This window comes from Haliotis rufescens, unplaced genomic scaffold, assembly GCF_023055435.1.
Source record: "Haliotis rufescens isolate VD_foot unplaced genomic scaffold, xgHalRufe1.0.p SCAF_27, whole genome shotgun sequence".
NCBI classification, from domain to species: Eukaryota; Metazoa; Mollusca; class Gastropoda; order Lepetellida; family Haliotidae; genus Haliotis; species Haliotis rufescens.
Genome location: NW_025963968.1, coordinates 4064844 through 4125791, shown reverse-complemented (window position 1 = coordinate 4125791; position 60948 = coordinate 4064844). Strand labels below are relative to the sequence as shown.

The following is a 60948-nucleotide window of genomic DNA, read 5'->3' as shown; positions in this document are numbered from 1 at the left end:
GCATTTTATGCATGATCAATACGATCAAAATGATCAAAACAAGACAGTATCTGAAAGTATGTGAACGTCTGAACTGATAACAGTTTATGCAAGATCTACATGATGAAAACAAAACAATGTGTCATCGTGTATAATAATGGTCACATTAACAGTCGACTGTACGAATATGACAATATCAGGAGCATGTGTTTATGAATCACTATCAAATAGTGATGACACCAGGTGTTCGTAAAAAGATAAATGTATCCCGCCCTACCGGTGTCTGAAACATACAAAAAGGGAAGTCAAATGTCCTCTAGGCAATTGTTCTCAACATGCTCTCATGCTACCTCCTGATATATTCGATGTTTTTATTTAATTTCGTTCGGTAAGTGCTCTCCCCTTAATCACTGATTGCAAACGAAAGTTGACCAAGGAGTAGGCAATTTCAACTCATAAGGGTAAAAACAGATACGAATTTGTACAACTTAAAAATTGTAGTGTCAGAAAATTATAATGAAATCCCCTTTCCTGCCCAAACTCATCTGATTTCTTTGAAAACCGAAAGGATGCAGATTGAGCTAGATGCATTAGGATGTGAGATGAGAGGTCTCTGCAATAAGAGATTTTTCTCATGATTGCTAATTTCTTTTGTAAACTATCATGAACTCAGGTTGACTTGTCTCTACCACCTGGAGGTCCCCTAAGTTGAAAAGTCCCTTGTACAGTTTCGGTTGTAATTGTCATTACAGCAATCGAATCACCACAGTTTGTCCATCTACCCTTTTTCTTACACGGCCTTGTCAAAGTCCTGACGAAGGTGAAAGGTCACAGGGAGATTACCTGAAGGTTTGGTTACTGGAAAGTAGGAAATCTTAGGGTTTTTTGTTCTTCAGTTCCCATGTGCATGTCTTGATCAGTTCCACAATGAAGATTTTTACAAACATCCTGGCAAACGTTTCACCAGGACATGCTCGGGCACCTGCTCCAAAAGGAATGTAGTGGAACTTTTGGCCACTCAAACGTCTCCTTGTCCATTTCATTCCAGCGTTCAGGTTGGAATTCCTCAGGTTCAGGTTGGAATTCTGACCTGGTGGAATTCATTGGACTAAAATTTCGACCAGGTGTATGCACACAATAAACTTCAATTTGCCCACAGCTCTCTTCGGATTAGTTTTTGTGTGTAGGAAAACTGTATTTTATCGAAAACAAATACAAGTATTTTGTTTTTACGCAACTAAGGAACAAGTCATCTCGCTTACAGCTCTTTTTGAACAAGCGTATAGTCGACGAAGTCATCTATATCCCCCGCTATTTTAACACGTTATGGTCCCAAACCAGGTAACTGACCCAACATTTCTTTTAGGCCATGTCAAAATAGCTGCAATGGAAATTCTAAAATAAACATTTATAAAACTCCTTAAAAGTCCAAGTTGTTGCCATGGAAACGTAAAAAATAAAAATTTATAAAATTCCTAAATAGCAAAAGGCACCAGTTCAGTATGTGCCTAGTAGACATGCAAAGTTTTGTAAGAAAGTATTTAATGTTTTTTGAGTTACGCTCCGGAAACGAACAGCACCCTTATAGAACCTAAGTCCAACTTGTTGCCTTGGAAACGTAAAAAATAAAAATTTATTAAATTCCTTAATAGCAAAAGGCACCATTTCAGTATGTGTCTGGTAAACATGCAAAGTTTTGTAAGAAATTATGTAACGGTTTTTGAGTTACGCTCCTGAAACGAACAGCACCTTTATAGAACCTAAGTCCAACTTGTTGCCTTGGAAACGTAAAAAATAAAAATTTATTAAATTTCTAAATAGTAAAAGGCACCATTTCAGTATGTGTCTGGTAAACATGCAAAGTTTTGTAAGAAATTATGTAACGGTTTTTGAGTTACGCTCCGGAAACGATCAGCACCCTTACAGAACCTAAGTCCAACTTGTTGGTTGCTCACGATATTTTGGTCCATATTTGAATAACTGACGAAGGTTGTTATTGTCAACAATAGAGAAGTCACCTGTGATTTTATGACCTGCAGGTTGATAGCATTGTGATGAGTCTTGGCAGCCACAAGTAGTGGAATTTACATCATGAGCTGCCAAGTCCAATTTCCTATAATTTAACAACCTGGATGAAATTGTGTTCGTTTTGGAAAATGAAATTGTTGGTGGTTCCTGAAATTTTAAATTTTGTGGGACATGTGGATTAGCTCAATGGGATGTAAGACCCTGAATGGGTCTTGGGAGATCTACATGGATGAAAAAGGGCTAGACTCGAAGGCCAGACTGATATACAGCATTTATTGTTTTGTTAGCAGATAACGAACGAGGTGTTCGAGTGTCATGTAGCTAATTTGCTGGTATTGCCAATCTGCCGACCATGGTCCCCTTCAACCTGAATGTGGGGCTGACTGTCTGTAGGCGGGGATGAGGTGTGATGGAGATGGTGTACGTGGCTTTAGACATTTCTGGCTGTTGTGTGGCACGATCGTTTACCCTTTACCACAAGCCATTCTGGACATATCGGGTGCATATATAAAAAGTTACTTAAATGTGCATTTCTAAGATGGCCCCACGCGTAAATAGTAGAACTAGAATAATATTCTTTATTATCTGAAATTATATATTCATTCACAACATACATGAATTTCAAAAGGGCACGTGTAGCAGACCGGAATCATTTAGCCCTCCCCATCTCTCTCCCCATGTTCATCGCTACAGCATTTGTCTTCAGCATCAGCAATTCTAACTACACTGATGCCGACGCCCCGACCCGTTTCCTGTAACTCCACTGGCGCCGAATCCCGACCTCTGTGTCGCACATCTGGTGTTTGTTATTCTGTATTGCTGTGATTCATGTGGTATGCAAGGTTAAACTTGCAAATACGCGATACTCTTTAACTGAACTCAATAGTTGAATAAAAGTTCAGCTTCATAATTCATAAACGGTCGAAATTTAGGTTACAATAACAGAAGGCTCACAGGGTCCTATTTTTGTCCATTGTTTCGTCATCATATTGACACAACGCACTTACGTGCATGCACGTATGTGTGTGTGGTTGCTTGTACTTGTCCGGGCTGATGCCGATTTTACACCATGAGATTTTATACCCACTGAGACACCATGTCGCAGTTTAACATGAATACCCTACTAAGACACAGTAAACTGACTCCTAGGCGACCAGGCCATGTTTATGCCACTTAATTTCGAACGCCAGGCAGGGTAACAACAAGTAACATCTTTAAACGTCTTTTGGTTAGAGGCGGCCGGAGATCGAACGCCCGACCTTCCGCACTCCGGGCGGACACTCTACCAATAGACCACGGATGCGGTCCACAAGGTAATGGATATAGTATATATCTAAACGATTCATGAGACTGTTAGTAGCTATATTTCCTTGCTTTAAATTCAGTATCTGTGTCATTTATGTGAATTCCGAAACAATAAAAGCTACAAAACCGTTTCCATATTCTCGCCAAAAGCAGAGTCGATTATAGGATTCCGACTTTATAATGAGCATGTGTTTATTGTGTTGACTCACGTGGTCCTGTTTTGGTACATTATTCTTTCATTATATCGACACAGCGTAATGGATATAAATATACGAAAGGTTCGTATGAAAGGTTCATGATACTGTTATCAATATTTGAGACCATGAAAATTCAGTACTGGAGTTATTTATCCCGATTATGAAGGCTCTTAAGAATTATGTTCACATTTGAGGGGAAAAATAATTATAAAAATAAAATTAATAATAACAACAATGTTTCCAACTCAAAGCCACATAAGCTTATGTTGTACCAGTCCTTTTTCGTATGATTTTCATTTTGTTGTTAAGACAAAACAAAGAAATTCACACATAGAATCATGTCAGACAAAAGTCCCTCCACCCTCGCTCCTCCCTCATTCGCTTAAATTTACCAATCATAATGGGATGACGTGGTTTGAATAACGTGAAGGCTCTTCGTGATTATTGTGTGCACTTTCGCACATATTTATTTGTCTTATGATCCTCTTGACAGGCAAGGCATTCTACAGTTTTTTTTAACGAGCCAAGAATGTAGGACACAATCTCAATGTCAATGTATTTTATGGTTCTGTACAAATGGACGGTACAGACATAAGGGTCAACAAAATGCAGTGCCATATCAAATCGGCGCAGGCTCGGTTAATCAACGTAACGACCACATCAGTTTTATGTGCAGTGTGTTGAGAAGACTAGAAACCCTGCAGGGTCCTTGGATGTCGCAGGCTGGCCGGACGAGTGAAACAGTCACTTCCTACTCGAAAACGTCAAATTGTCAATTTGCATCACAATGTAAATATTACACATATAGATTGTCCAATGAATTAAATGAGACTGTCCAACACATTGTCAGTAGATGCCCAGCTTTGGCACAAACATAGTATCTTATGAAGAGGGCATCGTGGAAAATGATAATTATATGATTATTTGGAATAGGCCCAAATACAACCTCAGACGTATCCAGGCCAACAAAACTGATCTTGTCCTTTTCGATAAATCAAATGAAATCATTTATATAATTGAATTCTCTGTCCCTCTTAACACTAATGTGGTTCACAGGATTCAGGAACAACATGGCAAATAATCGGATCAAGCCTATGAAATGTCACGCTTGCACCCGAAGTACCAAGTTGTCCGACATCCCATCGTTCTCGGTGTCTTAGGTTTGGTACCTACCAAACTCTTGACTGACATTGGGAGAGTATCAGGTTTGCTTTCAAGAACAAAGCTATTCTGTCAATCTGTCGATTATGTGTGTTTGTTTTTACGATGTCACTTCACTTGGAACTACTATGGGGATTGGTATAGGTCACTTGTATAGTGGTTTGTTAGTTTTTTTATTTAAACATATTTTATTCAGATTGAAATGGATTGGGAACAAATTATCCAACTTAGGACTCCCTCTCCGTGGTATTTACAAAAGCTTGTACAGTAAATCATATACCAGGAAAACAGAAAAGAAGATAAGTGTATAGATAACAAAAGAAATGTACAAAAGAGAGACTAGTATATGTGTATTAAAGTGTTACCCAAATCTCTTTGTATGACTTGTAAACATTTGCACTGCTTTAAAGATATGTTGATTTTCGATAATGGACAAACATTAATTTCCGTTTAACATCAAACTTAAATCTAGTTTACTATTTTTGTTCACTGCGTTCTGTAAAATGTCCCGAATTAATATTAACATAGTTTTTCTTTGGTGGACGTACAATGGACACTTTAGTAAATAATGATATGCGTTTTCACATGGATTATCACATTGACATATTGGATGACATTTTATCTCTATTCTGTATAAATCATAATTTAACTGTCTTTTCATGTATCTTAATCGAGTATGATAAATATTGAACTTTCTAACACCATAGGAAAAATATGGAGGTGCAATGACTTGCTCTTTTTGTATGTAAGTCTTGAATTGGGATGTAGATGTACAATTTCTACCTGCTGCAGGAATAGTGTTCCATAACCTAACAGTTGATGGAATAAAAGACAAGGTTGAGTGTTTTCATCTAGTATATGGAATCTCAATATTGTCTGAATTTCTTAAATTATATGATACATTTTAACCTACAGTGGTTGGTTACAATGTCTTTAAGATAAGTTGGGGCAATATTACTTTGTATTTTGTAGAACAAACATAGCTTACGTTTCCTCCTTCGTTCTATTAACCTTTCCAATCCTGTTTCATAATACAGATGTGTGTGCGAAGTATACTTTGGGAGCCCAGTAACTACTCTGGCAGCTTCTATTTGGAGATTTTCTAACTGAGTTGATAATTCTATATTACACCTATCCCACACTTCACACGCATATTCGAAATGGGGTCTTATGAAAAGTGTATATACTTTATTTAATGTATTTCTGTTCAAAATGAAATTTAATTTTCCCATTGATTTATCATTTTTGATGTCGATTGAATTATGTTATCTACGTGACAGGACCATTTTCCGTTTGATGTAAACGTTATACCCAAATGTTTATGACTTTGAACATTCTTAACTTTACATTCATCAAAGTACAAGGTAATAAGGTCTGATTCATCTTTTAAGGAAAATATAACCGCTTCTGTTTTATCTTGGTTGTATTTAATTAACCAGCGTTTTGCCCAGTTACAGAGCTTGCTCAAATTTAAATTTAGAGTTGATTCAACAAGTTGATTGTCTGGTGAAGAAAAGGCGAGTGCTGTATCGTCAGCAAAGAGTCTTGTTATGCAATCTAATTCACCAGCAATGTCGTTAACAAATACAATGAATAAAAAGGGACCTAACACCGACCCCTGTGGAACGCCAGCCTTCAAAAAGTTTGTTAGTTGTTTAACGCCGCACTCAGCAATATTCCAGCTATATGACAGCGGTCTGTAAATAATCGAATCTGGACAGACAATCCAGTGACCGACATCATGAGCATCGATCAACGCAATTGGGATACGATGACATGCATCAACCAAGTCAGCGAGCCTGACCACCCGATCACATTAGTCGCCCCTTCGACAGACATTATCGTCTCTTACAGCAAGCATGGGTTGCTGAGGGCCGGGTACATTGATAGGGTATAGATGGAGGACAGGGGACATATTTAGATTCTGCATCAATTCAACATTCCAGGATGACTGCAATCTAGGGAGCAGTTCAAAAGTGTGTTGATAGATAAGAAGAACTTAATTCCAAATGTTTTGAGACACTCCCCGAACAACTATACAGATTAGTTGAATTGGGATTTAAAGTTCACAAACCGAATCACCAATAAAATAGCTAAATGTCAATAGTTTCAAGAGTTTATTTCAATCAGGATATTCTGAGTAGATGTAACGTTTACATTTATACACACATTCTGTCAGACATAGTCTGTTACTAATGTAACATGTTAAACATGTTAAGCATTTTATGCATGATCAATACGATCAAAATGATCAAAACAAGACAGTATCTGAAAGTATGTGAACGTCTGAACTGATAACAGTTTATGCAAGATCTACATGATGAAAACAAAACAATGTGTCATCGTGTATAATAATGGTCACATTAACAGTCGACTGTACGAATATGACAATATCAGGAGCATGTGTTTATGAATCACTATCAAATAGTGATGACACCAGGTGTTCGTAAAAAGATAAATGTATCCCGCCCTACCGGTGTCTGAAACATACAAAAAGGGAAGTCAAATGTCCTCTAGGCAATTGTTCTCAACATGCTCTCATGCTACCTCCTGATATATTCGATGTTTTTATTTAATTTCGTTCGGTAAGTGCTCTCCCCTTAATCACTGATTGCAAACGAAAGTTGACCAAGGAGTAGGCAATTTCAACTCATAAGGGTAAAAACAGATACGAATTTGTACAACTTAAAAATTGTAGTGTGAGAAAATTATAATGAAATCCCCTTTCCTGCCCAAACTCATCTGATTTCTTTGAAAACCGAAAGGATGCAGATTGAGCTAGATGCATTAGGATGTGAGATGAGAGGTCTCTGCAATAAGAGATTTTTCTCATGATTGCTAATTTCTTTTGTAAACTATCATGAACTCAGGTTGACTTGTCTCTACCACCTGGAGGTCCCCTAAGTTGAAAAGTCCCTTGTACAGTTTCGGTTGTAATTGTCATTACAGCAATCGAATCACCACAGTTTGTCCATCTACCCTTTTTCTTACACGGCCTTGTCAAAGTCCTGACGAAGGTGAAAGGTCACAGGGAGATTACCTGAAGGTTTGGTTACTGGAAAGTAGGAAATCTTAGGGTTTTTTGTTCTTCAGTTCCCATGTGCATGTCTTGATCAGTTCCACAATGAAGATTTTTACAAACATCCTGGCAAACGTTTCACCAGGACATGCTCGGGCACCTGCTCCAAAAGGAATGTAGTGGAACTTTTGGCCACTCAAACGTCTCCTTGTCCATTTCATTCCAGCGTTCAGGTTGGAATTCCTCAGGTTCAGGTTGGAATTCTGACCTGGTGGAATTCATTGGACTAAAATTTCGACCAGGTGTATGCACACAATAAACTTCAATTTGCCCACAGCTCTCTTCGGATTAGTTTTTGTGTGTAGGAAAACTGTATTTTATCGAAAACAAATACAAGTATTTTGTTTTTACGCAACTAAGGAACAAGTCATCTCGCTTACAGCTCTTTTTGAACAAGCGTATAGTCGACGAAGTCATCTATATCCCCCGCCATTTTAACACGTTATGGTCCCAAACCAGGTAACTGACCCAACATTTCTTTTAGGCCATGTCAAAATAGCTGCAATGGAAATTCTAAAATAAACATTTATAAAACTCCTTAAAAGTCCAAGTTGTTGCCATGGAAACGTAAAAAATAAAAATTTATAAAATTCCTAAATAGCAAAAGGCACCAGTTCAGTATGTGCCTAGTAGACATGCAAAGTTTTGTAAGAAAGTATTTAATGTTTTTTGAGTTACGCTCCGGAAACGAACAGCACCCTTATAGAACCTAAGTCCAACTTGTTGCCTTGGAAACGTAAAAAATAAAAATTTATTAAATTCCTTAATAGCAAAAGGCACCATTTCAGTATGTGTCTGGTAAACATGCAAAGTTTTGTAAGAAATTATGTAACGGTTTTTGAGTTACGCTCCGGAAACGAACAGCACCTTTATAGAACCTAAGTCCAACTTTTGCCTTGGAAACGTAAAAAATAAAAATTTATTAAATTCCTAAATAGTAAAAGGCACCATTTCAGTATGTGTCTGGTAAACATGCAAAGTTTTGTAAGAAATTATGTAACGGTTTTTGAGTTACGCTCCGGAAACGATCAGCACCCTTATAGAACCTAAGTCCAACTTGTTGCCTTGGAAACGTAAAAAATAAAAATTTATTAAATTCCTAAATAGCAAAAGGCACCTGTTCAGCATGAGTCTGATAGACATGCAAAGTTTCGTAGAGAAATATTTAACGGTTTCTGAGTTATTCTCCGGAAACGATTTCGGGACGCACACACGCACACACGCACACACACACGGACGGAACCCATTTCTATATCCCCCGCCAACTTCGTTGGGGCGGGGGATAATTAGTTTTTGTGTGTAGTGGAACTAGACTTTATCAAAAACAAGTACAAGTATTTTGTTCCCGAAACTTTTGCTGGAAAGGGACATGTGAACGTTTCTTAATATTTTCAATTTACCTCAATCTCCATTGTTTTCTTGACCCTCCTGTTAACTATTTAGGCATAAACAGCAGCTTTGTCTGAGATGTATCTTTACGTATTTAAGCTTTTCGACTTGCAACCTGGGAAATCTGACCTCGTGGGTACCAAAATATGAATGTTTTGTTATTGGCTAGTGGCATAGAATTTTAAAATATTTTGTCCTGACGTCGATGTGGAATTCAACAGTTTGAAACCCTGACAAAGGCTATGCACAAGGTCAAGGGACCATTTCTTAATATTTTCAATTTACCTCAATCTCCATTGTTTTCTTGACCCTCCTGAAGCCACCACCAACAGGTGGATACACTCTGAGCACCTCCTTCACCACGTGATCTACGTAGGTCAGCTTCTTTAAACTGTCAAACGTCAGCTCATCTTCAGAATTCAACAGTCCGTTCTCGGCCAGTTCTTCTTCGATTCGTTTTCGGACACCATCATCTTTACCTTAAGCCAGTAGTGCCTGAATTTGACGTGCTGGAACTGGTGTCGTTTCCTGCCAACCATAATTCCAAAATGTCATCTGCCACTTCGTCTGCAGTGAGTGCGCCAGTCGTTTCATCAAGATTCTTCAGTTCATCAACTAGGGACCAGTGTTGTGTCTCACTCTGCAGTCTTTTCTTAATCTCTAATCTCCTTTATGAGCTGTTCTCGTGCTCTTAGACCCTACATCGAAAGAACGAGCTTTCGTGAAAAAATAATAGAATTTTGAATATTGCATCATCCCTATCTCAGCACATAATCGGGTTAGAATTCTGGACCAGAATGTGTAACCAGTGTTACATGCTTAGCGTAAGAGTCGACTTATCACATTGGACCAGATTAGTCTGGGCAAAACTCGATTACTTACACGCCGCCATGACAAATTGATTTTATGTAAAAATATCTGTCATACGCCTGTTTTGCTCAGTAAGAAATAAACACACACCTTGGACAGTCCTGATCCGGGTAGTTCCCATGGCAATGAGAACAAGTTGCCGGTGAAAGTTTGGAAAGAGCTGATTATTGACTGTAGTTTCTGGTCAGCGACATCAAATCCAATAAGGACGTTGGCAGCAACTGACATCGCCAACCTTTTGGAAATATCTGTTCCGAATTGTTCCCCCTTGTTGCACCAGTCCACAATATGGCTTCTGACAAGTTTTAGTATTCTTGGAACATGCCCTTGTATTGCTGCAGGAGCTAAAGCCTTGAGGAGTAGCATCTTCCTGATCCTGTGACTGTCAGGACTTGCATTCAGTAGTCCACCAGGCCCCATTAAACGCTTGGGTGATTTAGGCCAGCTGCTTTCAACAGTGATGTGTTCCCCCATCAAAATATGGCGCACATTATCAGCTCCAATGATTCTGATGGTAGCCTGTCCCAGTATGTGAGTCTTGTATACGCGGCCGTATTGTTTCCTCCGAGACAGGTAGTAGTCAGAACCCTGAAGGAAAAACAGTTGTCTTTGTTAGTACAGTTAAACCTCCTTAGTCCTTGGACTATGTGCTGGGTCCAGTGAAATGTGAGTTAACAGACCACCACTCGACACACTGATACATTGAAAAACATCGTACAAGCCACAAAAGCCTTTGACCTGGATTACATCTTTGAACCTAGCAACACTGAATTAGATACAAGTATTACATTCTTTACTACGCATTCTTACGAAGACTTACTTTAGTTATCAAGGACAGTGTTTCCCCCCCCCCCCAAAGGAAAGCCCATGGACCCTGGGGGGAGGGGCAGTTTGCTGCGGGGGTCCCCGGCATGCTGGTAATACTGACGCCACAGGTTGCCACGATGATGGCGAGAAAGGACCACAGTACGAACCATGACACGTCATCGAGGATGCCGTCGTCATCGTCCAAGGAGAAGTCCTGGGCCCTCTGCTGAAGCTCACTGAGGATAGAATAATGCAATTCGTGAACAACTAAAATCATGAAGTGAAAAGTATGTCCAAATAGATTACATTGTCTTGACATTGACTTGTCCTAGGGAGCTGTTAATCCAAGCAGCTTAATGTCAAAGCGTTTGTTAATGTGCATGCCACGCTAGCAACTATTGATATATGATATCCGAGAAACAGGACGGCACGCTACTTAGTTATAATATAGTAATTATATGTCATTAGCCACCCTACACTTACCATGTGTTTGGTGTTTTGGGGGAGTACACTAAAGACATTCAAGCTTTTCTTGGAAATTAGTAACTGGTTAAAAGCCTTATGGTGTGCAAACTAGCGTGGTGTTACCATCGTGAAAAGAAAGTGGCTTACTAATGAGTGAGTGTGTGAGTTTGGTGTAACGCCGCTTTTAACATTATTCCAGTTATATCACGGCGTGTCAGCTTAATGTGGGAGGAAAGCTCGAAGTGATGCAGGTCTCAGACGTTTACCACTTCGGTGAAACCCACGAGCACGGGTATGGTGCTGACAAACATGGAAACATAATTGGAGCAAACCGGTATTCGAACCCACAATCATTGGTTTCTGGCGTGCCCAAGGGACGCAACTCTTCACAGCGAATCGCGGCGCCTTAGACGACTGGGCCACCCGTGCCCCCGGCTTACTAATGACTAGTTATAGATTTGTAATATATATATATATATATATATAACATATAAAAGCCAATGACAGCATCGCGAACTAGTACGTCATTGTGCGTAAATGAAGTCAGTAGTTGAACAAAAGTTCAGCTTCATAATTCGTAAACGGTTGAAATTTAGGTTACAATAACAGAAAGCTCACGGGGTCTTTTTGCGACCGCGATTTCCGTATTATATTGACACAACTGAATGAGTTCAAAAAGGTTCATGATAATGTTGTTGACAGCTATATTTGATGACATAATATTTCAGTATTTGTGTCATTTACCTCGATTCTGATTGCTCTTGCAAAGTATCTTGATTTTGTAATGAACGTTTCTAACCTTATTTACACTCATAGTGAACGTATATGTTGCATTGACAAAAAATAATAATTCATCTGATGTAACATTATTACAAACGTTATTTCAACTGTTGGGGTTTAGGTCAAATTACAGACGGCTCACGGGGTTCTGTTTGTGACCGCGATTTCTGTATCATATTGACATAACGTAATAAATACAAATCAAAAAGATTCACGATAATGATATTAATAACTCTACTTGATGATATGATATTTCAGTATTGGTGTCATTTATCTCGATTCTGAGGGCTCTTGATTTTTAAATGAACGTTTCTTACCTTTACACTTATAGCTAACGTGTATGTAGCATTGACGAGAATAATTCATTATTTGATGTTTAAAGTATTTCAAACGTGACCTTTTTTTGAACAAATAACACGATGACATGTATAGCACATTGAAATATTTCTTGGTAACAACGGAAATTGACAAAGATTAAATCGATCTGACTTAGCAACTATTTATTTCTTTTAAGAAAAAGCTCAAGATTTTTAAATACCAAAATATGTCGTGGTAATGGTTTGTACACGCAGAGATCTACCCAGAAAATTACAAATTTACAAAGTATTCTTTCCTGTAACTACACTGGCGCCGAGTCGCGACCTTTGTGTCGCACATCTGGTGTTTGTTATTGTGTATTGCTGTGATTCATGCGCTATGCAAGGTTCAACTTGCTAATACGTCATAGTCTGTAACTGAACTCAATAGTTGAACAAAAGTTCAGCTTCATCATTCGTAAACGGTTGAAATTTAGGTTACAATAACATAAGGCTCACGGGGTCCTGTTTATGTCCATTGTTTCGTCATCATATTGACGATTTTACACCATGCGATCTTATACCCACTGAGACACCATGTCGCAGTTTAACATGAATACCCCACTCGGACACAGTTTACTGACTCCTAGGCGACCAGGCCTTGTTTTAGCCCCTTAATGTCGAACGCCAGGCAGGGTAACAACAAGTAACATCTTTTATCGTCTTTTGGTTAGACGCGGCCGGGATCGAACGCCAACCTCCCGCTCTCCGGGCGGACACTCTACCAGTAGACCACGGATGCGGTCCACAACGTAATGGATATATTATATATCTAAACGATTCATGAGAATGTTAATAGCTATATTTCCTTGCTTTAAATTCAGTATTTGTGTCATTTATGTCGATTCCGAAACAATGAAAGCGACAAAACCGTTTCAATATTCTCGCCAAAAGTAGAGTCGATTATAGGATTCCGACTACATAATGAGCATGTGTTTATTACCACCGGAAACAATAAACCCAAGTATGACGTCCGAGGTTTGGTACCTCCTGTACTCTTGGTTACAGATAATATGGGTGCCAAGGTTCTCCACCGAGAGCACATCTCTTCTGACAATCTCGGTAATGCACAAGGCTGCTGTGTTGAGTCTCTGATTGTCTCTGCCAATCTCGGTAATGCACAAGGCTGCTGTGTTGTGTCTCTGATTGTCTCTGATTGTCTCTGACAATCTCGGTAATGCACAAGGCTGCTGTGTTGAGTCTCTGATTGTCTCTGACAATCTCGGTAATGCACAAGGCTGCTGTGTTGAGTCTCTGATTGTCTCTGCCAATCTCGGTAATGCACAAGGCTGCTGTGTTGTGTCTCTGATTGTCTCTGATTGTCTCTGACAATCTCGGTAATGCACAATGCTGCTGTGTTGAGTCTCTGATTGTCTCTGACAATCTCGGTAATGCACAAGGCTGCTGTGTTGAGTCTCTGATTGTCTCTGACAATCTCGGTAATGCACAAGGCTGCTGTGTTGAGTCTCTGATTGTCTCTGACAATCTCGGTAATGCATAAGGCTGCTGTGTTGAGTCTCTGATTGTCTCTGACAATCTCGGTAATGCACAAGGCTGCTGTGTTGAGTCTCTGATTGTCTCTGACAATCTCGGTAATGCATAAGGCTGCTGTGTTGAGTCTCTGATTGTCTCTGACAATCTCGGTGATGCATAAGGCTGCTGTGTTGATGAGTCTCCATCTCTTCCGGAAATGTCTTGGTAGATTCGACTTGCGAGTGCTTCCTAGACGCCAGTTCCATTGTGACTAAGCATGGTTCCAGCCAGCTCTCTGCGGGGGACGCCAGAAATAGGCTTCACATATTGTATCTGAACTGAACTGAATTCACTTTCAGGCCGTGGTCCGCGACATTAGAAGGCCACATACACATACAATACAAGTACAGTACACGCTTATAACGAACTGGAGGATATAACGAACTGACTTATTTGGTCCCAGCATTTTGCTGTATATATGTTGTATATATGTTTATAACGAACTACGGTTATAACGAACTAAAATTAGTGGGTTATAACCGTAGTTTACTGAACAACATGCGGTGTCATTCAGAGGAGAGACAACGTGCAACATAACAAATAATAGTTCATACAAGATATAAATTAGCATATTATCTAAATTGTTGCGTGATAATTTTGCAGAAATTAATATATTTAACATTCATATTTCTTAGTGGAAAAAAGGAATGCAAAATTGGGAATGTTGGGATATTTACGATAATATAATGGGATACAAATATATCTCTGTTCTTTAAGAAATGGTCAGATTAACAGATAATGAAACTCATCACCGATGTCCCTGGGATCACATTATGGACGCAATCTATTTGTTTATAGTATTTTGTTCCATCTGCCTTTTTTTCAATTGGAAGTCGATGATTTGAAGTTCAAAACTGACATATTGGTATTCAATATTTATTATCCACAATTTTAAGATATAATTAAAACATAAATCACATTTAATTAACTTTTCATTTTTGGCCTCGAAAATACAATTATGTTAGGAGAACAGTATGCCAAGACTTACCAAGTATATTCAATTTTCTGAAACAACATATGACAATATATTTCACATGAGAGTCCTTGCAGTCATTTAGAGGGAGGTGGGGTAGCATTGTGCCCTAGGTTCGATTCCCTACATGGGTGCATTGTGTTTAAGCCCATTTGTGGTGTCCTCCACCGTGATATTGCTGGAATATTGCTTAAAGCGGCGTAAAACCACATTCACTCACTTAATGTCACTAAGAAGTTGGATATATAGAGGACAATACGTGTTATTATGGATAACCTGCTTCGCTCGAGGAAAGGGAAAGAAGCATGTACAATAAAGAAGTTGTTATCCATTAACATAGTCTTTGGCAAGTATATAATTCACATGCCATGCAATATATTTGACGGAATATTTTTTTTATTGTCTGCCAATCACCACTAAAATCCAGGAAATGAACTATCAGCTAATAGCATTAAGAACAAGATTTCATGTAGTCGATTGATTTTTTAAATTAATTATCTTACTTTTCAAGGCAAATATATGCAAACTATATAGCCACATGGCTGTATGTATTGATAAACAATTAAACCATCAAAACAGAGACCTCAGAGCATTATATAGCCATAATCTTGGATGGACTTTGGAAGTTCTTCTACCTGTGAACGTGTACCACAATCTAACCTACTTTTAACTCCCTGAATATAAACAAAACGACCCGCGTACAGGCATCAATAGTATGGCTCAATAATTCGGTTAAGGAAATAGGTCAAGTTATATATATAGATAGGCTTATGCACGTAGTAATGCCTGACAGCATTGAGATTCCAATAGCGGTCTATTACACACCGCGTTATTCATTCTCGGTCACATGCAACTGTTTCAAATTTTACTCTACCTTTTAACTACAAATTGTTATTATTTTTGTCAACCTCCACTACACAGATTCCAATGATAGATGGATATATATATAGTGCCCTAAGTCACCTCGACCGAGAGTTATCGATTGTTCACTCTCAATTCAAGCTTACAAGTATTCGTAACGTTTAGCATAACTTATTCTCCACTGTATAACAAGCCGTCAAATGAAAGTATGTCTGATGTATCTTTTATGCTGGGAGCGATATGCGCTTCTGTTGTTTTCTTTGTACGGCCTATTCAGGTCACACCTGACATGAGAGGTTGAACCAGTCTTACCTCGTGACCTAGTGAGCTAAAGATATTCAGTGACCCAGTCAGGTCATGTGGCTATTCCAATTGGTGGCGTTCCACCCTCGTTAGCTGTCTACAAATTTAAGAACGGGGTGGTGGTGGTGTCTTTTATCCACGAAACACTGATACATAAGGATCGGGATTTATTATATCACGAGATATGGCAGAGTCGGGGTTACTTCGGTTTGCTTCGGTTTCCTTCATATACAGGTAAGAATGCTTGCCTGCATGCATCCAATAGAATAAAATGCACTGTCATGGATATATATGTAATCTAAGAAATGACACATGGGTAGGCCTTTGGGAAGGATTTATATGATATTATGATCGATGTGCACCTGAAAATAGAATGTGTAAAACCGGTCGGACTTTGCGACACTCCACACCCCGTATCTAATTAAACAAACATTGCGAGGGTTGTCGGGATACGACCCAATTCGGGGGCTGATGAATGCATTTCCGCGATTTTCTCCACGAAGAATGTTCCGAAATTACAGTCGTGGGTGATACTTATGACTATTGCACTAACTACAGATGGGAATTGTTGAGCACAAAATATAATTGTAGAGAAGCTAATTACCGATGAAAATTACATTGCCCGGTGATCATCAGGCCACAGGCTTCAATTACATGCGTGTGCGTGCGTGCGTGCGTGCGTGCGTGTGTGCGTGCGTGCGTGCGTGCGTGCGTGCGTGCGTGTGTGTGTGTGTGTGTGTATTTGTGTGTGTGTGTGTGTGTGTGTGTTTGTGTGTGTGTGTGCGTGCGTGTGTGCCAGTCCTAGTTGTATGTCAAGGTGATCTTCAGGCCGCAGGAGTGCGTGCCCCTCAATTATATGCGTGTGTGCGTGTGTGTGTGTGTGTGTGTGTGTGTGTGTGTGTGTGTACTAGTTGTATGTCCCGGTGATCTTCGGGCCGCAGGGATACTCATCCCCGACGTGCACATGTGTGTGGTGTGTGGTGTGTGGTGTGTGGTGTGTGGTGTGTGCGTGTGGGGTGTGTGCGTGCGTGTTCACCACACGGCTATAGCAAACCACGCCCACCGTTTTTGATAATTTGAATGTAAATGTACTTTGACATTTTGAAGTGAACCTAATGTTGTACTGTCTGAATATAAAGTGTGTTAATGCCTGTACAGTATAATCAAATATAAGTGTACAAAGGAAATCTAGCAGCGAGACAATTTGTTGATGATGTGAGTTATCTGGGTTATGACGTCATGTGCAGACAGGCCAATGATGAAGGAAGCAATTACCAGCCCCACGTATATCGTCTCCTTCACGCCTCATTCTCGTCTGCACCAAACCAGCCCCACCTTCATTCACGAGAACAGCCAACAATCCCTACCCGCGTATGCGACCACGCCCATCCGGGTACGCCGCCCAGAACCCCCCCCAACCACCCACGTATGCCACCACGCCTACCATCTATCCCCCTACAACCAGCCAACCCCACCCATGCATGCCACCACGCCCATCCACCCGTCATCCCCGCCTACAACCTCCCCACCCAAGTATGCCACCACGTCCACCATTTATACCCGCCTACAGCCAACCAAACCCCACCCACATATTCCACCACGCCCCTCATTCATCTCCACCTTCAGCTAAACACACCAACCCACGCATGCCACCTCGCCCACCATTCATCCCCGCCTACAGCCAACCAACCCCTACCCACATATTCCACCACGCCCATTATTCATCTCCATCTACAACCAACCACGCCCACCCACGTATGTCACCACGCCCACCCATTGCCATAAGACAAATGCCATAACTCTATTTAATTCTCGATGCTTGGTTTCGAACTGTGTTTACATTCTCCAAGTAAAAATTGAGTAAGTATGCGTGAGGTAATGTTGTACATTCAAGGCATTTGTAGATATGATAACAGATCTTCGAAATTGTTTATGGATAACTGTTGGGAAAAATTATTAAGAATTGTTCCTTTTAACTGAGTGTACCAAATTGTTTATCATGATTGAAGAATATTTTTGATTCCCTTTCTTGGTTTTATTTTATACAAGACAGTGCATAATGTTGCTCATCTTCTTAGACATCACCTGTTTCATCTCTAAGATATCACATGTTTCACAGAGACGTTGTTCCAATGGGGTTGGTCTTTTAGTATATCTATCAGTTTAAAAAATTAGTTTGTGATTACTTAAACGACGTTTTTAGAAATATGACCTATGAGCTTTGTTTTTACTATAATTATGTAAGATAATTCTCAATATTTCTAGATGACTTGACCAAGTTCTTAACTTGCTGTTGGATAAATTGGAATCCCTTAATGAATGCTTGAACATAAGTTATTTTTACATTTGGACTGAAGTTTATTTACAGTGGATTCATTACATTTATTTGTGTTTACTATTTCAAAAGTTTGTTTTATTTTACCCAGCCAACATTTTGACCAGAAATATTGATATTTGCTGCCAAAGTATGTTTAAGAATGCCATTTGCTATATTGGACTTGTAATCAATTTTAATTCATATTATTGGTACTAATAGTGGGGATATACCAAGTTCTGCCTGGCATCTAGGGAATGTCGATGTAGAATTGTAGCTAATGATATTATTAAGCTTGTCTTCTTCTATTGTACATTGAATATGAATGACAGAAATGAACTATTTGAAATTATTTGTGATGTGATAGATGTCTCTACATTTGCAAGACTATGTAGTGAGGACGATGATATAATCCTGTCTGTACTACTTGGCGGTATGCCTGAGTGTGTTAGCTCTTTATCTCAAAGTCTATGGGGTGACCTTATGGTTATTGTGTCAAGATACTGTAGGAAATGGCTGTATCTGTTACAAAACAGTTATAAGAATGCTTGATTGTCATGCGTTTTGTAGTTATCATTTTTCATAATATTGTTAATTTGTACTACTGTACAGCTCTGTTATTATACATAATATCATATATGATATGTATCTTCAATATCTGGAGGAAATAAAGAATATCTATCTATCTATCTATACAATACGAGTACAGTAAACTACGTTTATAAAGAACACGCTTATAACGAACTGGTGGATATAACGAACTGGCTTTTTTGGTCCCAGCCATTTGCTGTATATATGTTGTATATATGTTTATAACGAACTACGGTTATAACGAACTAAAATTAGTGGTCCCTTTGAGTTTGTTATAACCGTAGTTTACTGAACAACATGCGATGTCATTCTGGGGACAGGCAGTGTTGCAGCATAAGAAATAAGAGTTCATACAAGATATAAATTAGCATATTATGTAAATTGTTGCGTGATAACTTTGCAGAAGTTAATATATTAAACATTCCTATTTCTTAGTGGAAATGCAAAATTGGGAATGTTGGGATATTTACGATAATATAATGGGATACAAATATATCTCTTTTCTTTAAGAAATGGGCAGATTAACAGATAATGAAACTCATCACCGATGTCTCTGGGATCACATTATGGACGTAATCTATTTGTTTATACTATTTTGTTCCATCTGCCCTTTTTAATTTTAAGTCGATGATTTGAAGTTCAATAATGACATGTTGGTATTCAATATTTATTATCCACAATTTTAAGATAGGATTAAAACATAAATCAGTTTTAATTAACTTTTCATTTTTGGCTTTGAAAAAACCAATTATTTTAGGAGAACTGTATGCCAAGATATTTGTATGTATTTGCGCTTTGTAAAACAACACAACATAGCTTAAAAACGTGCTTGTAATCTTTCTTTGTGCCGTTGAATATAAGAGCTTTAGTTTTTCTCGAATCTATAGCTAATATGTTTTGCTTACAGAACTCTGCAAATATATTCATGGTATACGGGGATCATTAGCATTGTCTGAAATCAGGAGAGTATCGCCTACATCGTCCCAAGTATAACAAAAAAACATTGATGTCGAGCATCAAAGTTCCCCGCCATATGTGATGCCTCACAAACGCATGATTATTATGTTACTGAAAGGCATGAAGGAGCATAATTATATTAACCACAAATAACACAACGCTGTTGTGGAAAAAAATATTATTTATTTTGAGTATTGGGCAATACAGTTGATACATTTGCATAGGGTAGGTCTATTTAAAAATGGTTTCTTGTTTAACGCCGCACTCAGCAGTATTCCAGCCATATGACGGCGGTCTGTAAATAATCGAGTCTGGACCAGATAATCGAGTGATTGACACCAAGAGCATCGAACTACGCAATTGGAATATGATGTTATGCATCGATCAAATCGGCGAGCCTGACTACCAAATCCTGTTCGTCGCCTCTTACGGCAAGCATGGGTTGCTGAAGGCCTATTCTAACCTGGGTCTTTATTTTAAAAGTAGATCGAAGGAAACGGAAGCAATCTCTGGCACAAATGTAAACATGTGGAAATAGTATCATTCTTTTTACACTTGGCATTTGGTTATAATACTATACATGAAAATACTTAGGGCTCCATATGGCAAACAAGTCATACTAGATAAGGTCTTTTTGTCACAATCACAGATGCACATACTCAAAATATTATCACGTACTTGGAGAACATTTCAATACCGGGACTAATCAATAACGGAGATTCCTCGTCTCTTGTTTTACGTTTTTTGGTCAGTTTCTTTTCTGTATTTCTTTCTTTCAAAGAATAGTAATTTTGATCACGATGAGGTGAGTAACTGGTTTTTTTTCCAGTGTCAGTAACTGTTGTGGAATGTGGTTAACTTGTAACAATGACTGGTTTGAGTTCATATGATGATGATTGATTGGTTTGTCGTTTAACGCCACACTCAGGAATATTCCAGCTATATGACGGCGTTCTGTAAATACTCGAGTCTGGACCAGACAATCCAGTGATTAATATCATGAGCATCGATCCACGCAATCGGGATCGATGCCATGCATCAACCAAAGCTTGACCACCCGATCCCGTTAGTCGCCTCTTTCGACGAGCATAGTCGCCTGATATACTGTTAAGATGTAACATAACAATTCATCCATACTACTAAACAGAAGAAAAAATGCTTGTCCATTCGGATCAGTCTGACCCACACCATTCCACTGATGAGAGTCAAATAATGTATATGAATCAAAATCCGTAAAAATTGCAATGGAGACATCATTAAAAGTTACCAAAAGTGACTGGGATATCAATATTGCTTGTTGAAATGATTCTATGAAATTTGTTTTCCCTGCTTCAATATTTGGAGCACCTGTGACGGGGCCATAAAACTGATCTGTTATGTAGACAGTATCGCTTGAGGCAGTTGCTGCTGGCCATGGCAATCTCATTAAAATCAGATCTTAGTTCTCAGACCGACCTTTCGCGAACTCTGACCGACCAATGGAATTACTGACAAGAAGTTGATATTAGCCAATCAGAAGGCAGCTTTCTCGTGCTTTACGGCACTAATTTCAAATTGGCGACTACGCTTCGAAAGACAAATTCTCGCTTTAAAAATTGAAACCTGAACAAAAGAACATTCTCGAATGGCTAATATATGGTCTAGATTGTATAGATTCAGTCGTTAAGCCCGTAACTATCGTTCGGAATACCCCGTTTTAAAGTTTTCGAGGCTGCATGATTAGAAATCACATTCCGACTGTCACTTTCATGATCTGGTAAGCGTTGCTCTGATTTGTCGAATGAAAGGTCGTTCTGAGGTGACCCCTAACTGGATGTCCTCAGATCTTTGTTTAGCGGTAGCGAGAACTAAGATCTGATTTTAATGAGATTGTAGCTGCTGGGAGCTGATTATGACCTAAATACCCCTCATAGCCTTCGGTGTTAACTGTGACTGTAGAGAGCTGTGCCTTTATCCAACAGATCATCGAGGTCAGTGGAACACGGTACAGACGCAAAAAGATTTGAGCCATGGGACACAAAATATATGACAGCCACCAGAGCTACGGCTGTACATTGAATTCCATTAAACGGTTGGAAAATACTACAGCCTTGATGAAAGTTCGCCGACACACTACTCCGATTTTGTTTTGACTTTGCTACCAAACGTTTCACATGTGGCTATGTGCGGTGCACTTATTAAAAAAATCACGGGGGACTGGATTAATTCAAAATACGGAATATAACTATTCCAAATATTTCCAGTGAACATGAGCATCCAAAAATCAAAAGTGTGGTATGTAGAATGTGGAATTCAGCCATATTACATTTAAATTGAGATGTCGTCGTTGTTCATGAATAAGCATAATCAGAACATATTTTATATTATGCTGTTATTTACGATCTCCGGAGTATAGTTCTTCTTTTGTATACACCTTGAAAATCAGAAAATTAGTCCTTGAAGTCATCGGATTGCACATGAATGGATTAATAATGTCAGCTAATGACCAGAAACGGTCAGATGCATCAATTAACTACATAAAGACGATTTTGAAGTATCTCTTATTGCTGGAAAAGAATAGCATCAACATTCCACGCACATGCTTTGTATGTTTTGCTTCCGTAAATGTGTGGCTTGAAATTTCAAATATACCAACATGTCGACATACATGCTACAAAATTAACGTTTCCCGTATAAAACATACAGCCACATTTAAAACGCAATCAAAGTTAGGAATTATAACGCCATCTTGCAGTGTAGAAATACTTCTACATCATTAAGGAACAAAGACAATAGCAAGGGAGATAGGGTTTCGCCTTGCCTTACGCCGATACAAGGGGAGAACTCATTATTATGACTATACAATGTTTTTTTTACCTTTATACGTATTCATACTTACCATGAGGCATATCCATGTTTTCAATATGTATCTAACATAGCGCACACAGATAGGTTGGGCAGAGACAGACATGGCACAAATAATTGACTTTCCGGTAAGACGCTCTATCCACGGAGGAATTCTATATGTATTAATGTTTCCGTACATCCTTATCTTGTTATGCAGACTTACCAAGTACATTCAATTTTCTAAAACAACATATGACAGTATATTTCACATGAGAGTCCTTGCAGTCATTTAGGGGGAGGTGGGGTAGCCTTATGCCCTAGGTTCGATTCCCCACGTGGGTGTATTGTGTTTCAGCCCATTTGTGGTGTCCCCCATCGTGATATTGCTGGAATAGTGCTAAAAGCGGCGTAAAACCATACTCACTCACTTACTCACTAAGGAGTTGGATATAAACATGACAATAAGTGTTATTATGGATAACCTGCTTCGCACGAGGAAAGGGAAAGAAGCATGGACAGTAAAGATATTGTTATCCATTATCATAGTCTTTGGCAAGTATATAATTCACATGCCATGCAATATATTTGTCGGAATATTTTTTTTATTGTCTGCCAATCACCATTAAAATCAGGAAATGAAATAATCAGCTGAAAGCATTAAGAACAAGATGACATAGTCGATTGTTTTTTTTTATCATCTTATTTTTCCAGGCAAATATATACAAAATATATAACAACTTGGCTGTATGTATTGATAAACAATGAAACAACCACAACAGAGACCTAGCTTCATATAGCCATAATCTTAGATGGACTTTGGGATTTCTTCTACATGTGAACGTGTACCACCAACAAACCTACTTTTAACCCCCTGAATATACACTACTGGCATCAATAGTATGGCTCAATAATTCGGTTAAGGAAATAGGTCAAGTTTTAATATATAGATAGGCCTATGCACGTAGTAATTCCTGACAGCATTGAGATTCCAATAGCGGTCTATTGTAAACCTATAGAAAGTGTGTTCTGTGTTGTGATTGGCTAATTTGGGTCACATGACCAAATGTCAAAGGGTGAAAATATGATTTGCATTCCCTGAAGCAAGCGACCGAATCACTGTGTAGGAATACATAATTACTCAGCATTTTTTGCATACTAATTAACAATGGACGCAAATTGAAATACAAAATTAACATTCATAACAAATATTTTGATTTTCTCTATTCATGGGAATTATTGGGATTTTAAGTTTTTAATTAAAATTAATATCAAAAGGGAAATTAATTGTGTGAAAAAAATGTACAAAAGATATGCAAGATCTACATCATGAAACAGTAAAAAGCAGTTAACAATGATCGTGTGTACTTTCATTCAAGGACCTTCACCTCAGAGAAATAACCAAATATGTACAACAAATATGTTGAAGTTTGACATCACTACCGGTGACCGAGTTTTACAAAATGGCGTGTTGACTGTCAACAGTGCGCGGGATTTTACGAGGGGACTTTCGTTGATTCAGGGTTCTTATGGGACATGTAAGTAATCAGAAACATTCTGACAATCTGTGTACTGTTTTTTGTTGTTGTATTTTTCATTGAAACCAACGAAAATAGTCAGAAATTCTGATAATTACAGTTGTCGTTGTGCGTGATTTTGCGTCAGTCATGGCGTCACACAGGACGGGAACTTCGACAAGTTCTGTTGAAAATATCAAATTATTGCAATGTATATATGTTTAATTCCCTAATTCTTCCTACGATTCTCTTCCCGTGTATATTCTGAAAATGCAGATCTCGAGCCAATGTACTCAACGAATAGACGAATGGCTTTGTTTACATTTCCAACAAGTGCAGTTTTTTCAGCGTCCGTTTTCACACCTCATTTATTTTGCTTCATTACATCTAGACAATTTGTATTGGTGACAAAGACCATTTGGCATTTGATTCTAAAATGTATGAGGAATTCAAGGATGTAGCTGAACTATTCGTGATGGTATTTGCGTCTCATTACCGGTGTACGTTAATTACCAAAATCACAATCACCATAGCAGCAACAGAACGTTCGATGTTGACGCATCACAACCGAGAAAGTACGAGGTGTTAAAGAGTGCGCGTGTTTTTTTCAAAATTAAACAATAGGTTTACAATATCGATAAATACTATGTGTGGGTCTTTTTCCGGGATTTTATCGAGTATTTGCATCTTGGAAATTTTCATTCGAGCCCCTCAAGCTAACGCTTTCGGGTCTCGAGATGAATTTCCAAGATGCAAATACTCGACGCTTTCGGGTCTCGAGATGAATTTCCAAGATGCAAATACTCGATAAAATCCCGGAAATAGACACACACATAGTATTTATCTTCTAATTACACACCGCGTTATTCATTCTCGGTCACATGCAACTGTTTAAAATTTTACTCTACCTTTAAACTACAAATTGTTATTATATTTTGTCAACCTCAACTACACAGATTCCAATGCCAGATGGATATATATATAGTGCCCTAAGTCAGCTCGACCGAAAATTATCGATCGTTCACTCTCACTTCAAGCTCACAAGTATTCGTAACGTTTAGCATAACTTATTCTCCACTGTATAACAAGCCGTCAAATGAAAGTATGTCTGATGTGTATCTTATGCTGGGAGCGATATGCGCTTGTTTTGTTTTTGTACGGCCTATTCAGGTCACACCTGAGAGGAGCGGTTGAATCAAGTCTTACCTCGTGACCTAGTGAGCTAATGATATTCAATGACCCAGTCAGGTCATTTGGCTGTTCCAATTGGTGTCGTTCCACCCTCGTTAGCTGTCAAATTTAAGAACGGGGTGGCGGTGGTGTCTTTTATCCACGAAACACTGATACATAAGGATCGGGATTTATTATATCACGAGATATGGCAGAGCCGGGGTTTGCTTCGGTTTCCTTCATATACCGGTAAGAATGCTTGTCTGCATGCATCCAATACAAACAAAATGCACTGTCATGGATATAGGACTATATGTAATCTAAGAAATGACACATGGGTAGGCCTTTGGGGAGGATTTATATGACATTATGATCGATGTGCACCTCAAAATATAATGTGTAAAACCGGTCGAACTTTGCGACACTCCACACCCCGTATCTAATTAAACAAACATTGCGAGGGTTGTCGGGATACGACCCAGTTCGGTGGCTGATGAATGCATTTTCGCGATTTTCTCCACGATAATGTTCCGAAATTACAGTCGTGGGTGATACTTATTGTACATGACTATTACACTAACCACAGATGGGAATTGTTGAGCACAAAATATGATTGTAGAGAAGCTAATTACCGATGAAAATTACATTGCCCGGTGATCATCAGGCCACAGGCTTCAATTATATGCGTGTGTGTGTGTGTGTGTGTGTGCGCGTGTGCGTGTGTTTGTGTGTGTGTGCGTGTTTGTGTGTGTGTGTGTTTGTGTGTGTGTGTGTGTGCGTGTGCGTGTATGCGTGTGTGTGTGTGCCAGTCCTAGTTGTATGTCCAGGTGATCTTCAGGCCGCAGGGATACTAATCCCGACGTGCATGTGGTGTGTGTTTGTGTGTGTGTGTGTGCGTGCGTGTGTTGTGTGTGTTTGTGTGTGTGCGTGTGTACGTGATGTGTGCGTGTGTTGTGTGTGAAGGCGTGACAAGCGAGCGTGTTCACCACAAGGCTATGGTAAACCACGCCCACCGTTTTTGACAGTTTGAATGTAAATATACTTTGACATTTTGAAGTGAACCTAATGTTGTTGTTGTTGTTTTCTAATTCATATACACTAGCTGCACGTGCATGTAGGGACTTTAACATGAGGAAACTAAATGCAATAAGAGTACTGTTTTGACAGATGTAACAACACCGGCAATTTGTACTGTCTAAATATAAAGTGTGTTAATGCCTGTACAGTATAATCAAATATAAGTGTACAAAGGAAATCTAGCAGCGAGACAATTTGTTGATGATGTGAGTTATCTGGGTTATGACGTCATGTGCAGACAGGCCAATGATGAAGGAAGCAATTACCAACCCCACGTATATCGTCTCCTTCACGCCTCATTCTCGTCTGCACCAAACCAGCCCCACCTTCATTCACGAGAACAGCCAACACTCCCTACCCGCGTATGCGACCACGCCCATCCGGGTACGCCGCCAAAGAACCCCCCCAACCACCCACGTATGCCACCACGCCGACCATCTATCCCCCTACAACCAGCCAACCCCACCCATGCATGCCACCACGCCCATCCACCCGTCATCCCCGCCTACAGCCTCCCCACCCACGCATGCCACCTCGCCCACCATTTATACCCGCCTACAGCCAACCAACCCCACCCACATATTCCACCATGCCCATCATTCATCTCCACCTTCAGCTAAACACACCAACCCACGCATGCCACCTCGCCCACCATTCATTCCCGCCTACAGCCAACCAACCCCACCCACATATTCCACTACGCCCATCATTTATCTCCATCTACAACCAAACACGCCCACCCACGTATGTCACCACGCCCACCCATGGTCATAAGACAAATGCCATAACTATTAAATTCTCGATGCTTGGTTTCGAACTGTGTTTACATTCTCCAAGTAGAAATTGAGTGTGTATGCGTGAGGTTTATCCCTGCCAAGGTTCAGATAACTTCAGTTTAAACTCTTTTTCTTCCGTGTTGGAGGTCTGATATACAGGTACCCCAATCATCGAAAATGGTATGAATGATGAGGTGATGCAGGTCTTAAACGTCCACCGCTTCAGCGAAACCCACGAGCACGGGTATTGTGCTGACAACTGGTACAACATACCCATTTTATTTTAAAACCAGTGCATTATAATGATATGATAATTTTAGCAAAACTGTGGTAATGTTGTATATTCAAGGAATTTGTAGATATGATAACAGATCTTGGAAAATATTTCTGGATAACTGTTGGTAAAGATTATTAAGAATTGTTCCTTGTACCAAATTCTTTATCATGATTGAAGAATATTTTTGATTCCCTTTCTTGGTTGTATTTTTGTATGTTGAGAGACGTTGTGGGGTTGGTCTTTTGGTATATCTATCTGTTTAAACAATTAGTTTGTGATTACTTAAACGACGTTTTTTAGAAATATGACCTATGAGCTTTGTTTTTACAATATGTAAGATAATTCTCAATATTTAAAGATGACTTGATCAACCGTTATGTTCTTAACTTGATGTTGGATAAATTGGAATCCCTTAATGCATGCCTGAACATATTTTTACATTTGGACTGAAGTTTATTTACAGTGTATTCATTACATTTATTTGTGTTTACTATTTCAAAAGTTTGTTTTATTTAACCCAGCCAACATTTTGACCAGAAAGATTGATATTTGCTGCCAAAGCATGTATAAGAATGTCATTTGTTATGCTATCTATATAGGACTTGTAAGCAATTATTCTTTATATTATTGGTACAAATAGTGGGTATATACCAAGTTCTGCCTGCCAGGCCCAGTTATGTGTTTTCTTGCCATGGGTTTCCTTGTGCTGACCATTTAAGACACAGTTTCTTTTATTGTGCTTTCCAAAGATAACTGCATTAATAACTACCTATTTGTACTTTAGACTAATCCTCTCCAAATGCTTACACTTCCTTCCTCTGCATATGACATAATATGGCGGAGAACAACTGATCGACTGCAACAATCTCGACGTGAGCAGAGTATGGAAAGTGGACAATCAGGTTACTAGACAAGTATTTTACAAAAACAACCTTTTGCCTTTTTTCCTTTTCACTCGTCAAGGTTATCTTTTTAAAACTTACCAGGTGTGTCATATTCGTAGAGTGAAACCGGCAAATATAAATAAATCATATTTCAACGAGCTCTACGTGCCATTCAATTATTAGTGCTTCCAGATCATCCTGGAGACTGAGTGTAGCTATATCGCCACGACAATTGCTAGATTTCAACACTTTTTTACAGCACCATGTGACCGACAGCATGTGTGTTTATCAAACGGCTAAGACGTTAATATTTAACAAAGATAAGTGACGCAGTGCATAATTAACCACTGACTTTTGATAGAAATATATGCAATGGTGTCTTGTTTCTGAATCAACGGATGGTTTTACTTCCAAACATGACTTTGGCCATTCAAGGCCTCAGTAGAGCTTTCAGCAAGTTTTATGGTAGACATGTGGAGGACATTTCCAAATTTGACGCTTCAGTGACAAAAATGATGTCAGGTGCAATTCCTTATTTTGACTTGCACCACATGTTCCAGCGCTTTTTCAGGTGATCAATTGACTTGCCGTTGCATGTGTTTGTGGGGGGCAGGATACGCTCAGCTTTTCGCGAACACCTGGTATCATCACGTTTTGATAGTAATGTATAAACACGTGCTCATGGTATAGTCGGAATGGTACCATCGACTCTGCTATATGCTGAGATTTCTATTGGATACGGAAAGGGTTTTGTCGATTTATTTATTTGATGAGTGAGATACCATGATTACTTCTAAAATATAAAAGTAATTTGAGTATTGTGTCATTAGTATTGTGCCTCGAACTAACATATGTCATTATGCTTGCATTCCAGGCACATGACTTAAATTATTAATCATCCCGTTTCTTCTCAATCGCGGAATATCGCGGACTTCACAGTAACGAAGGCAAGGCTTGAAACAACTTTGTGTCAGATACATTATCATTTTTCATATTAATACACAAACGTTCACTCTGAGTGTACATAAGGTTAGAAATTAAAAGATATTTCGTAGGTGCCAGGGCAATGATACCATTGCTACATTCTCATGAAATCAAATTTACTTATCAAGAACATTATCATAAAGGTTTTAGATTGATATTCATTAAGTCAACACTTCGAGCCTAGTGGTTAAAGCCTTCGCTCGTCACCAGTCAAATGTTCATTCACAATATCCAAATCAGTTCGCCTGTCATGTGTGATACCCACACCATGACACTACCGCCCCATTCAGAACATGGTCACCAATTGTTGCCCTGGCATACCGCTCGCCTCTACGTCGCCAACAATGTTTTCTGCCATCTGTGAATCAGAGACGAAACACTGATTCGTCTGTAAACATGGTGTATCGCCATTTGCGCACAGCCCGTCCCTGCCAAGCCCACCATATCTTTGCCGCGTATGGGTAAAACCCTTGACAGTACGCCTTGCTTTCAGGCGGGTTGCATGAAGCTGGGTTTTAACAGTAGTTGTTGAATTTCGCCTTCTTGTCATCATCTTCCCGAGGCAAGGAAGTTAACTGGCTTTTAAAGTCCAGCCTGGAATTTTCAGGCTTGATCGTATCGCCACCAGTGTTATGTCCCTTGTACGTCTCCCCTATGGACCAAACAGATTCCATCTCTCGTATCGCTTGCATTTGCTCCAAACAAGATGGCGGCGCCCAGTAAAGACGATCTGATCGATAATCAAGATCTATATTGTCATAAAACGCCCACTTGACGGTACACATGCTTTGCAAATCCTGCAGTCGACCGCAATCTGCTCATTGAAATCCATGTTGTTTACGAACCGGATGTCTAGTTCGTTAAGCGATTTTGATTGGACTGTGCATAGACTCGTTAGTCCAGCCAAAATGTAATTCCGGAATTCCAGCCTAGTTAGGCAAGGGTGGAAACTGGACTGTTATATGGACTGTCATTGTACGCCAATCTCTTTTGATAATGGGAGCAGATTTGAATCTATTGCGTAGTGCAGTATTTGTCGTATTTTAGGTCTGCCTTTGGCCACGTCCTGGTGTCATTGCACGTTTTCCACAGGTCTCACGGTACTTGTCCAACAGTCGACAAATTACACTTTTTGATTTGCCAAACTATCGGGCAACTTGGGATGTTGACGTCTCCCCTCTCCACTTACGCACCAACAATCGCCATTTTGTCTGTTCATTGAGAAACTGTCTCTGTGGCTTTTCTAAGCGTGTGCTTACCTCATGCATAAGTAATTGTGAATTCCCCTATGGGCGCACACACTTTGGCTTCTGTATGCATGTGCACCACATGCTTCTCAATTATGGCTTGATATTTCATTGTGATCAGATGTTGCGTTCAGATGCAACATCACATATACTTTAATACGAAACACCGACATTGGGCGGATATGGGAACCAAAACTTCGATCAGTGTGTCCTGGATATGCCAAGGGATGCAAGAGTGCACAGCAATTTTAGCATCTAAAGGTGTGAGTGAGTATGGTTTTACGCACCTTTTTAGCACTATTCCAGCAATACCACACCAGAAATCGGCTTCACAAATGAACCAATGTCAGGAAACGAACCCGGGTCTTCGGCCTGACGATCGAACCCTTCTCGGCCGCCCTGGAGCCTGTAAGACAAGCCATGTCATACCTACACTTTACATACTTGTACACTAGATTCATCTTGTAATACTATTTGACATTTATTTCACTCCCTGGTTTTAGTGGTTGAAGAATTGTAGTATTCCTTCCACAGTGAGCTGCAGCAGAGGGCCCAGGACTTCTTCGACGATCACGACGGTATCCTTGATGACGTCTTCCGGTTAGGGCTGTTTTCCTTTCTCGCCGTCCCTGTTACGACCTGGCTGTGGCGTCAGTACTACCAGCATGCCAAGGACCCCCGCAGCAAACTGCCCCTCCCCCCAGGGTCTATGGGCTTTCCTTTGGTGGGCGAAACATTGTCCATCATAGCTAAAGTAAGTCATCCTTTGTGAGGATAAAAAATTATGTAGTTCCATGTTAATGCGTTAAAAGATTTACTCAAGGTCAAATAGGATTTTATGACGTACGATATTTCGTTCAATGTCGTAGGTATGTAGCAGACAAAATGTTGATGCGACATAATTCTGAGTTGACGCGATAAAAGATTTAATCTTTAATTTCAAGTACTACACAAGCAGGTCATGTTGACATGTACGATATCTTACTCAAGGTCGCACATATGCTAGGTAACGTATTAACTCATTCACTCTTACTCCATGAAAATATCCCATCCCATCACGCTGCTCCGATTATCGTTTCCACTTGCGAGAGTAAGAACCAATCCCCACTTATTTTTATCAGACACCTTACATATCAACCTATGTCAGTCCCTCTGTAATGGGTTCATTCTGCGACCAGGATATCTCTCTGATCCCTGCCGTTGCGTAAGCGAGAATTCAAAAGTACACATTTGCTCCAAGTCCTACACATAATGTTTACTTGTTGGATTAGTTTTATGATGGAGATAAACCTTGCTATTAATCGTGCAAGTAACTAATGATGTCCATGTATCAATCAAAGAACTTTACCAGACCAAAAGGACACGCCAAGAATGCAGTCCTTGACTCCTTCTTGGAAATGAGCTTATCCTCATCCGTGTCATTCTGCTTGAAAGAAGAACTGGGCTCGAGCCATTCGGCTGTCATTATTTTTTTTTATTCGATTTATTCAAAACTCACTTTGATTGTCTGCTGACTCATATTTCCCCAGTCACAGCATGTAGAACTAGACTGGCAATTGTTGCCAGAATGTGGTGTCTTTTTAGTGGGAGCATGGGTGTATGTCGCCACAAATCCCCTTCGCCCAGGCTACTGGTTTTAAAGATTGCGTTGTGTCCTGACTAAGGAGGTTTAACTGTACTAACAAAGACAACTGTCTCCCCTTCAGGGTTCTGACTTCTTCCTGTCTCGGAGGGAACAGTACGGCCACGTATACAAGACTCACCTACTGGGACAGGCTACCATCAGAATCATCGGGGCTGATAATGTACGCCATATTTTGATGGGGGAACACATCACTGTTGAGAGCAGCTGGCCTAAATCACTCAAGCGTCTGATGGGGCCTGGTGGACTACTGAACGCAACTCCTGACAGTCACAGGATCAGGAAGAAGCTACTCCTCCAGGCTTTAGCTCCTGCAGCAATACAAGGGCATGTTCCAAGAATTCAAAAACTTGTCAGAAGCCATATTTTAGACTGGTGCAACAAGGGGGAACAACTCGGAACTGATATTTGCAAAAGTTTGGCGATGTCAGTTGCTGCCAACATCCTTATTGGATTTGATGTCGATGATCAGAACCTCCAGTCAATAATTAGTTCTTTCCAGACTTTCAGTGGCAACTTGTTCTCATTGCCATGGGAACTACCCCGATCAGGACTGTCCAAGGTGTGTATTTATTTCTTACTGAGCAAACCAGGTGTATGACAGATATTTTTACATAAAATCAATTTAACAAATGCATGCCATCGCTTCATTGATGGTCTTTCATGATATTATGTGAATGCGTGAGGTTATGTTTATATGTTGCAATAAGCAATATTCCAGATTTATCATGGCGGCGTGAAAGTAATTGAGTTTTTCCACGACAAATCTGGTCCAATGTGATCTGTACCATATCTAATACACACACATTGCTGCTTTTGCATCATTCAAAACCTTCTTTTTTCAATGAAGTGGATTGTTACCTGTTTCTATTGATGTATGCAACATTCAAACCCTTTTGTTTTTTTAAAGAAAGCTGTTTCTTTCGATGTAGGGTCTAAAAGCACGAGAACAGCTCATAAAGGAAATTAAGAAAAGACTGCAGTGTGAGACACAACACTGGTCCCTTGTTGATGAACTGAAGAATCTTGATGAAACGGCTGCCACACTCACAGCAGACGAATTGGCAGACGCCATCTTGGAATTATGGTTTGCAGGGAACGACACCAGTTCCAGCACGTCAAATTCAACACTACTGGCTTTAGGTAAAGATGATGGTTTCCGAAAACGAATCGAAGAAGAACTGGCCGAGAACGGACTGTTGAATTCTGAAGATGAGCTGACGTTTGACAGTTTAAAGAAGCTGACCTACGTAGATCACGTGGTGAAGGAGGTGCTCAGAGTGTATCCGCCTGTTGGTGGTGCCTTCAGGAGAGTCAAGAAAACAATGGAGATTGAGGTAAATGGAAAATATTAAGACACCATCACTTGTTCTTTGTCACGTAAAAGTCGATGGAAACTACTCATTATCGTTTTCGATAAGTTAAACGTAGGAAGGATTAACAAAGGTTTTGGACGATTTCAACAACAGACAAGGAAGGTGTGGTTCCTTCAAGACCGAGGTTCATCCTGGTCAAATCTGGTTTTCATAGCAACAATTGCACCCTGGCATGGCTAAGATCAACATTTAAGTAGTTATTCTGGTCAACCATTAACCCTAGCTGCGATGTTTGATCAGAAGTGTCTACATTTTGTTTGCAGAGGCATCTAAAACGGAGACCACAATCCTAATAGAATGGGCACATCTACAACCTTAAACAACATAAAAAGAGGGACTATGTTATAATTATTATGTTTAAAACGGTAAGATTGATGCATGGCAAGTACTGCCAATTGAGTCCCATCTTTAAATCGTGTTTTCACAAAGGATATGCTCCTCAGCAAAGTTGCATCCCTTAAACTTTGGGTAATAATTCTGGTTCTCCCTGTTTGGTTCCTCTAGGCTTTCCAGCACCCTACCTGTAAGCTGGTTGGCTTTCGTTCCACATATAGCTGACACGTGTAGTATAAGAGAAATAATTTTCAAACTCACGCCTACATTTTTGTTGATTTCCATCCTCAGGGCTTCCAGATTCCAGAGGGATGGTCTGTGATCTACAGTATCCGGGACACGCATCAAACCACCAAACTCTTTGAAGACAGGGAGGAATTCCAACCGGATCGCTGGAATGACATGGACAAGGAGACCCGTGAGCAACGGTTCCACTACATTCCTTTTGGAGCAGGTGCCCGAGCATGTCCTGGTGAAAAGTTTGCCAGAATGTTTGTAAAAATCTTCATTGTGGAACTGATAAAGACATGCACATGGGAACTAAAGAACAAAAACCCTAAGATTTCCTATTTTCCAGTAACAAAGCCTTCAGATAATCTCCCTGTGACCTTTCACCTTCGTCAGGATTTTGACAAGGCCGTGTAGGAAAAAGGGTAGATAGACAAACTGTGGTGATTTTATTGCTGTAATGACAATTACAATCAAAACTGTACAAGGGGCTTTTCAATCTAGGGGACCTCCAGGTGGTAGAGACAAGTCAACCTGAGTTCCAGGTGATGTTTTAAGATACGTTTAAGCCATCGGTTGGCTACCTTTAACACAGTATACAAAAGAAAAGATGGGCAACGAAGATGAGTAGTCAAATTGAGGTCACGGAATTTTGACAAGTCTATTTTCCCAATTTAAAAAATAATCATATATTACCTCATATTACAGCACATGCACATGAGACACTTCATCCATTTCATCAAACCACATTTGTTTGACCCCTTGATGATATTCAGAAGTTCATTCATGTATTGACAGTCTATTTAGTTATGACTGATGTTTATGTTTAGTGCTATCTGTTTGTGCCATACTTGCCAACTTGTTGATATTGTTTGATAAGAGCTCTCTTTTATGATTATGATGCCACATTGTAAGTGCTATTTACCTGTGCCATAGGACTTTAGTCCCACATACCACTATGCATTAACATTCAGTGCACTGAGTCCCATCAACCATCCTAATTCAGACACATTAACTCAATCCCAAGTCAAATGCAAAGTAGAAATTTAAAAATACATCTCATCGATTTGTCCTGTGTCATTGAGAGAGGGAGTGAGGGCAAACTCGATTGCGGAAGTAGAGATATACCACTTCCCATCACATATGTGTATACAGCAGTTTAGTGGATGTCTTTAAGGAGTTAACACACACATACTACGGGGTTGAGGTCTTTATTGCAGATGCCAAAGATCAAGGATCTTAAGAGTGAGTGAGTGAGTGAGTATAGTTTTACGCCGCTTTTAGCAATATTCCAGCAATATCACGGCGGGGGACACCAGAAATGGGCTTCACACATTGTACCCATGTCGGGAATCGAACACGGGTCTTCGGCGTCAAGGATCTAAGATATTAAGCACCCTGAAACACATAATTACATAATAAATTATAGGTAAAACATTATCATCATTTCTAGATACATAGCATAGGCTTATTACAAGTAAGTAATACATGTATCAGTCATCCATTAGACCACTGGATAGACTGGACGCTAATCAATTACAATAGAACATATGCAGAAATATACATGCAACACGATACCGACAACCAAGGGAGATAACTCCTTGACTTTCATTTGACTATAATATATACACACTATAAATACATATCGCTTACACATTCTGTATAAACATATACAATTCTTTAAAACAGAAATTAATGATATTATGATATTACATTAAATGTGGTCATCACTTTCATATACTTAACAAACTGTTTTCTTTTGACCATGTTGATTTTTCAGGAAAGGTTTTCAATCCTATCACTAACACACTATATATAAATGTAAAACTTCATCTATTCAGGATGGCATGTGATAGCCTGATTGAAATAAAGTTTTGAAATTATAATTATTTAGTTGTCGGTTTAATATTAGTGATTTAGTTAATGTATGGTGCTTGCTTACAGTCCTAATTTCAGATCTTGTACGTCTACAACTTGATCTTAAAGTTGTGTGATTGTAGGGCCAGAGCAGTCTCCCCTTTATGATAGGTTTTTAGTTGTTCCCATTGGCAAGGCCTACAGCCTGCCGCCAGCCCCATCCATGTAAGCCACCACACCCACTTCTCATCCCCGCATACAGCCTACAACCAGCCCCACCCGTGTAAGCCACCAAACCCACTTCTCATCCCCGCATACAGCCTACACCGCGTCACCGCGCTTATAGCTACAGCCAGCCCCACTCCCAAGCACACCACACGCCAAAACGTCGTCCCGCCTATAGCCACAGCCAGCCAGTCCCACAACCAAGTATAGCACCCGCCCACCCGTCACCCCGTCACCCCGTCACCCCGCTTATAGTCACAGTCAGCCCCACTTTGAAGTACACCACACGCCAATACGTCAACTCGCTTATAGCCACAGACAGTCCCACACCCAAGTCTACCACACGCCAAAGAATCACCCCGCCCAGAGCCACAGCCATCCCTTCAACAAAGTATCCCTCATGCCCACCCGTCACCCTGCCTACGTCCACACCGCACCCTGTTCCTTTCAATACAAGACAGGAAGTCAGCTGCAGCCCGGCCCTGTTGTACCAGTATCCATATTTAGTTCACAACATATATGCATTTTAATATGAATATTCCGGTGCGATGTTGTTGATGTAAACAACGTTCAGTTGGCTACAAACACATATTTTGTGTCTTTATCGCTGGTGGGTGAATGTAACCGAAAGTAGAACGTGACAAACTAGATAACCCCAGACTGACACATACAGACAACCATGTACTTGATGTCCCCTAATCACATACCTATCTGTATTTAAAGGCGGACTTCGTTTTGCAAATTTGCAGTACAAGCAGCTTTGATTCAAGATATTCAAACACCACTTTGGTGATCTGCTAAAAACATATTTATAGTGTATATCAGTCTGACAGATAATTACAATCTAGAGACAATGTCCCAGTCCACACAGCACTAAATAAAAAGTCTAATCCCAAATATGGGCTCCTGGAATTCGAGCCTATCCCTCTTTTTTTCTCATATAGATTTCCTTTGAAATATTCAGGGTTTTCAATCCCTTTCAGCTACTCAACATGCTTTCTGTTGGATACACACATCACTTGCTTGCCCTCAGAGTCGAACTGATGACAAACGATTAAAAATTGTGGACAAAAATCGGAACCAGGTGCGCAGTTTGTTATTGTGGCCTACATTTCAACTGTTCACGAAGAATGATGCTGAACTTTTGTTGAACCACTGAGTTCAGTTACGGACAATGACGTATTAGTTCTCGATGCTTTCATTGGCTCCCAGCCGTTATATATATTATACATCTACAGCTAGTGATTATTACACCACCTTCCTTTCACGATGGCAACTGTACAGTACCTTGTGCACAACAAGGCTCTTAGCCAGTTACTGATTTCCGATAAAAGTTGGAATGTCATTGGTGCACTCCAAAGAGTCAAAAACACGAGGTAAGTGTCTCTAGGTGTCTAAAAACATATACTTACTATATTAGGACTAATTAGTGTGTCATGTGCTGTCTATCATGTATCAATGGTTCATTGCATGGCATGCGCTTTAACGAACAATTTGACATTAAGTGGTGCTTGGATCAACAGTGCTATGTGTTGTTAGCGTGTTTGGGTTACAGCTAAAATAGCTTATAGAGGCCAGTAAGTAGATAGAGACAGCTAACAGACGTGTGATTGGTAGCCATTACTGCATTCAACTACAACAACAGAGTTACATGACAAACTGGAATTCACAACCTTTGATTTCAAAGAGATGAAGTCCGATCTTCATCCAGGGAGCATCACCATCCGTGTGCTATTTCAGAAGTGGTTTGGTAGTACGAGCTGCCATTTTCTGACAGGCTTCACAACTTTGAGCCATTTATTTCCGTTCATGGGTCATTCCGGGCTAGTACAGAGTTCCTCTCACACGCCGAATCATTGCATCATTTCCACTGTGCAACTTGTGAAGTTTGTGTTTGATGTCAGGACATAACTTCTTAGGGATGACAATTGCCTCTCCCTTAACAATGACATCATCAATCACACTGATGGTGTCTCTCACATCAAAATATGGTGTACACACTTCTGATATTTGGTCCTTAGTATTCGGCCAGGCAGATGTGATGACTTTGATCAGTATTTGCAGATTTTCATCCTCAGCAGTTGCCCGGCGTATTTCATCAAGCCTGGAATGTCGTCATTCACTTTGATGTTCATGATTCTTGGTCGCTGCTCGTCATCAGTGAGAAACGCTCTACTCACAGTATCAGCGATCACAAGTGATGTACCTTTCTTGTAACTGAAGTCAACATCGTAGCGATGTAGTTTCATCATGATGTCCTGGAGTCTACGAGGAGCATGACTGACAGTTTTTTTGTAGAATTATTTCTAGTGATCATTCTCGATGATTACATTGCGGACACGTGTACTGGTCAAAGCAGACAACATCATACAGAGTTGCCAGTGCCTCTTTGTCCATCTGAGCCCATTTTTTCAGAAGCAGTCAGAGCACGAAATGCATATTCTATAGGCTCTCCATCCTGGAGCATTACAGCACCGATACCATCCTTGCTGCTGTCGACCTGGATAACAAGTTCATTGTTAGGGTCACAATATGCCAGGACTGGAGTGTTTGTGAGAGCAATTTTCACCTGTTGAAAAGTACTTTCATGTTCACATGTCCATCTGAAATCCGCATCCTTTCGAGTAAGTGCTCACAAAGGTTCCATCATAGTAGAGAGCGATGGAAGAAGTCTTGACATGTACGGGACCATGCCGCAGAATCTTCGAACACAAGCTGCATCCGTAGGACTAGGCATCTTCATGATCGCCTCGACATTAGACTGGTCAGCTTGTATGCCATCAGCAGTGATTGTTTGCGTATGAAATGAGAATTCCCTCAGGCCAGTTACAGCTATAGCTTTATTCAAGATGATATGTCTCTCACGACATCTCTGGTACAGGGATTCAAGTTTCCTTTCATTATCTTTCTGGGCTTTGTTATCAGTTGTTCCCTGACCAGCAACAATGATGTCATCGGCTATAGGAAATGTTCCATCAAGACCTTCCAACGCCTCATTCAGCTTACATAACAATATTTCACTCGACGCCTTTTGACCGAACGGGAGTCTTGCCTATTTGAATCTTCCAAAGGGAGTTATCATCGAGGTGTACTCACTGCTCTGCTCGTCAAGCTGGACATGCCAGAAAACTTCCTTTACATCAGCTTTGCTGAAAACCCTTGCATTTGCCAGTTTAGGTAAACGTTGTCAAGGGTAGGGAGTTTGTAATGTTCCCGAAGCAGGGCCATGTTTAGAATCTGTGGATCCATGCAGATTCGTAGTTTTCCATTAGCCTTGTGTGCCACAGCCATTTGACTCACCCACTGAGTCGGTTTGTTATTTGTACAAGAATAACACTGTCACAAAGACGAGTTATTTCTTCCCTGACTTTTTGCTGTAATGCAAACGGTAGTTTTCTACAGGGAAGAGCGTTTGGCTTCACATCTATGTTGAGGGTAAGAGTTGCCTCCCCTAGATCACCAAGTTGGTCTTCATCAGAGCTGTATACCTCCCCGATGAATTTATCCATATTCAATGTTATTAGTTCGAGGTCTTGAATTGCTTTCAAACAGATGTTTGAGTTTGTTTGAAACAACCACAAACTTCACTGTGTGTTCTATACCAGACTTAGGATTTCTGACTAACAGGTCAACTTCACCTTTTGGCTTTATCATAGTATCATTGAATATGCGCAGGGTTGTATTTGTACATCGAACTTGGCTTTTACGTACAAACTTCTTGTTGATGACATTCACGTCTGCTCCAATGTCAAGTTGAGATTGAACGTCACAGACATTCACATTTATGTGCGCAGTTAACATGTTCCTGTTAGACTTGATAGAGTTGAGCATATTCAACCATGCTTCATCATAGGAATCATCAGTGTTGTCGCTAACTTCTGCACTGACAGAGCTAACATTCTTGTTTTTGCAACACTTTGCAAAATGGTTGGGGGTGGGCACTATTCTTTCTTCATAGGATGAATGTTTGTACAGAATTTGTAATTTTTCCCATTTACCTTCCTTTCATATGATTTAGTTTTAGGTGGCTCAGGTTTTTATTGGATTTTGTTCAGTTTACCGCTTTATTTGGTTGTTTCAAGACACTTACTTGCTTATTTGCCTGTTCATACAACTGTCAAATTTTAATAGCTTTCATCCAATCAACGTTGTCATGTCGCAAGAGAAGTCGTTGAACTTTTACAGACACGCTGAACACTATCCTGTCACGGGTCATTCGTTCGTCTTGATCACCCTCGTCACTATATGTCTGAAATAATGCCGATGTGACGTTAAATTTTAACTCACACACTCTTGATCACCAGAGTTACACTGTGCAGCCATAGATCAAAGTTCAGTGATGAATTGATCAAAAGGTGCAAAATATGTAGTTTTCAGTAACTTGTAGGACTCTACCACTTTTCTTGACAAGGGTAAAAATAGTCCGTAATCATTGCAAACACATCCTGGGGATCATTCTTATCTCTTTCACCCAATTCAACATGTTCATAAGCTTTCATGAGAGCCTCGCCTCCAAGATTGAACTTCAGGTGTAGTTTTAACACAGCCAGATGTTATCATATAGAAGTCAGTATGATGTTTCCAGATCCTAAAATTCTCAGGGAGATTACCAGTATGCAGGTTCAGTTCAGGAGGGAGTCTGAGATTGGTATTGATAACCAGTGGTAGAGGAGGAGCTTGTGCCATATTTGGAGAATTTACGGTAGGAGGTTGTGCAACAGGAATGTCTTCAGCATCTGACATATCAGTTATGCAGTGAGAGCATGTCAGCTCAGTCAGCAGACATAGTTTACAGGCTACAGTTCACTCCAAATAGAGAAGCACATGTCCTCTAAACGCGATCCAGTTCGAGTTCATCAGTTGCATATACTAGAACAACTAGCACAGCTTCTCACATATACAGAGAGAGAATAGCTTCTTACCGCTGCCACCATAATGATAGCTTAAAAATTTACAGTTAAAATAGCTTATTGAGGCCACAAAGACGATAGAGACAACTAACAGAGACGTGGTTGGTAGCCTTTACTGTATTTAACTGCAACAACAGAGATACATGAAAAACTTGAATTCACAAGAGCACATGTGAAAGTATGAGACAGAAACACATTCTGGTAATACAGTTAAACCAATATTATCAACAGTATGGGCGTCAAAAGCAAGACGTAATCTATAGACGTACTATCCTCAGTGAGCTGAAGAAAAGGGACCAGGACTTCCCCTTGGACGACCATGACGCTATCCTCGATGACGTCTTGAGGTTCTTGGTGTGGTCCTTTCTCGTGGTCATCGTGGCAACTTGGCTGTGGCGTCAGTATTACAAGCATGCCGGGGATCCCTGCAGCAAACTGCCTCTCCCCCCAGGGTCTATGGGCTTTCCTTTGGTGGGCGAAACACTGTCCTTGATAACTAAAGTAAGTCATGCTAAGAAAGCATTAAATATTTTCATGTGTGGATTGGTTTAAGATTTAATCAAGGCCAAATAGATTTTTGTGTCTTGTACGACAGTCAATTTAACAAGTTTCCTCTCATTGCCGTTTCAAGTAGTAAAATGATCTCAATTACCAATCTTCAGGATACACAGATCAAATTATTTGTAAACAAACACAGTAATCACCCAGATTACGTGGTGTCCGAACTAACAAGGACAATTGTCTCTACTTTAGGGTTCTGACTACTACCTGTCTCGGAGGGAACAGTACGGCCACGTATACAAAACTCACCTACTGGGACAACCTACCATCAGAATCATCGGCGCTGACAATGTACGCCATATGTTGATGGGGGAACACACTACCGTTGAGAGCAGCTATCCAAAATCACTCAAGCGTCTACTGGGGCCTGGTGGACTTCTGAGTGCAACTCCTGAAAGTCACAGGATCAGGAAGAAGCTACTCCTCAAGGCTTTAGCTCCTGCAGCTTTACATGGGCATGTTCAAAGCATTCAAAAACTTGTCAGAAGGCATATTTTGGACTGGTGCAACAAGGGAGAACAACTTGGTACAGATATTTGCAAAAGGTTGGCGATGTCAGTTGCTGCCAACATCCTTATTGGATTTGATGTCGATGATCAGAAACTACAGTCCATTATCAACTCTTTCAAGACTTTCACCGGCAACCTGTTCTCATTGCCATGGGAACTACCTGGCTCAGGACTGTCCAAGGTTGTATCTATTTATAAGTAAAACAGGCGTAAGACTATATTTTTACAAAAAGCAATTTATTATATGCATAGGTTACCACAATAAGGCAGTGAAGCTCTGTATAGACGTTTTCCTGACCTTCGGGGAAGTTCCATATTTAACACAAGCATTAACGCTTTTGTTACATTCAAACTCAATGCTTTTCAATCATTTTAGGGTCTAAAAGCACGTAAACAGCTCATAAAAGAAATTAAGAAAAGACTTCAGACAGAGACGCCACACTGGTCCCTGGTTGATGAACTGAAGACTCTCGATGAAACGACCGCTTCACTCACAGCAGACGAAATGGCAGATGCCATCTTGGAATTATGGTTTGCAGGAAACGACACCAGTTCCAGCACGTCAAATTCAACACTACTGGCTTTAGGTAAAGATGATGGTGTCCGAAAACGAATCGAAGAAGAACTGGCCGAAAACGGACTGTTGAATTCTGAAGATGAGCTGACGTTTGACAGTTTAAAGAAGCTGACCTACGTAGATCACGTGGTGAAGGAGGTGCTCAGAGTGTATCCGCCTGTTGGTGGTGGCTTCAGGAGGGTCAAGAAAACGATGGAGATTGAGGTAAATGGAAAAGATTAAGACAGCGTCACTTTCACTTGTTTTTGATAAAATCTAGTTCTGCTCATTATATACATCTAATCCTAAGGAGTTGTGGACAAATTGAAGTTTATTGAGTGCATAGGCCTGGTCGAGAATTTAGGCCGTTTAATTATTGATTCCTAACTGTTCTGAGGTGTATGTCAGTTTAATGCTGGAATACCTGACGAATGTCTTTGACGATAAAGACTTTGTTGAAACAGACAAGGAATGTATAGTCTTACAAGTCATTAACATCAAGACGATAATTGAGATCTCTTGAACTTCAGCTAAGATTTCTGGTCCGAAATAGCCAGTTCATGCTGGTTGCAAAGGCAAACTCACTCATACACTCTTGATTTCCATCCACAGGGCTTCCAGATTCCAGAGGGATGGTCTGTGATCTACAGTATTCGGGACACGCATCAAACCTCCAAACTCTTTGAAGACAGAGAGGAATTCCAACCTGAACGCTGGGATGAAATGGACAAAAAGACACGTTTGAGTGGTAAACGGTTTCACTACATTCCTTTTGGAGCAGGTGCCCGAGCATGTCCTGGTGAAAATTTTGCCAGGATGTTTGTGAAAATCTTCATTGTGGAACTGATAAAGACATGCAAATGGGAACTAAAAAACAAAAACCCTAAGATTTCCTACTTTCCAGTGACAAAGCCTTCCGATGATCTCCCTGTGACCTTTCACCTTCGTGAGGACAAAACAAAAAGTGTAGACTTCCTTGAATCACGTGATATATTCCCACATAATACATATAGGAGACTGATCCCAAGATTTCAGCTCTGAACTAGATTGGTCTGTCCACTTGTTAATCTTGGTAAGTGCCATCAATCACTGACACAATATATTTAGTCATGATTGTGATTCTGCATTTACCTATTGATTTGTGCTATAACATCCAGTGCTTGCAGTTATGGTACTAAAATCTTTATCTGGAAATTCCGATCATTGAATGGTGCTCTATACTAATTATTTAGTGAGCAAGCAAGAATCGTTAAGAATATGTCAGTTAGATCATAGCTTCTCAGATTTCTAAGGAATAACAGTGATGCAAAGGCATTTGTCATTTTGACCTGTAGTGAGTTAGGGAGTGAGTTTGGTTTTATCCCCAGGTAGCAATATTCGAGCCGTATCAAAGCAGGAACCATGTTAGGAATCAAAACCAGTCCTTCGGGGTCCCAAGTGAACGCTCTAACCACTAAGCTAATCCAAATCCCATTTTGGCCAATTACAGAGAGCTACCCATATTGGCATGCGTGACTAAACTCCTTTATGCATAATCTTTACATTTACCTGTATGCTTCTCTCTTGCAGGTATTAACAAGAGAAAAGTCTTTTATTGGAGATATTATCACACAAGTTAATGCCTCTAGGCTTATCTGCTAAGTTCCAGTTTAAAAGAAATCAGATATTGAAAAAGCTATTTCATTATCATTTAAGTTTCTAGTTGTACAAATTCTGATCTGTTAATACCCTTAAGAGTTGAAGATATAATGCTTACCAACTGGTCAGCTTTCGTTTCGCTTCAATGATTAAGGGGAGATCACTTCCAACGTACCACCATCTTGAGATTACAAAAAGAAATGAAAACACAGCTACCCAATCTACAAAGTTCCATTTTTCAAAGAAATCAGATATTGATGTGTTTGGCCAAGAGAGATACTTCAATTAATATTTTCTCGCTCTAGTTTCAATTTGTTCAAATTCTTATCTGTGGATACCCTTACACATCGGATAAAAATGCCAACCCCTTGGTCAACTTTCGTTTCTCGTTGATTAAGGAGAGAGCACTTCCAACGTACCACTCTCTTGAGATCATTGAGAAATGTTACACTACAACCAATATATCAGGAGCTAGCAAGAGAACATGTCTTTAAATGGGGAATGATGTGCTTTCCAGCTTTAAGGTGAGTGATAAGTGACCAATCTACTATCTTTCAAAATTCTGCCTATTATTCATGATATGTATTCTAAGACAACAGTTGCTAAAATTGCAAATATTAACATCTTTATTAAAGGAGCTCTTTTCCCTATAAAAAAGTTCGGTCAAAATTAAAAAATCTTGCTCCCACTCTTAACTTTAAAATGTTTGATTCTCAAATACACCTGTTGTATTCATCCGAGGTATGGGGTTGGCATAAATGGGAGGCATAAAAACAGTTTCTTGTAAATATTGTAAATATGTTCAAGGTGTTTACAAATCTTCTACTACTGCAGCTGTTTCAAGTGCGTGTGGTCGTTTTAATAAATATTGTTATTCACTCACAAGACGCATTGGTGTAAACTTTTAAGTATGCCGGATACTAGGTATCCAAATGACATTTTATGAAATGTTGAGATTGGACGAGCAAGGCAGAATTACATGGGTCTCAAATACCGAAAAAGTACTTTGTTCATATGGTTTTAATTATGTGTGAAATGTGTCAGTATTTTAGAATTTCAACAAAGCGTTCTAGGCTATTTAGTTCAATCTCTTTTTTCAAAGCTGAATGAGCATTCATATTTAGATTTTTACTCCACTATGAAGTCATATTTACTTCGTATACACCAAAGAGATCAAAGATGATATTTAACATCATTAAAATTAATGAATTACAAATTATGAATAATATAGCGAGGAGGAAAGGTGAACCTAGGAACCTTAGGTTTTGTCCTATCAGTAAAAATATTATAGCAGATGTGTTACATTCTTTGTTCGTATGCCCACTTTTTGATATTTAAAGACACACATATTTTCCCTACACCAACTTAAAAAAATAATATTTTCTCAGAACTTTACTACAAACTAACATTAACACATTGTCATTATGTGTTAAATACATTAAAGATGCCCTATCTTTACGTTCTTCATATATATTCTAATTTGTACTTTAAATGCACTGTGCACCTCTTGATATTGTACCACCACTTTGTATATAATACATGTATCTATATTGTACTTGGGCCTTGATACTGAAATAAACTTAACCTATATATTGCCAAGTGTCAGGTCAGAAAATTGTACTGTTTCAAGCTTGTTGGTGATTACCTAAGTGGCATTGATTTGAACAGTATTCATCTCACAGCGTTCTTTACATGGTGACAGTGATCACTTTAACTTGGTCAATATGCCAGTCATCATATGTCTAGTGGTACCAGCATCATCAAGTTGGCCTGATGTTACTCTTAAGATTGATGTAAACAGTTTTATCACTTTGATCCTGGGCAGATGATAGTTAAATAACACCATGAACATACCAACTGCTCTGTTAACTGGAAAAGAGATTTTATACATTTTCGATTTTTGTTCAAACACTTTACAGGTAATATTTCAACAATATCAAGACGTTATTCAAGTGGTATTTGTAGATACACTGTTTATATGTATAATAGAAGATGTATACCATGTATATGCCATATACAGTAATCTACGTTTATAACGAACAAGCTTATAACGAACTGACGGATATAACGAACTTATTTATTTGCCCCGACCATTTGCTGTACATGCTTATAACACACTACGGATATAACGAACTAAAATTAGTGGCCCCTTTGAGTTCGTTATAATCGTAATTTACTGTATATACAATTTCATATGCAGTAAACTACGGTTATAACGAACACGCTTATAACAAACCGACAGATATAACGAACTTACTTTTTTGGTCCCGACTATTTGCTGTATTAATGCTGTATATATGATTATAACGAACTACGGTTATAACGAACTAAAATTAGTAGTCCCTTTGAGTTCGTTATAACCGTACTTTACTGTACATGTACTTGATCTTGTTGATTATGCATGAAGTTTTAACATGGTTTACATGTTACCCCAGTAACATGCCTGACAGAATGTGTATATATATGAAAAAGTTACTTCTACTCAGAATGTCATGTGATAGCCTGATTGAAATAAAAGTTTGAGATTATTATCATTTAGTTGTTATTTTAATATATATTCAGTTAATGTATGTGGCTTGCATAGGCAATTTTTTTTTTCATGGTCATTATACCAACAAGCAAAGTGTGTTTAAGGGGCAGTTCAAACGTTGAGTGTCGGATGAACATCTCTTTGAAAATGTCATCATTTAAACAAGTTAAACTGGTGCGTTTGTGGGTGTTGGTGTGGGACGTTGAGGAGTTTGAATGTGGTGTTTAGGGTGTGTGTGTATGTGTGTGTGTGTGTGTGTGTGTGTGTGTGTGTGTGTGTGTGTGTGTGTGTGTGTGTGTGTGTGTGTGTGTGGTGGGGGGACGGTGTGTGTCTGCTTCCCAAAATGCTTTCATTCTGGTATGTTGTACTTATGCAGAAACTGAAAACCAAATTTAATTTTTAGCCTTGGCTTGGTTGATGCTTGTCACTGTACACGTCCAGCTACCGAAGAGTACTTTCCAAATACGGGCTAAAATACATACATACATACATACATACATACATACATACATACATACATACATACATACATACATACATACATACATACATACATACATACATACATACATACATACATACATACATACATACATACATACATGTGTTTCTTATTTTTTGCGTGCTTAACTGATGCCAGTATAAAAAACAATCATATTTAAAAGTATGTGGTATTCTTTAACAATTTGAGCGAGTGAGCGAGATGAGTTGTGTTTGACGCCACTTTAAACAGTATCCCAGTCATATCACGGCGTGTGATCTTGATATGCAAGGAAAGCCTGAAGTGATGTAGGTCTCAAAAGTTTACCACGTTGGTGAAACCCACGGCATGGGTATGGTGGTGACAAAGCGAGAAACATAATCTGGGCGAACAGGGATTCGAACCCACAATAATAGGATTCTGGCGTGTCCAAGGGACACAATCCTGCACAGCAAATTGCGGAGCCTTGGGCTACTGGGCCACCAGCGCCATCCCTACAATTTGAACATGTCCCATACATTCTAAGGTTAGACTGACTATGTTTTATGTTCCGGTGAGTTACTATCAGCTGCAGTGTGATGAACTCTTTGTGGGTCTTATCACACCAATGGATTTAGCAACAGCTTAACATGCAATCGATTTGAACGCTGCTTGAGAATCTTAAACATGAATTGACTGTTTACAATGGTGACTTTTTTTCTCCATATTGAAAATTCTGAAACATACTTTATGTCATTTTATATTGATATTTGTGATGGTTTTCTAACCTGTCTACACCTCGATCAGTGGTGGTATAAATCTTATATATTCACTCGCTGGCGCCAAGCCTCCTTACAAGCCATGGAAAGACCATTTTCGAAGCATTTTATATGCCGCTTCTGTTGATTTGGTACCTCATATAGTCAACACCGGTTCGATTTTCAAAGTGTAATAATGAACCAAATTCTTACATAACCAGCCATTGTATAGCCATATCCAATAACTAGTACTTGTCTGATGAAACAGAAATCACGAGACAAGTTAGATTTATTTAAAAAATCTCAGTTCCACAATGTATGTTTAAAGTTGTAATATATATCCACATCCCGTCCTTGACGATCGCTTTTGAATTCAAAATGGATTCCTCCTGACTTATGCAAAGTACGTTGCTAATGGCTTTCAAAGTGTTGAGTCTGGTTTCAGAAACGGTTCCCGTTCTTGGTGAGAATGCAGGAAGATTCCCTGTTATTCGAGTTTGCCGATAAAGTGAGTTATCGCCCTTTGACTATCAAAACGTGATGTTAAGTTTGACTGAAGTTTGCGTTGGTCGATCGCGGGGATTCGGGTCATGTAAAACATGCATATTGCCGATTCGATAAAGCGCATGACTGGCGTCTACAAATCTTCGTTGTTTGTTTGAGTTTGATTGATTTGTTTGATTCCCCACAAGGACCATTTTGTACTGAAATTACGTTTTACAGGAAGATCATCTTCGCAACACATTTAAGACTTTATTTTTGAGGCACAAGTGCTTTAAACACCGAGTGAGGGAGAGGATGAATGAATTGGTTTAGCGTCATTTTGGGAAGTATTTCAATTATAGCACACTGGGTCATCATATTTTTAAAGATATCTCCAGGAAGGCGTTGACCGCGTTGATGAAATCGACGGATATAGTGCTAACAAAAAAAGGATCCCAATCGGATTCCATCCTGGATTCTAACCCATCACAAGCAGATCCTAACACGAGTAAGGGAAGGAACTCCGGCTATTAACCGCGCTAGGCCTCACGTGTCCAACACCGAAGTAATGCATGTTTCAATCAGTGAGAGGATCATGTATCTTGATAGGTCGTGAAACTTATCAGCTGTTTTCTCTTACTAAAACCCAAATCACACACTCACTCACTCCAATCGGAGCAACACGGAACCTTTAAACCTATGTCATGTTCAGGCCCAGTGATATACCGAGATGGTTTTTCAGCTTGATAAAAACATGTTTGTTCTTCACTAGCCAAGTTAAGGAAAAAAGCAGAAACAACAGAAAGAACATTTGATTAATTCATTGCCCTCACATTTGGCATTTAAAATGAACCTGATAATCGATATCGTACTTCAAGTGTTTCCACACTGAGATAGCTCCAAGCTCGCGATGTTGTTAGTTTTAAGATTTTATGAATTTCTAACTGAATTGGATACATTCCATAACTACCAAAACTAGCTCTTCCATTAAAATTTTGCAACGACCTTGATGGGACTCGAACCCATAATCTTCGGCTCCGGAGGCCGACGCCTTATCCATTAGGCCACAAGGCCACCGATGAGTATTCGCTATTTTAAATCTTAAAAAGACTTTACGTAAAATCACCATTTAACTCAAAAAGGGTTATATTCCACTCGATTGAGTTACGATTTTACGCCGCTCCACTAATGTTTCAGATATATAACGACCACGCATTGAAGAACAACCTTTCAGTCATGCAATATTTGAGATATTTAGCGACCACGCAACGCGGCACAAGCCTTCTTTCATGTAATGTTGAAGACAGTCGAAACAATTTGTCACTCATACAAACTTGTAGCGCTGCTGATGTATACACATAGACAAGTCTTCTTTCGTGTAATGATGTAGACAGACGAAACAATTTCTCACTCACACAAATTTGTAGCCCTGCTGATGTATACACATAGACAAGCCTTCTTTCGTGTAATGTTGAAGACAGACAAAATAATTTGTCAGTCACACAAACTTGTAGCGCTGCTGATGTACACACATAGACAAGCCTTCTTTCGTGTAATGTTGAAGACAGACAAAACAATTTGTCAGTCACACAAACTTGTAGCGCTGCTGATGTACACACATAGACAAGTCTTCTTTCGTGTAATGTTGAAGACAGACAAAACAATTTGTCACTCACACAAACTTGTAGCGCTGCTGATGTACACACATAGACAAGTCTTCTTTCGTGTAATGTTGAAGACAGACAAAACAATTTGTCACTCACACAAACTTGTAGCGCTGCTGATGTACACACATAGACAAGTCTTCTTTCGTGTAATGTTGAAGACAGACAAAACAATTTTTCACTCACACAAACTTGTAGCGCTGCTGATGTACACACATAGACAAGCCTTCTTTCGTGTAATGTTGAAGACAGACAAAACAATTTGTCAGTCACACAAACTTGTAGCGCTGCTGATGTACACACATAGACAAGTCTTCTTTCGTGTAATGTTGAAGACAGACAAAACAATTTGTCAGTCACACAAACTTGTAGCGCTGCTGATGTACACACATAGACAAGCCTTCTTTCGTGTAATGTTGAAGACAGACAAAACAATTTGTCACTCACACAAACTTGTAGCGCTGCTGATGTACACACATAGACAAGCCTTCTTTCGTGTAATGTTGAAGACAGACAAAACAATTTGTCACTCACACAAACTTGTAGCGCTGCTGATGTACACACATAGACAAGCCTTCTTTCGTGTAATGTTGAAGACAGACAAAACAATTTGTCAGTCACACAAACTTGTAGCGCTGCTGATGTACACACATAGACAAGCCTTCTTTCGTGTAATGTTGAAGACAGACAAAACAATTTGTCACTCACACAAACTTGTAGCGCTGCTGATGTACACACATAGACAAGTCTTCTTTCGTGTAATGTTGAAGACAGACAAAACAATTTGTCAGTCACACAAACTTGTAGCGCTGCTGATGTACACACATAGACAAGTCTTCTTTCGTGTAATGTTGAAGACAGACAAAACAATTTGTCACTCACACAAACTTGTAGCGCTGCTGATGTACACACATAGACAAGCCTTCTTTCGTGTAATGTTGAAGACAGACAAAACAATTTGTCAGTCACACAAACTTGTAGCGCTGCTGATGTACACACATAGACAAGCCTTCTTTCGTGTAATGTTGAAGACAGACAAAACAATTTGTCACTCACACAAACTTGTAGCGCTGCTGATGTACACACATAGACAAGCCTTCTTTCGTGTAATGTTGAAGACAGACAAAACAATTTGTCACTCACACAAACTTGTAGCGCTGCTGATGTACACACATAGACAAGCCTTCTTTCGTGTAATGTTGAAGACAGACAAAACAATTTGTCACTCACACAAACTTGTAGCGCTGCTGATGTACACACATAGACAAGCCTTCTTTCGTGTAATGTTGAAGACAGACAAAACAATTTGTCACTCACACAAACTTGTAGCGCTGCTGATGTACACACATAGACAAGCCTTCTTTCGTGTAATGTTGAAGACAGACAAAACAATTTGTCACTCACACAAACTTGTAGCGCTGCTGATGTACACACATAGACAAGCCTTCTTTCGTGTAATGTTGAAGACAGACAAAACAATTTGTCACTCACACAAACTTGTAGCGCTGCTGATGTACACACATAGACAAGTCTTCTTTCGTGTAATGTTGAAGACAGACAAAACAATTTGTCAGTCACACAAACTTGTAGCGCTGCTGATGTACACACATAGACAAGTCTTCTTTCGTGTAATGTTGAAGACAGACAAAACAATTTGTCACTCACACAAACTTGTAGCGCTGCTGATGTACACACATAGACAAGCCTTCTTTCGTGTAATGTTGAAGACAGACAAAACAATTTGTCAGTCACACAAACTTGTAGCGCTGCTGATGTACACACATAGACAAGCCTTCTTTCGTGTAATGTTGAAGACAGACAAAACAATTTGTCAGTCACACAAACTTGTAGCGCTGCTGATGTACACACATAGACAAGCCTTCTTTCGTGTAATGTTGAAGACAGACAAAACAATTTGTCAGTCACACAAACTTGTAGCGCTGCTGATGTACACACATAGACAAGTCTTCTTTCGTGTAATGTTGAAGACAGACAAAACAATTTGTCACTCACACAAACTTGTAGCGCTGCTGATGTACACACATAGACAAGCCTTCTTTCGTGTAATGTTGAAGACAGACAAAACAATTTGTCAGTCACACAAACTTGTAGCGCTGCTGATGTACACACATAGACAAGTCTTCTTTCGTGTAATGTTGAAGACAGACAAAACAATTTGTCACTCACACAAACTTGTAGCGCTGCTGATGTACACACATAGACAAGCCTTCTTTCGTGTAATGTTGAAGACAGACAAAACAATTTGTCAGTCACACAAACTTGTAGCGCTGCTGATGTACACACATAGACAAGCCTTCTTTCGTGTAATGTTGAAGACAGACAAAACAATTTGTCACTCACACAAACTTGTAGCGCTGCTGATGTACACACATAGACAAGCCTTCTTTCGTGTAATGTTGAAGACAGACAAAACAATTTGTCACTCACACAAACTTGTAGCGCTGCTGATGTACACACATAGACAAGCCTTCTTTCGTGTAATGTTGAAGACAGACAAAACAATTTGTCAGTCACACAAACTTGTAGCGCTGCTGATGTACACACATAGACAAGCCTTCTTTCGTGTAATGTTGAAGACAGACAAAACAATTTGTCAGTCACACAAACTTGTAGCGCTGCTGATGTACACACATAGACAAGCCTTCTTTCGTGTAATGTTGAAGACAGACAAAACAATTTGTCAGTCACACAAACTTGTAGCGCTGCTGATGTACACACATAGACAAGTCTTGTTCCACGGCATGACCCTGCACAGATGTGGATACGACGGTTGTGTGAATGTTGTTTTGCGCCGCTGTGAGCGACCATCAAGATATATCATTAAATACTCAGCATCTGGGCAAACAACTTATCGATATAAGCAAAGTTCCGCCTCGTCGGGGACGATATCCACCCCATACTCAGAGTCTATACACAAGCATGTGATACTGGGGGACATATTCTGACCCCCACGGAGAACAAGAACAATCAGACAAAGGTCAGACAGATATTTTATTGAAGCGTCGCCACCTGTGAAATGTACACTGTCACGAACCACTCGGTTACAGTCATAACTCGCTTTCGTTAACATTTCTGCATTAAATATTAATATTAATTAACGTTTAACTAATATACTTTAAAATAATATCAGCTTACATATGACAATTAAGTTGAGTTAATCTCTTAAACCATGGAGTAATTGTAACCACAATGGTTTGAGAATTCTTGCAGCAGCTTTTAGGTTTTAGTGGTAAGATTTAAAAACACATTCCTTAATGAGTCTGTGAGAAATAGGTTTCTTCTCACCAGTTCTGCCATATTGTTTGGAGTTGAATCAAAACATACCATGATTAATCATATAATCCTGGCGGCAAAGAGATATATCGAGATATCTTGAATAAAAGTACAAAGTCCATGGGGGGAACCATTCACAAACATCCTGAAGGATATATTCTGGATTAAAATATACATAGCAATAAAGAATAATAACATTCCCAATTTCAACAATAAGTGGCAAGAATTGATGAACAGATTATAATGTTTGAGTATACATCTGGTATAAACAACACCCCATCATGGTGTACATGAACATATATTGCAACTGATCATATTATATGATGTAAACAATGTATAGTGTCACACGCCATGCCTTTTCTGTATATGTTGCTGTAATGAATAAAAGCAGTGAAAAAAATAAACAAAATTTAAATGCAATCCATGTCAACAGCAGGATGGAGCGATGGAACTTTCCCAGGGTAGGAGATTGTGAGTTGAGTATTACTCTGTATCCATTTTCCCAACTGACTACGTTATTGTGGAGATTACAGTTAATGTTCCGCCACTTTAACACTGTCCGAACCTTGCAGATCACCACAGGAACAGCCACAATTGGCATCACACACTGTACCCAAATGGGGAGTCGAACCAGGTTTTCGGCATGACAAGCTTACACTTTAACCACTAGGCTAACCCACAGCAAAAAAAATCCCATACTTTAAGGGTTCTAAAGTAAATTGTAATATGATTATATTACAGAAATATACTCTTAAAACGTAGGGGATCGTGAAATTTAAATGTTTAATGAAGTATTAGAACAAAGATAGGTGTTGACGACAAGCATCCTATGCAAGAACTTTTGTGTCTGTGAAACACGTGCGTAGGGTATCATCCCTGATTTTGACACATTCAAGGAAGGACGTTAAATCTCTGTTGACCATTATGTCTGTCAATCGTATTGATTCTGCCTATCATACAGTTGTGATTTACTTAATTGCATTCACTATTTGTGATCGACCCCGTTCGGGGCGTCCCAGGTCAACGACAAGAGTACAGGATCGATTGATCCGAATCAAGCTCAAACGGCGAATCAAATTGCTGAAAACTTCCATCAGGCGACTGGGGTACGAGTTACGGGTCGGGCGATTTGAAATCGTCTACATGCAGCTCATCTCCATGCTCGACGACCACGTGTTGTGCCGCCCCTTACAAATCGCCATATTGCCAACATTTATCAATGGTGGACACAACGTCAAAACTTGGCTAATCGCCGCTGGTCACGTGTCATGTTTTCAGATGAGACCCGAATCCCTTTGCGCCTCATTGATAGGCGTGGTCGTGTCTAGTGACGTCGAAATAAACGTCAAGTCAATGTCAACCTGAGACATGACAGATTTGGCGGTGGATCGGTTATGGTGTGGGGTGGCATCACTATGACGGACCAAACCCCACTCCATATTGTGCAATGAAGGGTCACTGGACAGTACTGTTGGGACAACATACTGACACCCTTTGTTGTCACGTTTGCAAGGGGTGAAGAAAGACGTTTTGATCAATCGTAAATCGAAAGGTCTTCAGCAACCCATGCTTGCCGTAAAAGGTGACTATGCTTGTCGTATGAGACGACTAACGGGATCGTGTGGTTAGGCTCGCTGACTTGGTTGATGCATGTCGTCGTATGCCAATTGCGTGGATCGATGCTCATGAGATCAGTCACTGGATTGTCTGCTCCAGACTCGATTATTTACAGACCGCCGTCATATAGCTGGTATATTGCTGAGTGCGGGGTTAAAAAACAACCAACCAACCAACCACTACCGGTTGTCATGTGTTCCTAATTTGTTCGTTATTATCATACAAGTATTACAGAAAAATAATATCTCTTACTATTTTGGAAATTGTAAGTTATTTCCGTGTATCCCTACTTTGGAAAGAGTATCATACAATTGTTGACTAATACCGTTGACTGACTTATGTCTGAAATGAACAATGTGCTGTCTGGAATCTTCATTTATTCTTGTGTATGGGGACTAAAGGTTAAATACTTTAGTTGTCTTTTCATTCACTTTATCTAACAAAATATATATACTATAGTATATGTAAATCTGATATATATTCCGACCAGTTGATATACATATATAGACATATCGTACTGCTTATGCAAGATTCCGATGTTCCTGTCATGCTCTCTCCATCCAGTATCGTCGATATACCAAGTTCCCAGAAAAGGGGAACGCTATCGAGGACGAACATCACGTTCTACTTTTATGTCCTTATTACGGAGAAAATATGTTCGTGTGTATTACATTAATGAGTCAAATATTATTTAGAATGTTATTAAAAAATCCAAGTATTGTTAAAGAGTAAAGAAAAGTTAAATATACATTACATGTACAAACATGTACTGTATGTACTTTAGACCTGTGGCCTGGAAGTGCTTGAACAAAGATTGATTGATAAACCTTTTAAACGTTAGAAAGGAGATGGATCTCACAAGTCAGACAATAACATTGTCGCGATCAATAAAGAGCAACTGGTTTCGCGTTGGGACAGCAGCGATCAGTAAAGATCGTCCGGGCGAGACCGGAGCGTCAGTCCTCCTTGAAATAGGTCTTGCCGTGACAAGTTCACAGTTTGGAGCTAACTCCATACAACAAACACGCAAACTGCCTATTCTTCAATAAGGTGAGATTGAACACATACCACGAATATGGTCAATGAAAACTCATTCCGTTATCACAATTCCCCCTTGGGACGCTGGGTCGGAATAGCTCCGTTGTACACCATGCCAGTGTTACCACTGGGTGCCCGACCCGTGGAGATCCGGGGTAGAATAGGTCTTTACCAACCCATTCTTGTCGTAAATGGCGACCATGATTGTCGTGAGCGGCGACTAACGGGGTGGGGTGGTCAGGCTCGTTGACTTGATTGATGCATGTCATCGTATTCAAATTGCGTGGATCGATGCTCATGATGTCAACCACTGGATTCCAGACTCGATAATGTACAGACCGCCGTCATATAGCTGGAATATTGCTAAGTGCGGCGCTAGACAACAAACAAACAAACAAACAACGGGTTTCCAGAACGGAATAGTTTTTTCTTTCCAGAAAAGATCTCAATTATCCCATGCTTAGAAGACGAAAAGTTTATATATATAACAACTTCTTATTAAACAGTGATAGCGACGTTTCAGTATATATCCTTATACCATTGGGCAAGCCAGAAACCTATGATTGTGGGTTCGAATCCCGGTTCGCCCCGATTATTTTTCTATTTTTGTCAGCACCATACCCGTGCTCGTGGGTTTCACTGAATTTGTAAACGTCTGACATTAAGCTGACACACCGCGATATAACTGGAATACTGTTAAAAGCGGCGTTAAACCAAACCCACTCACTCACTCCTTATACCGTTGTCAAGTAAGACTGAATAATGACTACCCCATGCTTGCCGTACGAGCTGACTCAAGGGCGATCAGCTGGCAATAGTGCCTGGTCACTCCTTGCCATGAAACCCTTGTGTCTTAGAACGTTGCTCATGCTGTCAGCCTGGGCTCGTTTCACAAAACAACCTGAGGGTTAAGGTTGGCACACCGAGTTAAGATCGAGCTAAGGTTGCTTTGAGAAACGGGGTCCTGGGCCCACTTGCACAAAGCGATCTTAGCGCTACGACTATTGTAAGCCTATGTTAAAGTATGGGAGTTAAGTAAAGTACGATCATCTTAGCGCTTAGATTGCTTTGTGCAAGTGGGCCCTGGTCCAAATTCATCAGTTTTCGAGTGCCGTCACTAGGGAGTACAGAAGTGGCAGGACTTCGAATATTGCTGCTTGGCGTGTATAAACTATATTCACTCACCGAAGTTTATGAAATCATTACTTACACTGTCTTGACGCGATAGAATATGAAATAATTAATGAATATCCCCAAACTCGCAAACACAAAGTGATAGAGGATTCAGGGAAGTAAGTTAATGATGTTTTATGTTGCACAGGTCAAAGTGGCAACGTCCACTACCTCCGTCACCTTGGGTTTCCTCCCACGCTGTGATGACGTACAGTAATCTAATAACACAGTGTAATGCAAAGCGGCGCACCTAACTCCCTCACACGCGCTAATAGGGGATGTTTCAACGGAAGCAAGCTAAAGCTATATAACTATAAACAAATGTTACGGAAAGGTGTTGGTTATGAAGTTCCTGAGTGAAACTGACAAACAACTTTATTTACAAAAAAGGTCTCGGAACCAGAGCCATTTGAAATATATATGCCTTTCTAAGAAGAAAGTAAATCCTTTTATGATGGATGCATCACTAAAATTCAAAAGCGGCATGACTTTATATTTGGTTGGACTTAAGGTTATGGGTAGAACTATAATGTCATAAGGGCTTCTATTGGTGCGTGTTTACCTTTTCAGAAACATGCTTTACAATGGTCAACATTTGGAATATAACGACTTTATTGCACTTTGTCATGGACCACGCAGTGTAAAGAATATTGTTAATTGATGGCTTTGACAAGATAATTCATTTATGTAGTGTAGAAGTGATCTATACGACGAATACACCTGTTGAAATTGAGACATACTATTAACAACATATATTAAATGTTCATAAGACCACATTTTGAATACGGATGTGAGGTATGGGATGTTTACACTGAAGGACAAAGTTAGAAATTAGAACAAGTACAATTAGAAGCTGCACGCATTGCAACTGGTCTACTTAAATATGCCTTCAGGCATTCGTCATAATATGAAACCGGTTCGGAACCCTAAGTTGAGCGTAGAAGAAACGTAAACTATCCGTTTGAGGAACTCTATTCCGTTATCAGGCCGAAATTCTAAGATTTCTTGTTTTAAAAGTTCTTTACAAAAGCACCACAACGTCACCTGCGCACTTCGGACATAGAAAGAGAAACTATAATATCTTACACCTTAGACAACAGGGCCACCTGTGACCCCCCCCCACCCTCCCCTCCCCACTATGAGAAACTTTCAGCTAGAAAGGAAACTTCGTGGCTTTAGACAAAATATATGTTATACTTCAATCTCAATAAATGTTGACATTGAAAGACGGATAGTTGTGGATGTGTGTTTAAGAATTAGAATGGCAACTCTTTCCTATATCTACACCATCAAATAAATACACTTCCCCGACATTAAGCCCCACTCGCATCAGTGTTGTGTTTTCTTGGTACATCTTTGCCAATGATGAAAAAGGCAATTACATTAAAAGACGCCTCTGGGATGAACGTGTGGATTGAAGATCGCCATTTTATATACCATCGGTAGTATTTCCGTCAGGACACGGAACAACATTCTTTTGTAGAAAGTTTAAACCCGTAATTCCAGACCTGACAATGTTTTTAGATCTTGGAAGAAATAACAAAACTGAGACTTGAGCTGAGGCAATATTGACACTTAGTCGCTCCAAAGAGATGAAGAGCAAATCTCAGTTGATTTAAGAAGATAAACAGAGTCAATAAAATGTGCAAATTGATCTGATTAATTGTCTGAGGAGGTTGTGAATGTTATACTTACATGATGATGGCCGGGGGCCGTCTCGCTATTTTGTTTGTGTTTTTTAATGCAAACATACTCAGAATCTGTAAAAGAACTTTCTTTCGAAGAACATTAGTGTTTTACTGATTCAAAGTTTAATTTTACATGTTTTCACTTCAAGAGACAAGCGACAAGACTTTCTGTGAGAAGGTCTCATGGCAAAGAGCACATACTGAGACAATATGTTTTTTCTGCGCACACTGACAAAATAATTTAATAGATGCTTACCATTCAAATCGGAAAGATTCTTGTCAAGAATATATCAAAATGTTTAATGTAAGCAATAACATTTTCACTTTTCTTCATTTGCAAGGCACTGCCGAGTGGATTACTTCAAGATACCGCGTACAATTGTCTGTTCTATTTCGTTGTGTGGGAAGTAAATAACAATAACAATCTTTTGCCTGGTGGTAAATTCATGTGCCCTTGATCTTGTTTCACCTCTTGACTTGGCCAGTTTTCTTAGCTTCAGATTGTTAGAATGGATTTGCCATACATTTGCAAGTCAACTTAAGAAGTTTCCAAGTTATACATGAAAAGATTAAAATTACTTTTGAAATGAACCCCAAAATACGAAACGATCCGCCATGTTTATCAATTTCGATTGATCAAGGTCGTTGATTGGATCGGTGAGATCAAAGAGTAACTCACGTGCTCCTAAATTCTAGTCTGGCTTGGTATGCAATGATGTCTCGACTGTGTAGACACACGAGGATTATTTCACGAGAACACCCAGTTAAAGGGGTTACCTTATAACAAACATCAAACAACTAATTTGTTTGCAAACTCCACCGCTTGAAGCACCACAAGTAAAAGGAGAACGACATTTCTCATCAATTGAAGCTTGAAGAAAGGGTTGTCGATCGTTGTATGATAAATATTTATATCCCGAACTCGAGAGAGTACTGACAGGTCAGGGAAAATCACCATCACCAAACACCATAACCAAACATCACCACCATCACCAAACATCATCACATCACCAAACATCATCACATTACCAAACATCATCACCACCATCACCATCATCAAACATCATCACCACCACATCACCAAACATCATCACCATCACCATCAGCCCACATCATTTATTTATTTAAGTATTTTGTCACTTTCAATGAAACTTAAGCGTAAAGAGGAAAAAATTCTTACAAACTCCAAATATGTTAAATCTTCAGTTATATAAACAAAAAATGCACCGAAAATAACTGACAACTTCCAACTCAAGTAGTTCCAACTCAAGCTCCATAACTCACCGACGACTGACCTTGACAACATGGCGGACAGAGGATATTCCTTTCGTGTAATTAATTTCCGGCAATGATCGGCTTGGATTCTTCCTGCTTAATATTGACATGTTTATTGTGTATTATATCACTCAACTGGCGGAGGAAACAGATATAACGATGTAATGTCTGGTCATATTGAATTATGGACACCACGCATCCACCATAAACCTCTCCTGGAAAAAAAACTTTACTCATCTCATGACACTCTGTACGGCCTATATTGGTTCAATCTCATTTCAGTGAGTGTTATGCTTGTCTAAGCTTACATAAAGACAGCTAAACTGTCAGAGCATTTGTGTCTGAGTCTGACATGAACGTTTCGGAATATTTAATTTAATTTACGACATCAAAATTCCCATACAGAATAAAGCAGTATGTTGCTTGAGTC

General features: G+C 39.6%; 2 protein-coding genes, 1 non-coding gene and 1 pseudogene across 6 annotated transcripts; 2 read left to right on the top strand and 2 right to left on the bottom strand.

Moving 5' to 3' along the window:
* Positions 1 to 769: 769 nt before the first annotated feature.
* On the bottom strand, positions 770 to 14155 carry LOC124139413 (annotated as a pseudogene).
* Positions 14156 to 16166: 2011 nt separating this feature from the next.
* On the top strand, positions 16167 to 35540 carry LOC124139383 (cytochrome P450 26B1-like). Of its 2 annotated transcripts, XR_006861762.2 has the most exons (6): positions 16167 to 16320; positions 31238 to 31457; positions 32410 to 32907; positions 33278 to 33682; positions 33985 to 34086; positions 34346 to 34487. XR_006861762.2 is itself a non-coding variant. In XM_046506417.2 (5 exons), the coding sequence occupies exons 1-5, from the start codon at positions 16271 to 16273 to the stop codon at positions 34697 to 34699; spliced, it is 1527 nt and encodes a 508-aa protein (XP_046362373.2). In that variant the 5' UTR covers positions 16167 to 16270; the 3' UTR covers positions 34700 to 35540. The 2 variants fall into 2 exon arrangements, 1 of the variants encoding a protein (XP_046362373.2); XM_046506417.2 differs by lacking the exon at positions 33985 to 34086 and having other exon boundaries at positions 34346 to 35540.
* Positions 35541 to 41394: 5854 nt separating this feature from the next.
* LOC124139382 (cytochrome P450 26B1-like) lies at positions 41395 to 46457 on the top strand. Of its 3 annotated transcripts, none has more exons than XM_046506415.2 (5): positions 41395 to 41775; positions 42028 to 42525; positions 42721 to 43125; positions 43513 to 43648; positions 44470 to 46457. In XM_046506415.2, the coding sequence occupies exons 1-5, from the start codon at positions 41455 to 41457 to the stop codon at positions 44517 to 44519; spliced, it is 1410 nt and encodes a 469-aa protein (XP_046362371.2). In that variant the 5' UTR covers positions 41395 to 41454; the 3' UTR covers positions 44520 to 46457. The 3 variants fall into 3 exon arrangements, with proteins under 3 accessions (XP_046362371.2, XP_046362370.2, XP_046362369.2); XM_046506414.2 differs by having other exon boundaries at positions 41415 to 41775; positions 43513 to 43972; XM_046506413.2 differs by having other exon boundaries at positions 41420 to 41775; positions 43513 to 46457.
* Positions 46458 to 49770: 3313 nt separating this feature from the next.
* On the bottom strand, positions 49771 to 49843 carry Trnar-ccg. Its single transcript has one exon. It is a non-coding gene; the product is annotated as a tRNA-Arg (tRNA).
* Between the last annotated feature and the right edge of the window lie 11105 nt (positions 49844 to 60948).

What these genes read in the sequence shown, in the direction of transcription:
- LOC124139383 (XM_046506417.2), top strand. Translation starts at nt 16,271, where the DNA reads ATGGCAGAGTCGGGGTTACTTCGGTTTGCTTCGGTTTCCTTCATATAC. An exon ending in TCGGTTTCCTTCATATACAG is followed by an intron (nt 16,321 to 31,237) that starts GTAAGAATGCTT and finishes TTCCTTCCACAG; the next exon opens with TGAGCTGCAGCAGAGGGCCC. An exon ending in CCCGATCAGGACTGTCCAAG is followed by an intron (nt 32,908 to 33,277) that starts GTGTGTATTTAT and finishes CTTTCGATGTAG; the next exon opens with GGTCTAAAAGCACGAGAACA.
- LOC124139382 (XM_046506414.2), top strand. Translation starts at nt 41,455, where the DNA reads ATGAGACAGAAACACATTCTGGTAATACAGTTAAACCAATATTATCAA. An exon ending in CACTGTCCTTGATAACTAAA is followed by an intron (nt 41,776 to 42,027) that starts GTAAGTCATGCT and finishes TCTCTACTTTAG; the next exon opens with GGTTCTGACTACTACCTGTC. An exon ending in AGAAAACGATGGAGATTGAG is followed by an intron (nt 43,126 to 43,512) that starts GTAAATGGAAAA and finishes TTCCATCCACAG; the next exon opens with GGCTTCCAGATTCCAGAGGG.